This window comes from Nelusetta ayraudi, unplaced genomic scaffold (assembly GCF_046127955.1).
Source record: "Nelusetta ayraudi isolate G7.1 ecotype Tasmania unplaced genomic scaffold, CSIRO-AGI_Nayr_v1 ptg000020l, whole genome shotgun sequence".
In the NCBI taxonomy this organism is placed as follows: Eukaryota; Metazoa; Chordata; class Actinopteri; order Tetraodontiformes; family Monacanthidae; genus Nelusetta; species Nelusetta ayraudi.
Window position 1 is genome coordinate 1,281,787 of NW_027466070.1, and position 68,736 is coordinate 1,350,522.

General features: G+C 46.9%; 6 protein-coding genes across 9 annotated transcripts in view; 4 read left to right on the forward strand and 2 right to left on the reverse strand.

Annotated features, from left to right (window-relative positions):
• Positions 1 to 5,562: 5,562 nt before the first annotated feature.
• On the forward strand, positions 5,563 to 10,096 carry tph1a (tryptophan hydroxylase 1 (tryptophan 5-monooxygenase) a). Its single transcript, XM_076027259.1, has 11 exons — positions 5,563 to 5,758; positions 7,442 to 7,576; positions 7,933 to 8,116; positions 8,221 to 8,321; positions 8,415 to 8,482; positions 8,562 to 8,758; positions 8,852 to 8,987; positions 9,080 to 9,206; positions 9,288 to 9,383; positions 9,482 to 9,615; positions 9,728 to 10,096. The coding sequence occupies exons 1-11, from the start codon at positions 5,669 to 5,671 to the stop codon at positions 9,900 to 9,902; spliced, it is 1,443 nt and encodes a 480-aa protein (XP_075883374.1). The 5' UTR covers positions 5,563 to 5,668; the 3' UTR covers positions 9,903 to 10,096.
• A 1,186-nt stretch (positions 10,097 to 11,282) lies between these two features.
• On the forward strand, positions 11,283 to 25,588 carry sergef (secretion regulating guanine nucleotide exchange factor). 2 transcript variants are annotated; one of them, XM_076027265.1, is made up of 11 exons: positions 11,283 to 11,407; positions 11,698 to 11,836; positions 13,212 to 13,364; positions 13,640 to 13,734; positions 13,842 to 13,902; positions 13,984 to 14,097; positions 14,187 to 14,249; positions 14,917 to 15,075; positions 15,526 to 15,671; positions 16,985 to 17,021; positions 25,450 to 25,588. In XM_076027265.1, exons 1-11 carry the CDS (start codon positions 11,366 to 11,368, stop codon positions 25,551 to 25,553), a joined length of 1,113 nt encoding a protein of 370 aa, XP_075883380.1. In that variant the 5' UTR covers positions 11,283 to 11,365; the 3' UTR covers positions 25,554 to 25,588. The 2 variants fall into 2 exon arrangements, with proteins under 2 accessions (XP_075883380.1, XP_075883379.1); XM_076027264.1 differs by lacking the exon at positions 25,450 to 25,588 and adding an exon at positions 19,502 to 20,432.
• On the reverse strand, positions 18,505 to 34,665 carry kcnc1b (potassium voltage-gated channel, Shaw-related subfamily, member 1b). Of its 3 annotated transcripts, none has more exons than XM_076027263.1 (4): positions 33,721 to 34,665; positions 27,230 to 28,145; positions 26,458 to 26,631; positions 18,505 to 18,637 (listed from the first exon to the last, which is right to left on the reverse strand). In XM_076027263.1, exons 1-4 carry the CDS (start codon positions 34,327 to 34,329, stop codon positions 18,570 to 18,572), a joined length of 1,767 nt encoding a protein of 588 aa, XP_075883378.1. In that variant the 5' UTR covers positions 34,330 to 34,665; the 3' UTR covers positions 18,505 to 18,569. The 3 variants fall into 3 exon arrangements, with proteins under 3 accessions (XP_075883378.1, XP_075883376.1, XP_075883375.1); XM_076027261.1 differs by lacking the exon at positions 18,505 to 18,637 and adding an exon at positions 20,537 to 22,307 and having other exon boundaries at positions 33,721 to 34,662; XM_076027260.1 differs by lacking the exon at positions 18,505 to 18,637 and adding an exon at positions 22,863 to 25,279 and having other exon boundaries at positions 33,721 to 34,664.
• A 1,489-nt stretch (positions 34,666 to 36,154) lies between these two features.
• On the forward strand, positions 36,155 to 47,737 carry LOC142888827 (CD81 antigen-like). The gene is made up of 8 exons (XM_076027266.1): positions 36,155 to 36,420; positions 38,012 to 38,126; positions 44,468 to 44,565; positions 44,999 to 45,073; positions 45,166 to 45,279; positions 45,382 to 45,480; positions 45,835 to 45,918; positions 46,904 to 47,737. The coding sequence occupies exons 1-8, from the start codon at positions 36,355 to 36,357 to the stop codon at positions 46,967 to 46,969; spliced, it is 717 nt and encodes a 238-aa protein (XP_075883381.1). The 5' UTR covers positions 36,155 to 36,354; the 3' UTR covers positions 46,970 to 47,737.
• Positions 47,738 to 53,105: 5,368 nt separating this feature from the next.
• Positions 53,106 to 67,177, forward strand: pkp3a (plakophilin 3a). Its single transcript, XM_076027267.1, has 13 exons — positions 53,106 to 53,445; positions 57,507 to 57,598; positions 58,282 to 59,012; positions 59,970 to 60,093; positions 60,331 to 60,535; positions 61,378 to 61,543; positions 61,938 to 62,055; positions 62,145 to 62,309; positions 62,401 to 62,583; positions 62,672 to 62,825; positions 63,847 to 64,042; positions 64,149 to 64,236; positions 65,301 to 67,177. The coding sequence occupies exons 1-13, from the start codon at positions 53,229 to 53,231 to the stop codon at positions 65,337 to 65,339; spliced, it is 2,478 nt and encodes an 825-aa protein (XP_075883382.1). The 5' UTR covers positions 53,106 to 53,228; the 3' UTR covers positions 65,340 to 67,177.
• sigirr (single immunoglobulin and toll-interleukin 1 receptor (TIR) domain) overlaps positions 66,910 to 68,736 on the reverse strand; it is a 6,436-nt gene continuing 4,609 nt past the window's right edge. The window contains exons 8-9 of the mRNA XM_076027268.1: positions 67,834 to 68,008; positions 66,910 to 67,420 (exon numbers count right to left, since the gene is read on the reverse strand). Coding sequence (XP_075883383.1) covers positions 67,263 to 67,420; positions 67,834 to 68,008 — 333 coding nt within the window. The 3' untranslated portion in view covers positions 66,910 to 67,262. The remainder of the gene's footprint in view (positions 67,421 to 67,833; positions 68,009 to 68,736) is intronic.

Below are 68,736 nucleotides of genomic sequence, written 5' to 3' on the forward strand. Positions count from 1 at the left end.
AACTCTCGCTTTGAATTTATAACTGGCAGGTGTGGTTGTTGAGCTGAAGTGCCTTGACACCATTCCCAGAGCAGCTCCAAGGCACACAAGCAGGATAATGAAGGGATGAGGGATGTGTGTGCCGCGTCACGTCCTCAACCTCTCCTTTGATTCCAGGCAGACGCAGGCCATTCACATCCACCTGGCGAAGGCGTGTTCACGATGGACGTAGGCTCCATTCACCCCACCCCCACCCACTCCCAGAGACCACTCATTTCCTGACTCCCCCGGCCTTCTATCTCCTGTCAACAGAATCACAATGAAATGTCCCCTGCCCCCCTCCCCCGTGAGCACCTGAGCTTTAAAAACAAAACAAAAAAAAAAAACAAAAAAGGGTGGCGGCCGGCGATTCCTGTTAATCGGTGACGTTGGCGTCGGTGTTTGGCTCGGCCGCCTTCTTCATCCACCTTGTCTGAACTCCGTGGGCGTGGCGCATTGTGGCCAGGGCTGACCAATGTGTATGTTACTCATCTCTGCGGACTCGGGTACAAACAACATGAACAAACAAACTGGTCGGGGAGATTAATGCAGCCTTTCATTTTTTTAGCGCTGTCGCCTGGTTGGAAACGAGGAACGTCTGTGAATTTTACGTGCACACAAGTTTCTCCAGGCTCTTACTGTACCTGCAATAGAAACAAGTGAATGAAAGGTTCCATGTTATGTGCAGTTGACGTCCTCGTCGTCCTCTGACTATGACCGGTGTGCCCACCCTTTACTTCCCTGTCTTGCGTCACTGTTCAGAAGGCAGGTGCTAAAACAAAAAAATCAGTTTTTGAAAAATCTGCCCTTTGTGATGCCACAGAGGGCACTGACCACACCTCAAAACCCAGTCTTGACTTCACATTTTTGGGTCTGATTCATTTTTGTCGCATCACAAAGAACATGTGGAAGGTCTAATTAGGTCAGCAGTTTTAACAGGAGGCTGTAACCCAGAAACCTTTGGTGGGGATGCAAACCAGAGGGTTAATGATTAATAACAAAAAGGCTGCTCCACTTTTCTTATTTTCCTTTTTACAACAAGCTACAAACGAGGCTTCTGTTTGTTTTTGTTTTTGTTTGCGGGAGACAGAAAACCTCTTGTATCTTTTTCAAACTGGTCCCAAGATAAAGCCATTCCATTATTCCCTATCAAAATAAAAAACCCAAACAAGAACCTTCGCTGACTCCTTTCATCATCTCCCTGGTGTTTTGTGGGAACTCGTCTCTATTTGAGGCGGCAGATGTTTATGGCTCCGACTCTGTCACGTCCTTGCTGAACACTGGTGCCTGTCACCAAGTGGCATATGCTGCTGTTTGTTCAGCAATGAAAGAATCGCAGCTAATTAGAGGGAGACGTGGCCCTACCACCGGAAGCACACACGTAAGCCGATCATTCACTGCTCTGATTAGTTTGGTTGTTCAAACAAGGCTCGGGATCAGGCCAAAGGCTGGAATTCTATTGATGAGGTGCTTCTGGTCGTCCTTGGATTCAATGGAAATCCAAATAACAGCTGTATGACAACCGGCGGCCTGGAACCAGAAGATACATGGGTTTAAATGTTGAGAAGGTGACCAGCGCTCCGTAGTTTCATAACCAGACGCTGGCAAAGAACATTCTCTGAGTCTGATTCGGTTTTTTTCCACCATAGATCTGCAATAAATCAGATTTGATGAGGCATGAATGACTCAGTGTTTGCTTGGTTTCAGGTCTGGTAATTTGGTTCAGGATTACTGGGATCGCCAGTTCACACAAAAAATACCAAACTGATGTTGCAACAGTTTTCTTGGAAACTGCAACAGCTAAAACCTTGTTGCAAAACTTAAAAAAAAAAAAAAAAACAAAATGAACAAACAAAAGAGTCTGGTGATTATAAGAAAAGGAAAAAAGAAACACCTTCAATTGTGATCGTGGTGGAATATCTTTGGTTTACTGTACAAAACATGATCTTAAAAGAAAGTCACACTTCTGTGCAGCAGGTGCAGCATTTACCCGAATCAACGGCACCTTTTGGAAAAAATAAATAAAATAAAATTGTCTTCTAAAGTCTGGCAAAATTAGGTGCCACTTCTAATACATGCTAATGCTCATGTGGGCAGCTCCTCTTGTGCCACGCGTGAGATTAGCCGCGGAGGCGTCTCGCAGGCCGACGCTCAGACACGGACAGACTAAATCCCCCTGATTGAAGTGAACAGAACTGGGACAGACTGGCTGCGGGGCGACCCTGGAGCGCTCAGACGCCTCGCTGAGACGGGGGCTGCTGCCCGCCGCAAAGCCTCGCCGCCGTCGGAAGCGAGAGCTTGCGTGACGGCAAAGCCGTAATTAACAAATGAAGTGTGATTCTCCCAAATACTTTTTTTTTTTCCGGGGCTGTACGGCGGAGGAACAAGGCGGCCATTCAGAAGAAGAGGAAGTTCATGCAGGTGCATTTTAACGACACTCAGATGTCTTCCTCCGAAACGTAAAGAGCATCTCCAACCCGCTGCAACACGTTGCCTCGTCCTTGAAGCTAATTACCTAGAGATCATTATTCAGACAAGGTGCACGGTAGGTAAGAGGGTCATCAGGATGACACAAAGAGCCATCACCTTCCTCCACCTCCTCCTCCTCGTCCTCCTTCCCCTCAGAGCACTTGCTGTCTCGAAGCATCTCAGAGCACCAACCCATCCATTACCCTCTTGAGCGCGCGGCAGATAGCGCGTCACGTCATCCATCACAGCCGATGCAGACTTTGACAGGAGGCCGAGGAACAGGCCTGTGTGAAACACATCATTAGGCCGAGAGGCTGGTTGGGTTAAACTGATTTGGCCGCAGGAGGCAGATGAGATCCAGGAGCTGTGGAGATGCGAGGACTTGGGGAAAAAAAACAACAACAAACAAACAACAACAACAACAAAAAAACCTAAGCAGGCCGTTGGGAAAAAAAGAAGGCTGCTCCTTGGAAAGTGCGTTGATGAGCAGGTCTGGCTGTGCGTGATGCGCGCGGGCGTCATGAAAAGGCTTGCGTTGGTTAACAGATGGGAAACAAAGGGCCGACGCCGTCTAGTGCTCTTCCTCTTCTCTCGAGGAATAACGAGCGTTCGTTAGCCTTTTCCCAGGAAAGCACGTGTGCCGGCGGCGCCGCTCATCTCCGCTGACGTCCTCTGACGTCAATGGAAATTTGCCGGCCATTCATGTTGATCTTTTCAGCTTGTTTTGTATATATTTTTACCTGCCCCACTTGTATTTTGATGTCCTTTACTAATGCTAAGATGAGATGCTAAGATGCTAAGATAAGAGTCAACGTTCTGCAAATGTTTCCGAGCTCCTCTTTGTGTGCTGTGCTTTCCATCCATCAGTGACACACTGTGATCCTTCTGATGTAAAAAAAAAAAAAATATATATATATATTTTTTTTTCCTACTTGCAAATGGACACAGTAAAAATAAAATGCATGAGATAACCACGATGAGCTAAGCGTGCTAACTCGAGCTCTGCTCCTGATCTGAGAGGACGACCTTAGGGGCTCTGGCGCCACAAAATCTTTCTTTGCGGCGCATGCCGGTCCGACCGAGGGCTCTCGGCAGCGGCTGGCTTTTTGCTAGCTTAAATTGACAGGCACGGCCAAAACCACATGAAAGGCGTGCAGGGACACAGGGTGAGGAGAGCGCGTCTGGCCGCAGCTCCTCCAGAGGAGGAAGTGCCCCTCAGTGCCTCCCCTGTTGTGTAAACCCCCAGCGCCGCTGTCACGGGTGACACAGGCCAGGACCACCTGAGGCAGGCAGCATGTGCGGCGGCCACATGCGAGGGCCAGCGGCCGGTCACTGACAAAGGGATCCCACCTGTCCTTACCTGTCAGGTGACTTAAGCTTAGAGAACAGTGGTGTTATCAGTTTAGAGTAATGAGCTCTCTTGGCCTCCCGTGCCGTTGCCTTGATTCAGCTGATTCAGAGGCCCGTGAGGCCTTTCCCACTGATTGCCTTGATCTTATTAGAGGGCTCACGGGTGTTAAAGGAAGCAGGAAAACATGCAGCTTAGATAGGGTACGTGCACGAGAACCCCGAGGTGCTTACAGTGCAGACAAATGGATTTTCCAAAAGGGGGGCATGTTTGGATCACTGTGCAGTGCCGGCGGGTGGGCTGCTCGAATCCTCTTAAACCTTGACCTCCTCCCGAGGCGTCAACAAACAAGAAGAATTAACCGCTTGTGGCAACGCGGCGGGAGTGGGGTCGGGCGGGGGGGTTTTCGGGTGGGCGGGGCCGGTTATCAGGTCGGCGAGGTAATGTGGGAGTTGCTGTCTGGGTGCGTATGAGCTTCAAGGACAGAATTTAAGCCCTGCTTGTCTGTTTTGTGAGTGTTACAACTTGTTTTCCCTTTCTGAAATCCATTAAATATCCAAATGAAGGGGATACAGTGGTCTCCAGGGCCAGAAACAGAGGTTGCAATTTTCAGTTTCATTCATTTCAGTTCCTCAGACCATCTAAGCCTGAACTGGGTCCAACTGCAGTGTTTAAAAAAACAACAACTTCAACACATGTTAGCTTTCTTTTACATTTGAGCTTGCAGTCTTTTCTCCATTGCAGAAAATCACACAATTCCATTTAGAGTGCCATCTACAGGATTATAAACTCGGATTATTTCCAAACAAAATCTACAGAGAAATTGCTGCTGAATTTGTTGTTGTTTCTGTGTCTTTGCAGCTTTGCTCTCATTCGCTAGAGAGTGAGAGAGAAGCAGCCCTGATGCTTGGCTTTGAAAGTTAAGCATCGGTTATCTGTAATTGTCCGTGATTTATTTTTTATTGCGGCCAGTTTTTTTTAAATAGTCTTTTCTGGCAATTGCCTTTTATTGAGTTTTATTGTGCTGATTGCTCATGGCTGTAGGAGATTTAAGCACACTGTGTTACGGCCAGTGTGTGTGTGTGTGTGTGTGTGTGTGTGTGTGTGTGTGTGCCTGCCTGTGTCCCAAATAATAAGTCTCTCAACACGCAATCAACCTGCGCACCAGTTGCTCCTGAATCTTTGGGATGGTTTCCAACCCAGAAAGGTGAAAGTGGAACACAGGCACCAGCGTGATTCCATCAGAGAAAACTACAGAGAAAATATGAGTAACTTCATTCAAACCTGATTGGCAATCAGAGGAGTTGTGATGATGATGATGATGATGATGATGATGATGATGATGATGATGATGATGATGATGATGATGCCAGTGTTTGGATGATGCAATACAGGATATAATTTAAAAATGCCTTTAATCATCATGCCAGGCTTAAACCTCCCCGATAAGTGAATTGCCTGGTGGACAACTTTTTTTTAAGAGGTGGCATTGTTGGATATTTCTCTTTCATTGATATCAGAATTTTCCAGCGATCCCTTTGGAGCTATTTTAAGCCTTGGGGCGAAATAAAAGATTCACCCTCGTCGCTCTTCCTGACGTGAGCGCAGCTGCCCGTTTTCCATTTGCTGCTGTGCTTCAGATTATCGCCCCCTCCTCTTGGTCTTCGCGCTTAAATAGCCAAGTGCCGCGGCTGGCCGGGGTAGAGAGCCCACCTTCCGCAGCGAGGGGCCGACTTCTCCCATCCAGCCAGCGAAGAAAAAAGGGGGAGGAAAAAAGAAAAAAGAAAAAAAAAAAAAAAGAGCGAGCAGATAAAAACCCAGCTGCACTTTAACATGTACTCGAACAAAAACGAGGGACCACGCAGAGGAAGATCGTTCGACTCCATGAACATTGGCTTCGAGGAGAAACTGCTGAATAATGAGGTGAGAGTTTGTTTCAAATATTTTAAAAACAAATACAGTTTCAAATTGTGTCTCAATGCTTGACAATGCTGTCTTTTGTCCCGCGAGAGTCGATGATTCAAACTCAGGGGATTCATCTAAGCCGTTTTGTCGTGTTGAAATTTACGTCAAAGAATTAAGAGGGTTAAAACCGCGGTGACATTTTGTGGCAATAAAAGGGTTGCACCACAGGTGAAGTTTATTCCGTAATAGGCCACATTGTTAACTCTGGTGAATGAAGACGGGGTTTATTTTGTTTTTTGTTTTTGTGTTTTAATTACAGTTGTACAGTTGGGTCATAGTCATTCAGTCGTTTGGTTACAAATGTTTGCTTTTCATTGCACTGGTTTCATTGATTGACTAGTAGCCTACGTCATTGCATGTTCATTTAATGCACCTGTGCAACGTTCTCTTGTGATTCAAAACATTTCAGCCACATAAATCTGTCTGGGTTAAGGAGCAGACAATGGAATGGCATCACCCCATCACATTTATCACATTTTAAACAGAAACTAAAATAGTGGCAGATTTAAATAATAATAATAATAATAATAATAATAATAATAATAATAATAATAATAATAATAAAGCCACGCGGGTCCCAGCATAACGACGGACCAGCAACTCTCCAGCCCAGAGCTGTATACGCGTCAAACCAGCCTGAAGTCTGCGCGCTGCAGCGATTTAAAGCTGCCTAATATCTGCACATATCCCGACGTGTAAGGAAGCTATTAATAGGCTTCCTGGCGCGCTAAACGGGATTTCAGCTAAGGCGATTCTCGGAGACAGAGACGAGTTCATCTTCGTTAAACCGAGACGCAGAGAGTTGACCCCGGCGAGCGTCCTGATCCACTCCTTTCACACGCTAATAATGCTTCAAGCGACGGGGCTCCGCCGACCGCTGGTCTGGCGCGCGGTCTACACCATGCTCGAGGGCCAGAATATGGTAAATGAGCGGGATTAGTCCTCTAGTTGATCTCTATGCGCTGAGGAGATCAGTTAATGCGTAAAAATCGATGGGAAAGTAGAGAGAATTTTGAGTTTCGCGCAAGACGGAGCTCGATTTAATAAAAAAAAACAACAAAAACAAAACAAAAATTATAGTCAAACACGGTGACGAGAAAAAAAAAAGTTTATTTATCTCAGAGTGCTCAGTGACTGCTCAGTGTTCCCGGTGTGATGTGGCTCCTACCTGATGTGGGATTACCCCGCGCGTGTTTTTCCGCTCGCGTGAGCGCTGGAGAGGGTCGTGCGTCACCGGGTGGCCGCTGTCCGAAGTGCTGAAATAGACAAATCAGGCTCCCGCTTTGCAGCAGTGGCAGCAGCAGGAACAAGAGCTAATCTCGGCTCTGCTTCCGACGTCCGCTGGAATTTCATGTCAACGAGAGAAAGAAGGAATTTATGTATTTGTTTTTTTTAATAACTAAAAACAACAACAACAACAACAACAACAACAACAACAACAACAACAACAACAAGCGCAGTATAAAGACCTGAATATTGTCACGTGACTCCTGCTTTTTTTCAGCACTTTTATCTCTAAATTATTTTTTTCTATATTTTCTTGGTTCGAAAATAAATAAATAAATGCGCAAGGTCTTGGGACATGGCCACTAGGGGGCGAGACAGTCCAGTTCTCCAACTCTTCTCCCTCGTGTGTTTCAGCTAAACAAATCCACCTTCACCAAAATCGAGGAGAATACCGAAAAGAAGGGCGCGTCAGAGAAAAGCAAAGCAACAATCATCTTTTCACTCAAGAATGAGGTGGGGGGGCTGGTGAAGGCACTCAGACTCTTCCAGGTACGCACACAAGTCATCAAACTCACACTTTATGATAAGAGTACATGGCCCCTGGCCCATTATTCTGATTTACAGTAGGTCATTTCATATTAATAAGGTATTGTCAATGATGATGGATGGAATGGATGTTTCTCATAGCAATGTAGACTTTCTGTCATTTGATTTGCTGTTCAGATATACTGCATTTACATCTGCTGTGATGACATTGTCAGAGTTGATGATAAATATCCAAGAAGAAAAGACATTCTTTGCTGAAAAAGGAAAAATAAACATATTAAATAACAGGGAAAAACAAACGTCTTCTTGCCGTATGGCTTCTTGACTCTGACAAGTATATACTTTGTGCCCTCTTGCAGGAAAACCACGTCAACCTTGTGCACATAGAGTCCAGGAAGTCCAAGAGGCGCAATTCAGAGTTTGAAATCTTTGTGGACTGCGACAGCAACCACGAACAACTGAATGAAATCATCCAGCTGCTTCGGAAGCATGTGAACGTGGTGGACATGGAGCCTCCAGATAACTCTTGCCTGCATGAGCGGGGTAAGGCGATTGAGCGTGGAACATAATATGGAACAATGAACACATATGAATGTTGCAAACGGTGCGAGCACGTGAACAACAAGGTGTTTCTCTCCCAACCGCAGAGATGTGCGACGTGCCCTGGTTCCCAAAGAGGATCTCAGACTTGGACAAATGCGCCAACCGCGTCCTGATGTACGGCTCTGAGTTGGACGCTGATCATCCTGTAAGTAGGCGGCAGTCGGCCCGCTGAGAAAGAGCAAAACCAAAATGAAAGTTGCGCATGTTCTCACCTCCCACTCTGCCTCCTCTACGACAGGGTTTCAAGGACAACGTCTACCGCAAAAGACGAAAGTACTTTGCTGACCTTGCCATGGCGCACAGACAGTGAGCTCTCGTCGTGTATTTCAATCAGACCTGAACTCCTACTTTAGTCCCTGATACTAACTCCCATCTCCTGTTGCAGTGGGGACCCCATTCCTCGAATTGAGTTCACAGAGGAGGAGGTGAAGACCTGGGGAGTGGTGTACAGGGAGCTCAACAAGCTCTACCCCAGCCACGCCTGCCGGGAGTACTTGAAGAACCTGCCACTGCTGTCCAAATACTGTGACTTCCGGGAGGACAACATCCCTCAGCTGGAAGATGTCTCACGCTTCCTAAAGGGTAGGTTCTCCAACGCTATGAATATGTATATATATATATATAACCAAAACATGTCCAAGTGAAGAGTGATGTGTTTTGAACCTTTCTTCTCAGAGCGCACAGGATTCACCATCAGGCCGGTGGCTGGCTATCTGTCCCCTCGTGACTTCCTTGCCGGTTTGGCTTTTCGCGTTTTCCACTGCACCCAGTATGTGCGGCACAGCTCCGACCCCCTCTACACCCCCGAGCCGTGAGTAACCAGCAGGGCCCGCAACGAGATTGAGGAAAAATAAATAAAAGTGACAACCGGCGCTGATTCTTTGTCGTCTCTCACGTTGAAAGGGACACGTGCCACGAGCTGCTGGGACACGTCCCACTGCTGGCAGAGCCCAGCTTTGCCCAGTTCTCCCAGGAGATTGGCCTGGCTTCACTCGGAGCCTCGGACGACTCTGTTCAGAAGCTGGCCACAGTAAGCGCAGGGCAACTTTTAATTTTTCCTTTTAGAGTTAAAGATTTAGCCCGAGATGTGATGATCCTTTTTGTTTTACAGTGCTACTTCTTCACGGTGGAGTTTGGCCTATGCAAACAAGAAGGGCAGCTGCGGGCGTATGGGGCGGGGCTGCTGTCGTCCATCAGTGAACTAAAGGTAAAGGAAGGACGCTTCCGTCCAGCCTTATCTGTATTTGAATTAAATCATGTGCACACACTTGCATGCAACCTCAGCCGTCTTTGTCTCTTTGGCAGCATGCTCTCTCCGGCAACGCTAGGATAATGCCCTTCGACCCCAAAGTTACATCCAAGCAGGAATGCATCATCACAACCTTTCAGGATGTCTACTTTGTGTCGGACAGCTTCGAGGAGGCCAAAGTCAAGATGAGGTGAGTTGGGCTCCATTTTATTTTTGGCGCTAGACAAAAGTGAGACATGGAGGCACAGAGAAGCTAAACGTGTGCACCCATTCCACAATTTTGCTGTGTGAACAATCCACAGGGAGTTTGCCAAGACCATCAAGCGTCCCTTCACGGTACGGTACAACCCGTACACCCAGAGCGTGGACGTCCTCAAAGACACTCCCAGCATCAACAGCGTGGTGGAGGAGCTCCGGCACGAGCTCGACATCATCGGTGACGCCCTCTGTCGGCTCAACAAGCAGCTGGGTGTCTGAGTGGCCGCACCAAAAGTTGTCCACCAGTTACCCTCGTTGCCCCCAAAGCAACGGCTGTACATTTCGCTTTATGCGTGGCCCTTCGTCAGTGCAAAGAATGTGTCCCACCTTTGGTTCCCCTTTCGTTGTCCTTGTTGCACTTGCACAAAAAAGTAAAACTAAAAAAAAACTATACAATTTTGCAAAGAAATTTAGTTTAGCAATTACTCCTTGCAAGATGCAGTCACCCAAAGAGGTCATTAACTCAAAATTATCTCTCAGCTTCAGGTATGTTCAACGAAATTGGCAAATTTCTCTGCAAACAATCATTTATAGTTCTGTTTGAAAAGCTTTTACACACGGATGTGGTTTCCTAATTCTATTGTTGACGTTTCTGATGTTTGTTCTTATGTGATTTTTTTATATATATAATATTTCATTCATCTCCGTTAATATTTATTCTTCCTCACTTCCATGACAATGTATAAAAATGTACCAGTACTTTGTTTGTACTCTTTTTGGTGTGTGTGTGTGTGTGTGTGTGTATGTGTGTGCATGTGTATCATGTCTCTTTTTGTGTGCTCTGAGGGAAATTATGAAGTTAAAACTAGTGTTAGAGGAATGTTTTCATGACTTGTATATTGTCTTGGCCCGAATGCGCTGACATATTTTATTTTACTGTGATGATTTTGAATACTTCCTCTCGAGGCAAATATAATTGTAGTACGACGAAGAATATTTTTCTACTGTAAAGAAATAAAGTCCTTATGAGTAGACTATGTATAAAATTATTGGGAAAAATATATACACGATACCTACTGTGCAAAGGATGTTTCAAATTGTTTATTGTCGCCTGGCAGATTTTTTTTTTCAGTACATATATAAATACATATATCCTCATGGATTAATGAGTGAACAGAGATACTAGGATTTCTAATAAAGGATGAAATTGTTGACCCTGAATGCGACTGCTGAAATTACTTTTATTTACACAAGAGATTTTCTAAGATTAATTAATTTACTAAGTATTACACCTGAAAAATTATTATACCTTGTACTTGAAATCTAAAGTGTGTAAGTCTGTCATCAGACCGTTCAGACAGTTTAAAACGCTGTAATGCAGAAAGAGAAGAGGAAAACGGAACTAAGCTTCAATTTATATTCTTAACATAGGATGTTAGACGGTTTGATTTAACTTAATGAGCTCTTACAATAGGAAATTTACATTTTGAATGCAGGATAATTATCCTCTAAAATCCAAAGTGTCAAGATACGAGTTTCTCAGGGGAGATGATTTATTTATTTATGATCTATTTCGCATTATTACTCGGCCTCTGATGTCTGGAATTTAAACGAAGCAAGAGCGGTGCGCGCCCCCGCGAGGTGGCGGAAGGCATGTCTCGGCACGACGCCGGCTATTTTCTTCTACGACACTGCCGCAAATCCAACTCCAGAGTCGTGGTGGAGGCAAACACAGGCGCTCCATGGAAACGAACACGCCGCCGGAGTTGTGTTTATTGTCATGGGTAAGTTTTCGCCGACTGTCATGCTGCGTGCTCGACACGGGATTATGTGGAGGTGTAGTTTGGATGAGTTTTGTCACGCTTACCGCTGACACTACGACAGGAACGGGAGAATGTTAACTTCGCGGTTATGCTAGCTAACGTTAGCTTAACCACGGAGGGCAAACAGCCACAACAGGTGAAGTTAGACGCACAAAAATCCGGTGAACGACAAATACATTCAAATCTATACGGCATTTAAAAAGTGGGCAAACTAGGGATTTGCTTGATGGGTTGTCTGTGTCACCTGTCAGGGAGCCAACAGCTACGGTCAGCTGGGACAGGGAGACGTGGAGGACCGCTCGGACCCTCGGCTCTGTGACGCCGCGGCTTTCAAACACAAGGCGCTCCGGGCTGTGAGTGGCGGTGGGGGTCACACAGCCGTCGTCAGCGGTAAGTTCCTCTGTAAGGCGATACTGCCGGTGTTTCACTATGTAGTTTTGAAAACATTAGCCTCGCCACATGCAAGCTTTTAGTTACGTCAAGTGAGCCACGTGAACCAGATGGACTTAGCGCCCCCCTTCGGACAAAGAAGCGCTGTCAAAACTTAGAATAAACTTTTGCTTCCTCACCCAAGACATGTACGGAAGCGGATTAGGGCCAAAACAAAAGTTTTTTTTTTTTTTTTTTTAATTTCCTTTTCACCTTGAATCTTGGTTTACTGGTATACCGTTGTGCCTTGTTTGTTTGTATATAATTGTTCAATAAAAAAAAAAGTTTCCAATTCGAGAATAAATTTGAAAGACGAGTGGAAGAAAAAAGACGCAAGTCTCATGGAGTACTTCCGTTTTTGCTTTTGCCGTTTCCTGATTACTGTGTTTTAGCCTTTTGGGATACACCTGTAGTTGGCAGCTTACGTTTAATTGTGGGTAACTGGGTTAATCCACCATTCATATCATGAAACTCAAATTTTCCACTTTATTCACAAAATGTCCACTTTATTTGCATCGATTTTATTGATAAAATTTGCACTTTATTCACCAAATTTCGTCTTTTTTTTTTTTTTTTTAACAATGACTTTATTCACCAGATTTCATCTTTTTACATCAACCTTTTTCACGAAATTTTGACTTTATTCACGAAATTCCAAGTTAAAACTCGAAAACAAAACTTCAATAAAAATCTCCTTCCTGTAATATTTTTTTCTCCTCTTGTGGCCCTAATCCTCTTTCATAGACATGTAAACAGCTTACTTAGCATAGGTGGTGTTTAAAACATGAACAGACAATTGGACCGTATTCACACTTCTGGAAAGCTATAATAACATTGATTGTATGTGTAAAATATGCAATTGCATCAGTAACAACCCTTTTTTTCTAGCATTGGAAAACACACCCTTGCAATATTTGTATTTCACTTGTGTTGTGGACCTCTGCAAGACTATTTTACCATGGGATGCCTCATACCTATGGAGTCTCACTATGGTTGGAAGTAGTGCTTCCTGAATCTTAATGGAACGCAAACCTAATCAGTGCTATTGGCAGCTGTGGCTGTGCTATTAGTGAGTGCCCAGTGTCTGCGATAATCATGCTCTAATGGCTGTTGGTATATACAGACATGTCCATGTCAGGAACCAATATGTTTTGCTATTAAATTACATTTTTACTAAGAAAAAAAAAAGTCTGTTTATTATACAAAAATGATGGTTTAAGGTTACTTTTGTTCAGCTGACTGTATTGCTCTAATAAAATGTTTTGTATTTGAAGATCAAGCTACGTGATCATGTGTAAAACATTTTTTTGGGGGCGATTTTGTTTGTACTGCACAGAGGATGGAGATGTGTTTGTGTGTGGACAGAATCACAGAGGTCAGCTGGGACTGAGCCACAGTGCAGATGTCTTAACTCTTCAGCTCTGCTCAGGCATCGGCCAGAGAATTGTTCAGGTGGCCTGTGGTTGGGACTTCAGTCTCTTCCTCACTGGTAAGAAACAGTCGCACGACGAAGGCAACACTTAGAATCAACATTAGTCCAAATCATATTTCTGATACTGATGCATACATTTTAGAAGACAAGCTTAGCCCACAAATATATATTTTTTGCTGGTGCCGTTCTGTTCTGCTATGCTGATGATGTGGACTTTGCCGGTGGATGTTTTTCCAGAATTCAGTACAACAATGTTCTAAAAAGGGACATCAAAGCCTGAATATTTCAGCATGTTTCAGTGCTTTTTTCCCCCTCTTCTGTCCCTCTGGTAGACTGTGGTCGAGTTTTGTCATGTGGCTCTAATGCGTTCGGGCAGCTTGGCGTCGGAACGACCGTCACACAGTCAGCAGACGTTAATCTCGTCGAGGTGAGCAAATTCCCAAACGGTCATGCGCCGTTTGACGCACTTTTGTCACAAATGCAATGAAGTTCTTTGAGACGCATCATGATGACTTTGTGTGTTTTGCTTGTCAGAGCCTAAAGGAGCCTGTGGTGAGCGTAGCAGCAGGACTGAGACATTCTCTTGCTGCCACGCGTACGTTTTTCTCATATCTGCTCAGTCTGTCCATGTAAGTTGATGAGGAAATACAGAATATCTTCCCTGCTCCTCCTTCAGACTCGGGTTGTGTGTATCAGTGGGGAACTGGTCTGACGAGTCATGCTAAGCGAGCGCTGAGCCTGGAGCCCGTCCCCGCGCACCTCGGCTCTGTGGTGCCCTCTCTGGTGCCAGGTGGGTCGAAATTCTGCAGGCACGTAGGTACAGAATGCAAAACCTGGAAATGCCTCTTGTGATGAATGCTTAACCGACTGTGTTTGTAGGTCTGGATCAGAAGATGTGTCGCTTGGTAACTGCAGGCTCGGTGCACTGTGTGTGCCTGACAGGTAAGACTCTGAGAGAGTGCAGTCAGACTTGAGGCATGGAAATACATTTTTAGGCTTTATGAGTTTATTGTCTAGAATAGAATAGAATAGAATAGAATACTTTGTCTGTCCCTGATGGTGACAGATAGTTTTCTTCGACAGGGCTCACAAACACATTCACATATTCCCATCAAGACACATTTTACATAAAAAAAAGAATAAATATATAAATACAAAAAAGGTGCATGCTGAAAAGTACAATGTTCTATTTCAAGGTGTTTAGGATGCTTCCAGCAGATGGAATGAAATATTTTTTGTAGCTGTTTTTCCGGGCCAGTGGGACTTTGAATAATTGGTGACGGGGATGAGAGGGGTCCTCTGTGACCATCGTGGTCTTTCTGATCACAGAGCAGTTGTGCAGTTCAGACAGGGGAGTTCAATCAGTGTGTATGTTCTCTTAAAGGGCTTCTTATTGCCTTGCATTTATTTATAACTGACTTTATTAAAAAACCTTTTTAGACACTTAAGCTCGAGTCCGATTAAAAAAAATAAACTAACCACTAACTAAGTAAATGAAAGTGGGCTCAGTATTTTCCAAGGCATTATGCAGCTCCGATGTGCTTTGCCTGATCACCGGTCTTCCTTGATTGTGTATGCGTGTGTTTATGTTTGTATTTATGTGTTGCAGGAAATGGTGATTTATTTGTGTGGGGAAGCAACAAGCACGGCCAGCTTGCCGCCACCAACACCTTCCTGCCCTCTCCCTCTCTTGTGAAGCGAACGCTGCTGGCTGGGGAGAAAGTTACTCGTGTGTGGAGCGGCTGGACGCACATCGTCGCCCAAACAGGTGATTCAACGTTAGACACACCTGTGGTCACGTCGCATTTTCCTGAAAATTGACTTAAATATATATTTTAAAAACTCTTTGTGATGTCACAAAGGGCACTGATATATTTTCCTGCGTAGTGACAACACTCCCAGCCAGATGTTCGTCTTGCCTTTGTCTCCTTCCAAGCGTATGGAGGTCCAAGAAAGCTTCGGTTTTTTACATCTTTTTTCAGGAAAAAGATGTAACCCAACATTTTAGCTGCAGGCTGCAATTGGAGGGCAAAGTAATGCTGCATCCTTGAGATTTTAAAGTTTGTGGATAAATAATCATGCGCAGCTGCCCAAGGTTGCATATGTACCGGGCAACCACAGTGTGAGGACGAAGGGAGCAGCTGGGAAGGGAATTCAAATGTATCCCCCTGTGGAGTGACTGGATTCTTCCTTCCCTGTCTGTCGTCTTTAACTCCAGAGTCTGGCAAGGTGTTGACGTGGGGCCGAGGAGATTACGGGCAGCTGGGCCGCCCGGCATCTAGCAGCCTGGAGCCGGCGGACGGTGGACACCAGGGGAATCAGGCTGTCCCCACAGAGCTCAAAGACCTCCAGGGAGCCACACAAGTAAGACGTCATGGATACCAGACAACCACCGACTCCCAATCTGTTGCTTTAGCAGTCTGTATCTGGCCAGCAGGGGGCAGCAGACACCGTGACTTGAAACAGGAAGCCCAGGCTCCTCATCGTCGTGTGTGCGGTATATTGAGCTGAAGGAGAGGCAGGCGCGCTAAGGAGCGGCTCCTCATGATTAATACTCCTCAACACACTCGCACTTTCAACGCGGCACTTTCACCTATCAGAGCTCAGCTCTTCTTCTTCTTCTTCTTCTTCTTCTTCTTCTTCTCCTTCCTCTTCCTCTTCCTCTTCTTCTTCTTCACCCCCGCGCGGGCCAATTATGCGCGAGCATCCCAAGACGGCAGCAGTTAACCCCGGCAACGGCCGCCAATAAAAGTGGATGTCAGGGACGCCCAAGGGCGAGCTGGGGGATCATCCCCCGCACTGCGCACAGATGATCGCCGCGGCGTGTGTCACGCCGCAGTCACCTTGCGCGTGTAAAAGCTAAAAGGCAAGATGGATTAGCTGAGTGGGCCATGAATCTCTCCGTGCCGGCCGGCTGTGTTTGTCCTCCCCGCCGCCGCCGCGTCCACACCCCGCCGAGTCAATATTTAGTAAGGTGTCACGTCTTTATGAGCTCCATGAACATTATTGGAGTAACAAATAACGACCTGTCAATGGCTGAGGACCTGGGTGGGGTGGTGCGCGTTTCTGTTGGTGGCCAGGGGGGTTTTTCAGGGGATGTAAACGCCCCGCCGCAGATGGAAAGGGTTAAAGAGCCACCGCTGTCTGTGCTGACTGCGGATCCTTTTTACATTTTAATGGCTGCATTTCTGCAAAGGCAAGCGCACGCTGCCGTTCTGGGGGAGTTGCATTAAGTCCGTCCGACAGCCCAGCAGCCCCGGCTGCAGCTTTTATGAATGAGCTGGCCTCTCTTGTTAGTTCCCCTTCCCTCCTGTCTGACACTGCACTGCACTGCACCGCACTGCACTGAGGCGAGGCGAGGCAAGGCGGTGTCTAATGCATTTACAGACCAAATCGTGGGTAATGCTGTTTGTGGTCGGTGCACTCTTGTTGATGCACAGTTTCCGCATTTAAAGGAAAAAGGTGGGGATGATGGATGCGATGGGATGAGATGGGGGGGGGGGCAACAACTCTCTTGCGTGACTGCAGCTTAACAGGTTTTATTTTATTTTCAGTGCAAAAGCATCTCCGCGTCCATATTTGCATAACAATGACAGGATGTTGCAGCCCGAGGTTTGGCTGGCTGGCTGCTATCGACATGCATTATTCACCGTTTTTAAAATTCTTCCCCTCCGCAGATTGCATGCGGATCTGAACATAACCTCGCCATTGTAGGTAAGACTCTTCCTTTTTTTTCTATGGTACATTGTTTGAAAAAAAAAAAAAGGCAGGGGAAAAAAACAACTTTACACTTTCAATACAATACACAACTTCACTGAAAAGAGGAAGCAGGACTTTAAAACATTAAAAGGCCTGTATTTTACAGATTTCTCAAAACAGTATATTTAGCCCTCTGTTTATAGCCTGGTGCAAACACTGGGTTTCAGCTTCCTACTAAAGATGACTTATTTGTTGCGTGTTGCGGCACAACTCTCTATACTATCTATATTCAAATCAAATCAAATTTTATTTGTATGGCATCTTTCGTGTGTAAAATGCAACCCAAGGTGCTTGACAACAATTACTTCTTTCTCTATATTAATGAAGACGCATTGAACTCCTCCATACTGAACACCCCCACCCCCCCACCCCCCCCCCAAATTACATGCTAGCATTTCAAATTCATTGCCAATGAATTCTGACCGGGAACCTGAAAGCAATTTTGCATAATGTGGTGCCTTTATGCTGAAATTATTTGTCTGTGTTTGTGTTGGGCTGCTGAAACAAACATTGGTGTCCTGACGTGTCTCAGACTAAGTGGAGGAGAAGGAAATACACACAGGTGGGTGGGGGCCATCAGCTATTTCAAGCATCCCGCAGCCGGAGAGGCACAGCGAGCAGTCTAATACATTACGGTTAAACATTAGCGTGGAATATTAATCCTTCTGGTAATGCTGTGGAGGATTTCTGAGGTCATCTCATTGCCTTGTGGCCTTTGCATCAGGAAGTAATTACAGCGTGGCTAGATGGGTATCAGTGACACAGGCAATTACTACTATGGGCTGAATGAAGCACGCGCAGGCACACATTTACAGGCGCTCTTGGTTTGCGAAACTCCTTTCGCCCTTTCCAAAGTTCGGCGGATGCGTTAAAACTTGCGCTTCAAAAGCGTCTTTTGCAGCTTAAACCACCTATTAAAAAAAAAAAACCCAACAAAACAAACAAACATTTAAATATAATTATAGAACATTACAAAATGACCCCGAGGCACGGTTCATGAACAGCAAACATTGGACATGCTCGGTAAAAGGCAAATTGCCGTCCAGTTTGAACAGTTAATTGGATGAGCCATTAGAAGGAGGAAATTGTAAACACAGGCTCTCCGTCATAATGAGGCTTCCTCACAGAGCACCACCCTGCGCTGTGTGGCACAGCAGTAAACTGGGTGAGCTGCTGGGTTCCACCTGGTGCGCCTCAGCCCTGCGCCGTGGTCACCTCAGTTTTTCTTTCTTTTTCTTCTTCTTCTAAATTCTCCGCCTCCCGTCTTTGGGCACCGCGGCAGGAGCGGCGAAACAGCAAAAACAGGATCGCAAGCAGAGACCTGAGTGCTGCTATTTTGGGGTGCTGAAGTAGGTCAGGCGGAAAGGAACGGAGAGCATTGCATGCTGCTGCTGCTGCTGCTGCTGCTGCTGCAGCCGCTGCTCCTCCGCCTTCTGGTGAAATCTGTTGCACCGCTCGGCGCCGGCCTCGCGTGCACCTGAGGAGGTCCTGACCTGCCGTCCGTTAGAACTCCTCGTCGGCAGCCAGCGGCGGCAGATAGGCCAGAGACACTGTGGCGCAGCTCATCCAATCTGCTGGGAAACATTGGCGTTAATGTGGACGAGACAATGGAGCGCACGCGCGATGGAGGGGGGTGGGGGGTATCCTGCTGCGACGCCACCAGATTTTGCAAAACCCCCTGGTTTGTTTACAAGGGACCTTTGGCGTCGACTGTTTTGCCTGTGCCGAAATATTTGTCGTGCAAAGGGGGCACTTTGTTGCCATGGAAACGGTGCCGTGTCGTACTCCAGTCACGCCGGTCCCATGAATTAAAGCGCACGCTGCCGAAAAGCATCTGACGCAAAGCAGCTCCGGAGCGCGTGTAATATTTTGGAGGCCGCGTGTTTGACGCGCACGGCCGAAACCTGGCAAAGGTTCGCACCGACAGAAGCTGCTCGGCGTGGCACCTCGGCGAGCGCGACTCTTTGGTCCCGCCAATTGCTTATTGGGAGCCGAGAGACGTAAAAAGACAGAGGAACCTCCGCAGCGACAGAGAGACGGAGAGACAGAGAGACGGAGAGATGGAGAGAGAGAAAGGAATGACAACACGACAGGAGCGACACACAGCTGCAGGACTGGAACGGCTTCGAGACGCGTTGCCCTGCAGGAAGCAAGCTCGTTTTCTGTTTCCACGGCAACTGAGCCTATTGGGTAACAGTGTTGCCATGGCACGTGTCTCCTCCTCAGTGATGCAGGCCTGACCACACCCACCAACACCTCTGTGTGTGTGTGTGTGTGTGTGTGTGTGTGTGTGTGTGTGTGTGTGTGTGTGTGTGTGTGTGTGTGTGTGTGTGTGTGTGTGTGTGTGTGTGCTAATTTTATCGCTCCCATCCTGCTGCGGCCGCCGCCTCCTCCTGTTGTCAGCTCCTCTGACCCTTGACCCCTCTCCTTTCCAGGGGGCCGTCTCCTCTCCTGGGGCTGGAACGAACACGGCATGTGCGGCGACGGCTCGCAGGTGGACGTCCCTCGGCCGCGCCCGCTCCCCGGTCTGGAGCCCCTCCTGATCGGCTGCGGTGCCGGACACTCGGTGGCGGCGTGCGCTCGGAACCCGGAGTCGACTTAAAGGCGTTCGGGCCCCGGCGGGGAGATTTATTCACTGCCTCGGCGGCCGGCCTTGTCATGATCACTCTCGCTTTCCCGCCGCCGCGCCGACGGGACTTTCACGCCACAAGCGGACAGGCTGAGTTATGCGGACCCGTGGTTCCGAGGCCATCATGTGTCGGAGCGGCTCGTCACTTTGATGGACGTGCCGCGGGGCCGCTTGGCGTGGCGCGGCCTGGCGCCCTCTGCAGGCTCCCGGTGCACCTGCCACGTGCGACTTCCCGGACGAAGCCGTCGCGGGTCGGGTGAAGGATGGGCCGCCTCTCTCCACCTCGCCTATTTTATCGCAGTGATCTTTGAACGTCACGGCGGCAGTCAATCAAATCCCTCGACACTGATTTACCCCTTCGTGCACCAACACTTTAGTATTTTCACCCTGTGACGGCCGTCCCTCACTCCTGTACGGACGCTCGGTCGGCCCGCGCGGAAACCTCTGACACCCTGTTTGTCTAATTTGAGCGGCTTTTACACTCTTAACTTCTTTAATCCCTCTCTGGGGAACTTTGCGCGCCACACTTGACCCGACTCGCATATTTATAAGCTGCGGTTTCCGCAGCGCAGCAGCCGTGACCAACTGCAGGCCTGAAGCCAACGGAGCGGTCAAGGGCGAAAGGCAGGACGATAAACGTGTCAATATCCTTGCCGTAGTTTTCCTTTCACCCTCCCCTTTTTATTTCCATTTAAATTCCCTATGCAAATCACAAATAAAAACACCTGGATCCCTGAGATTATGCTTTTATCAAACGTATTTATTGCAGAGATTATTTTTGTTGTTTTTTTTGTTAAAAAAAAATAAATTAACACTCATTCAAAGAAATGATAATGTCTGGTGTTTTTCTCCTCTTTTATTTATCACTATTTATTGTACAAGCCTCAACTGTATTTGTCAAAAACACACACAAAAAAAAAATCCCCTAAACAACAAACCAGTCAGAACGATCACTGAACACCTTATTGAGATCACTAACCACAAAATACAGTGTTCAAAACACACACTCTGAAGTCTCACTAGACGGCACACACGAGTTGCCTCTAAATTGTGCAGTTGATCCTGCTTTGTGATAACTGCTGTCACTCATCATTATTATTATCATTACCAGTATCGTTATCATTATTATTATTATTACTATTGTTGTTATGATTATTATTTTGTCGTGTTGGACAACGACCAGTAACATCGTCCCCCTCTGGCGTGTTTTCAGTTCTGAGGTCAGATCCAGTTCTGCTGTACCGGACAGCACACAGACGTCAGTAGGTTTGTTGGCAGTGTGTTTGCAGTTGTTTGGTAAAAAAAAGAAAAAAGAAAAGAAGTTGGTCCTTTTTTTTTTTTTTTAATCGTTTTTTTTTTTTTTTTTACTTTACCACGCAAACAATCAGACTGTACCTTGTAACCCTAACATTTGAAATTTGCATGGCCCGTGGTTTTTGTCTAGAGGCGGATGGGATCTGGGCTCCTGACTGTGTCTGTGTGCCTTCTGAGAGAGCTGAATAGATTCCACTCAGTTTCAGAATGGTGAGAAATGTGCAACCTAAAATGTAAAATCTAGATCAATTCATGGTGTGGCTTCTACTGATGGTGGCAAAAGAGAAAATTGCATAACAGAGGCACTTGTCCGGTATGACGTGAATAAAATTTTGGCATTCGTTAGTATTTTGTACTAAAATACCACATGTGCACAGAAAAAAAAGAATAGATACTATTCGACACGATTGTCAATTTAAAAAAAGTCATAAATAAGTTTGTCTCTGTTTGTTAAAGTTTTGTCTACGTATTCGATATATGTCATAAGTTTGCATGCCATAATGCAATAACGCCTCTTTAGTAGTGTAAATAATAATAGTATAGTAGTGGTGCTCTGTAACTGCAGTATGACTTAAGTATTTTCGGTGGATGATTTCTTTTTTTCTTTTTTTTTTGATGCATAGAAAAAACTATCAAAGGAATGTCAAAAGTCTGCTGGTGCAAAAAGTGCAAAAGTCTAAAAAAGGTGTGGACATGACAGTGCAAAGTTGATGGTTTTTCTTAGTAACTGCCTGGCGTGGCAGGTGGTTGTGGTGGTGGGCGTGGGCGTGGGCGTGGTTGAGGGCGGCGGGGGGACTTGTTGGGGGGGGGGGGCGCAAGGGTGGAGAAGGGGGAGTAGAATCGGAGCAACTTTTTTTTCTGTTTGTTTTTGTCTGTCCGTCAACATAAAGAGAAGCACACAAATATTTGATGGTCACTCAGGAGAAAAAACATTGGTACACACAACTTCAGCACACATAAAAAAAGCGTATTTACAGCACTGGCACACACCGAAATAAATAAAATAAAAAAAAAGTAGGCACACAAAAAAGTTACAAACACAGTAACCAGTCACAGATACTGAGCTACATAAGGCTTGACAACAAAAGAAACTTCCTCGGTGCTACATCTACGCTGAGTTTTGTGATGCACAGGTTGTCACACTGTCACACCCATTGAAAAATACACACAACAACAGCTACAGGACTATCAGGTGGGTGATGGGCCGTTATGGGTCATACACATAGTGGTTGGCACACCATGGTTCATAACACAAACTGACTCTGTCGGTTGTCTGCTCCGGTGCTGTCGCTGGGTCTCTACAAACATATAAAAACAAAAAAACAATAACAAAAGGAAAATTATTACACAAATTATGCCACGACGGGGTGGAGATGACGGTGGCGATGGAGGAAGGGGGCACGGAGAGCGGTGAGAGATGGCGCTAACAGCTGTCAGAGAGGAGGAGGCAGAGGGCGGGCGGGCGGGGTAGGGGTGGGGGGGGGGGGTTCAGAGAGAATGTGCTCCGCTTGGTCGTCATGGCAACCGGCTGGTTGACCATGTTGTCTCCCATGCTCAGCCAAGGCATCAGACAACGCACCGTCTGTGTGCAAAAGGTTTTTTGGGACTCTGAGTCGGTTCATAAAAAAACATGCCCAGTCATGCTGCGTTCGCACGGGGTCGACGCGGGTGTACGCCCCCCCCCCCCGCTTCGCTCACCGTCATGCGTGTTGTTACACTTTGCATCATGCTTTCGCAAGTCACCCCCCCCCCAACCCACTGTTTGAACGGTACCGCTCTCCTCGGCACCCGGGGCACGCGACCGAGAGGACCAGAGGGCCAAACAGCAGTACAGGAAAGAAAGAGTCTAAACGCTCGTTGTGTACAAAATTTATTTCATGCAAGGACTTTAATATTTACATGTTTTCTTTGAGTATTTTTTTTTCTTTGCATAAATGTAAAATACATGCATTTACCTTTCCCCAAGTACAACCACATCCCATACTGTGTCGCATTGCACTTTTTTTTTCTCTCTTTTTTGAACTGCATGATTCAGTAGCGTCTCTTCGCAGCGTCACATCGACTCTTCACAAGGTTTGTTTGCTGTTTCCTTTATTCTTTTTCTTTTATTTCTCTCTCCTTTTGAAATATAGAACGTCCATTAAATTACCACAAGAGACACGACTCAGCGCAACCAGAAAAAAAAAAAACTTAGGATGAGTGTCTGTACTTAGATATCTTTCTCTCTAGAAACTAGCATCTCCTGCTAATTGGTCAAAATAAATTTTGATAAAGTGCCCTGAAGGAATTGTGCATAATAATTGGAACAGGAGCAATACATGTAACAGCAACAATATTGGTATATATATTTATATATATATGTTTTTTTTTTGTTTTTTTTTAATCAATATACAAACAGACTGCAGGATTGTGACATCTCTGGTTGAATGCAACCAAATTGAATCAGGCTCTGTTTATCAATAATTTGTGCTTTTGTTTTCAGAAAATAATCTTTGAGACGGAGGGAATATAAAGTCTCTATCTTAGTATTTTTTTTTCTCCTTGAGGCTCTACTCTGATGTATTTCATCTGTATCACAATAATAACCAAAAGGGCAGTTCAATTTTGTACTCTAATTAAGAATACAAAGGTGGTGCAACAGGAATAAGGCGCACCGTACAAAAAGCTTCCGTTACACTGTTATGAGCATGGTATAAAGTGTATTGATGCTACACTAGGAACACTTAATACATGATGTCGTGCCAATCTAGCACTCGCCGTTGACTTTGCCTCGTCAGGTATGAAGGCACCTTTGTTTTGAAATTTGTCAGTCCCGCCACAGTTTGGGCAGCAGAGGCAGCTGCAGTCCACCGATAGTACTGAAAAACTGTTGACTAGCAGTAAATCTACTCGTATATATATAGAAACAAACTGTTTATGCTCATAACAGCATGAGTTGGCTTTATGACAGACGGTTCAAGTTAAATAGTGTCGTCTTTAAGTGGGAGCTCCCAGTCAATTAAACACAAGAGAATTCAATGAATAGATTTTGGGGAAAGGCAAAGAATGGCGGCTACATGAAAATCTCTGCTAGCACTGAGTCTCTGGTAAAGCTGTCTCAAAATGCATAAAAATATGACAAAGCTTTTGGAGCTTTAGAGAAAGGAAACAAAAAAGTATTTTTTTTTTTTCTCTCGTACAGGTGCTGCGATACAGTTAGCGTCTTGTTGAACATAATTTCTCATGCAGTTCATGCAAAAATGAACAAACATTTTTTTTTTTTTTAGTTCCGTTGACATTGGATTTTTTCATCACTAGTATCATAGGAATTGTCATCATCTCCATATTGCATTGGACATCATGAACATCACGCTTGAAATACTTTGTCTCTCTCGCTCTGTCTTTTTTTTTTTCTCTCTCTCGTCTGTTTGTGAAAAGGTCGCCACGGCGAAAACACTGAGTGTCGTCTGGACTGAACTCTTAGAACGGTAACGTCTCTACTTTGCAACGTGACAAAGCACTTGAGAGGAGTTTCCCTTAACAGCTGGCAAATACTGGATATGTTTAGAAGCCATGTGTTGGTAATGTCCAGCATAGTGTTAGCAGGTGGTGGGGGGGAGGGAAGGGGATGGGTGAAGGTTACGTCTTATGAAAATTTCTCTCAAATTAAGAAAAAACTGTAAAAAGCAGATGGGATTTAAAAAAAAAAAAGTTACTGGAAGAAAGGGAGGTTGGGGGGGGGTGCAAGATCAAAAGCAACAGAGCAACAGGCAATGGCAAAGAAAAAAGAAAAAAGGAGGGGGGGACAAAGTGGAACTAGCTTGCAGGTTCCAGGTACGGACAATGCTTTTGTCCGCAAAAGGGGTGACCCATGCAGAGTAGCACGTGTCCTATGTTTTTTTCTACTCTATAGGATAAGATGACACACCCAAGGTGAACACTTGGGCAGCTTGGCTTTGAAGCACAATAAGAGTACAGCTCTTAAGAGGAAACAAATAAATACAACTCAAAGAAAGCAGCGGGAAAAGGCAAGTGTAAAAAAAAAAAAGTCAAAATAAAGGTAATTTGACAGGAAGGAGGAGGAAGAGGAGGAGGAGGTGGAGGATTGTGGACTGGCCCTCCAATGGCATTGTGTCTGCTACTCAACCATGCTACATAATGGATGGGATGGGAGAATGTGAGTGCTGCATTAGACAGGGTGGGCTGCAGGGCAGGGCGGACACTGAGGACACTCCAGAGGCATCCCCGCTCATGCCAGACATGCTGTTAAGGCTCCAAGGCTTTTCATAACCTTCAGTTGAAAAACAGAGAACGTTCTGAGTAACACTGCAGCACTGAATCCACGACAAGAAGGTGTTTTTGTTGTTTTCTAAAAATCTGTTTTTTTTTTGTTGTTTTTTGTTGGTGCTCCTCGCTGGCAATGCTTCTACACCTGTTGCTTTCTTGTTTTTGTCTCCAAAGGAACAGGTCAACACAGAGTCGAGACAGATTGTTACTCTCCATGCGTTGAGTGCATCCGGAGTACAAGAGCATGCACCGGGTGGTACTGGAATGGTTCGGAGTAGAACACCATAAAAGATCCAGGTAGGTGAGAAAATAAAAATCTGGAGGGGAGGGGGCGGGCAGGTAGGCACCTCCGGTAGGGAATGTGTATTTGTAAAAAGATTTTTTTCCATGTGTATATATGTATATATATATATACATATATACTGTGATTTTATCACAGGAATGTTTTTGAAGTTGAATTTTAAAATAATTGGAAAAAAAAAAAAAAGGTCCGAACTTGAATCAAAAGAGAGAATTTCCAATTTGAGCTCTCACAGATGCTCTGCTTGTGTTGTGCTCCTTCACCATACTGATAGCACCCATCAGCAAGACACTTCATGCAACCGTCATGGTCAAGAGGAATGTACTCAAAGGAGTCAGCATCGTCCTGCATGGTTATTTCTCATATTAAAAACACATATACATAACATGGTACACGCATTGCACGTAAACACTCGGCTCTTATAGGCATGTAAAGACAAACACATTCTAGATCTTAGAAATCTGCAAAATAGCCTCTTTTGCTCGTAGATAAATAAAGTAGGGGTGTGTTACATTATGGATGGTATCAAAAAATATATTGTCTAGATGTGGACGCTTACTAAATTACTGGCATTTGTGGTGATTGTGCTTGGCCTGAAGAGATGTGGGTGAGAATAATATATACAGTTCCCCAAGGGATGACTGAGGAGAAGCAGCGGTGAGGTTCGCAGTTGTGTGTGTGTGCGTGCGTGTGAGTGTGTGTATGAGTGAGTGTCTGTGTGTGTGTGTCTGTCTCAATGTGCCTGTGAAAAAACTGAGGTGTAACACTCAGCGAAGAAGTAGGGGAGAGGGGAGAAGGAGAAGAGAAGAGCGTGCCCTGCCTACGGTCTACAGCGTGTCAGTGTCTCACAGGGCCCTGTGATTGGCTGTTGCTGTACGTACCCCTCCTCACTCTGCCCCCTGTGTGGTTGGGGCGTTCAGCAGTGGTGACCAGGAAGCAGGGCCGCTCTCTCTCGCTGGGGCTGAAGATCTCCTCCGGGGATATGGCCTGGTCGATGTGAGGGCAGTCTTCGTTGGCCAGCGCCGCGTTCGCCGCCTCGCCGTTCAGCTTGGAGTCTGATTGAAGGAGGGCGGCACAAAAGGGAAGCAGAGAAAGACAGAAAGAGAGAGAGAGAGAGGGAGAAAATAAATCTGTTTTCACACATTGAGGGACGATTTGTAGCTTGTGCATTTTTTAATATATTTTCCGTTTTTGCACGGCGCAGCCTAAACGCACGCGGGGATACACGCCGCCGCGTTGCTGCCTAATGTTTACCCCGACGCTCTGCTCGTGTTTGTTTCAGGCCATCAAAAGGTCAATGTATCTTTGCCCCGGCGCCGCGGGAGAAGTGACTTCTGCTTACATGATCTTTACATGACAGACACGCGATGACTGCAGAACTCAGTGAGTCTCAGGAAAGAGGACTGGACGCCTTTGCTTTGAGAGTTGCTAAATCAATAGCGGAATTACTCACAGTCTCCCTGTTTTCCTGTCCGCAGTGCGGCAAGCTTTTCATCACAAATCTTATCGATTGGTTTTTTTTTTTTTTTTTTTTTTTGGTGGGAAAACTCATTTGGTAGACTCTCAAGTCTGAGACCACGGCTGATGGAAGTGTAGGAAGAGGGAGGGGTATCGGAGACAAGTGATGAGCCTGCTCTCGTCCGTGACTCTTACCTTGAAACTTTATCTCGAAAACGTCGTCGTGTACGATGGGACTCTGTGGTTGGGAGCTGATGCTTGACTTACAGAAGTTTGGAGAACCCGGCTGAGGTGCCCGAGGGATGTGCCTGTTTTTTTTCTTTGGTAGTTTCTGCTTTGCCATGGCCAGCGAGTAGTACATTCCAAAGTTGTTCACAATCACAGGGACAGGCATGGCGATGGTCAGCACGCCCGCTAGGGCACACAGGGCACCCACCAGCATGCCGGAGGTGGTCTGAGGGTACATGTCGCCGTATCCAAGGGTCGTCATCGTCACCACGGCCCACCAGAATCCGATGGGGATGTTCTTGAAGTGCGTGTGGTCGCTGGCTCGGGGGTCATTGGGGTTGGCGCCAATCCGCTCGGCGTAGTAGATCATGGTCGCAAAGATGAGGACGCCGAGGGCCAGGAAGATGATGAGGAGCAGGAACTCGTTGGTGCTGGCCCTTAGCGTGTGGCCCAGCACCCTCAGTCCCACAAAGTGACGGGTCAGCTTGAAGATGCGCAGGATCCGCACGAAGCGCACAACCCTCAGGAAGCCCAGCACGTCCTTGGCAGCCTTGGACGAGAGGCCGCTGAGGCCCACCTCCAGGTAGAACGGCAGGATGGCCACAAAGTCGATGATGTTCAGGGCGTTGCGTACAAAGTCCCACTTGTTGGGGCAGAAAGTTATTCGCATGAGGAACTCAAAGGTGAACCAGATCACGCACACGCCCTCGATGTAGGTGAGGTAGGCCGCCGTCTCCGTCTCCTGGTAGGTGTGCTCCACCGTCACGTTGTCCACCACCTCCAGCTCCGTGCGGTTGATGATGGGGTTGAAGGCCTCGTGGGTCTCCAGACAGAAGGTGGTGATGGACACCAGGATGAAGAAGAGCGATGCCAGCGCGACCCACTGCACGGGAGGAGCAGGCGCGGGGGCAGGAAAGGGGGTCGGAGGACAGAGGAGAACATGCAGAGGAATTAATGCAAATTGATATGTGACCACCTTGACGGACTGACTACAGTGCAACTGCCACACCAGCTTTTTCCCATCTCTCTGTCTCGAGTATGACGGTTCCAAGGGACAGGTCGGGTAAGCAATTCACGGTTTTAACAGTCACTGCAGAAACACAAATATGATTATGGGTGTGCCATGAAATGAACCCTTTTGTTTGCCTTCATGTGCAAACAGAATTAGAGGCAGCAGACTGACTAAATCCTGCTGAAATGGCAGTTATCACTGAGCTACAGAGAGACGGATCATTCATTTGCCATTAGAAAACCTGATAAAATAGACGATGTACATCTTGTGCTGTCCGACCCTGTTGTGCTGCTGCTGCTGCTGCTGTTGAAACTGCTCTGTACTTTTAAGCACAATTTGTGGACACACGGCTGCACAGACCATTTCCTGACTTTGGCTGCACATCTGTGTGCATGAGCTCATTCGAAACATTACCCTGAACTGCTTTTTCCTGCCATTGTCCATGTGAACCAAAGGGCTTATGTTGGCGAAGAATCCAGCGGGAAGCATTTAGTCAAGAAAGTGGTGGTAAGACAAAAAAAAGAAAGAAAGGCAGACACAGTCGGACACATTTTCTGACATGTAAAAAGTCAAATCAACTGCATCTTTTCCTGACTGTATGCCTCCCTTTTAATGAAGGAATATCATAACACACGTTGTCCTCTGGACTTGCTAATCGGGCATTAAAGTGCTTTGCACTATGATCTTGTTAAATCACCCCCACGTCCTCCAGCTGTCTTCACTCTGGGGTGTCACTGCGGAGGGGACAATCGATACAAGCTCATCCCTTCTTGTCTTCCTTACTGTATCTCAAGGTCAGGGCATCTCCATGGCTGAGCCTCATGCAGAATTACAGAGCGAGGCAGCGGCTGCTGCTGCTGCTGCTGCTGCTGCTGCTGCTGCGGTGCTGCGGTGGAGGGACATGAGCGTACATCAGCCCCCATGAATAAATTTCTCAGCCCTGCCATTGGTGGTCTTCCCCTGAACAAGGTCGTACCGCCTCAGTGATAAACTCTTAGGATTCATTATTATGCTTGGCACGCCCGTGACGCGACTTTATGAGAGAGCCGTATTTCTCTTAATGGCAACAGCGGCCGGCTTTGGCCCACATGTTGTATCGACGGAGCGATCGTGTTTCATCAAATTTGGGCCCCGATATTTCTGCTGCATACTACGAGGCTGTAACAGATCTAATGTTTTCTCTTTCGCTATTGATCGCGAGGCCCATCTCGTGTGATCGTAGTGTACGCTGGTTTACAGCGTGTTGCATCTCGTGCCGCTGCTGCTACGCTGCCTCAGTTGGTGGTGGCGGCGGTGGTGGGTGGCAGAAGGGGGCGGGGGGTGGGGGGGGGGCACGGCAATATCTTCGGTGGGAATCTCAAGTCGATAGATCAGAGTTAGCAGATAAAGAGGAAGACGGAAAGAGTGTATAGCTACTTAATCATCCTATGAATCACAAAAACTCGGATCGATTGTCGTCTGTTCGTGCACAAAGACGTCTTCATGAGAGTTATCGTGCTGCCTGCACTAATGCAATGGGAAGCAGCTGGGCGGGTGGGTGGGTTGGGGGTGTGAAGGGCATCCCTGTGCAGCTGGATTAGAGGTGCGGATTATCGAAGAATTTGCAGCGTCTCGCAAGTCATAATCCTCGCCAAACCAACCCCAAAAAAAAACCAATTAACACTCGGTGAGTCCGGGTTTAGTCATAGGAGCTTGTGAGCTTGTAAACAACAACGGCAGGCTGCAGTTTTGAGGCTCCAATGTGGTCAGTTGGATCAGAACTGGACAACATTTTCTCAGTAGAGAGAACAAAAGACGTAAAGGCACTAAAGGCTTTTCTCTTCCTCTGACTGGACACGTTTTAGTCAACCACTGAGGCGCCACTCTCAGCAGGACGCCTTCTCTTCTTCAACGGCCCAGTACTACTGGCATCTTTCATCTCGGACACCTACGTGGCAGCTTCTCCCAATTAGTTATTAGAAAAACAAAAACAAACGACAACTCTATAGATCTCCAGTATAAAGCATATCTAACCATCAGTTTACAGTGCACTGCTAAAACTGATCATTAGCGGACCTTCCCTACGTTTCGTAGAAACAAGGCTACAGTCAATTCAAGATCACATCACAGAGGACTGAGATGCAGCACTGTGTGTTTTAATGGCCTGGAAGGTAGTGCAAAACAAAGGCAACATCAGGAGGACTCCCGCTGTTCTCATCCCACTTTCCTGGACATGAAAGAATCGAGTTGGCTCCCTTTTGAATCTGACTGACGGATGGCTCGTCTAATCACGTTTCAAGTTTATTTCTTTTTCTTTTTTTTGAAAGGGCCTATTGCTTTCAAGTCATTCCCACGGGCTCGGCCTCAAATATATTGACATATATTGCAGATACGTGTATCTGGTGCGTCGGATTAGGTTGCAGACGTGTCTTGTTGAGAATAAGCAAAGTGCTCCACGTGTCACCGAGGCCCGAGATGGAAACCAGACCCTCATCGTGTCATCTCATCTCTGGCAATTCATCGCAATGTGCCGAGGAAATTTGCCGCTGCTTATGACCGTCTGCTTCCCATCCCACCGCGGTCGAGAGGGAGAGCAGCAGCAGTCAGCGCGCAGCTTCTGTTCCGTCAGCGGGGGCAACGCTCATGAGGATGCGTGTCAGTTCAAATCTGAATTTTTAGTATGTCATGCCTCATGTTGTGTTTTGTGCAAGATCTGAATCTTCAATTAAAAAAAAAAAAAAAAAAGCCCTTCAAGAATGCCAGCGCTTTCCCTCCAACAGCTGAAGTACACAAAATGACTAAAAGGACATTTTGTCCGGCTGATGGTACTCTGCATTTCTCCGATAAAGAGCGCTCTCGGTGCCAAAGTCTGAGACACCGGTCCAGTATCTGTTGTGTTGTTGTATCAGATTGCGTAATGTTGTATTGTCCACCCCCTCCACAGCATGTACTGTGCCCAATAACAAGTACACAGATTCTGCTGCTCGCGATGAACCACGATCTTAAATAGAACAACAACAGTTCTGAGCAGCAGTGGCCCCATCGCAAACTGGAAACTGAGCCCCTCGGGGACCAGTCCCACATCCCGGTGGATTCCATATGTTTCTGAGCGGGAGTTTAGCAGGTCATTAGAAATATTTGAAAGATTTGACGATATGTAATCTTTTAGATTCGTAAATATAGTTTCATCAAGTGAACTCAAGTCATTTAATCAATAATCAAATTCATAATCAATCATTCTCTATACAACTGGTTTTAACAACCAAATAGGGACTTGCTGCCAATTGCCTGCATTCTCCAAGTCGTGACTGCAAACTGATCTTTGTCGTCTGTGCAGCACATTGGATTTGCATCCCAGGCCTTTAGAAAGTGGCGCTGAGTGTTTCACACCTTCCTCCAGGCTCATACGCAGTGGAGAACGCAGCCGCCTGATTCCTCTCGATCACAAAAATAAAAATATACCTCAACTGCACGGCTCAGTGACGGACGCTTTTGACCTGATTTTTTCTTTCTTTCTTTCTTTCTTTCCTTCCTCCTTCGTCCATCAGCCAGCAAGCAGCCGATAAACGTCGCTGTCGCTGCCTCGACATGATGAAGTGCTCATTCTTTTAAGGCACTGCTGTCATCCGCGCTGCCACACGCTGGCCTCCGAACACCCCCCCAGCCCAACCCCCACCCCCCGACGGTTAAACCAACGCCACGTCTCATCATCAGAACGCCTCTTACAGTAAGTTATGCGCCTCAGTGACAGCGCTGCCCCATGAGGAAAGCTGACGGACGACGACTCGCTCCTTATTGGCTAACTCCCTCCCACTGTTGCCTCCCGCTGTTGCCGGCGGCCCTACAGATTCTTCACTGATGTATCCACTGTGAATGGAGGCCGTAATTAACTTTGAGGCTCAGTTCTAATTAATCTTGCTGCCCGGCCTTGGCGGAACTCTGTCAATCCCTGCTTTGTGCCTCGTCTGGCTTGACGATAAATTTAGGACACATCTGAGGAGTTTGCTGCCGGGGGGAAGTTCCCTGCATTCAGAAAACGAAACTCATCACACACAAAAATAGAGGCGGGGGTGTATCATTGCATCACCACTGGCTGCTCTCAGAGTGACAACACGTCAATACAGTTTACACTTCCTGAACGGGGCCCAATAGATAATAATTACACGCATTAGTCTGCTACATCTGCTGAGGCAGCGGGCAGCCCAGCGACCTTTGCAGGGGGTCAAAAAGAGCCAAGCACATCAGATGGTGTAAAGTCACCTCATTGTCACCATGGAGAGGCGTGGAGCCCAGATGGAAAGCTGCCCGTCGCCGAGGCCCCAGTGTCGACTCTGACACCAACCTCACTTTCGGTTTGGAGGTCTGCCACTGGCCTTCCGGCCGTGCCAAAGACCTGCTTTCCTGAAGTGATGCTGAACTGCCTTTAGCCAAGGATGAGGCCATCCTGCATCCTGCTAACTCCAGTTCCCTAAAGGGCCCATGTCTTCCCCTTTGTCTCGGTTTTTGGCCAGTGTGTGCTTCTAGCCTGTCAGCAGATTCCACCGGCTGGAAATGGTGAAAAAGTCCTTCCTGTACTTGTGCCAGCAAAAGCACAAAGGTCTGGCAATTGGCCCTTCGTGATGTTGCGAAGGACACGATTCCTTACTAGATGCTTTTTCACAGCAATGAAAATGTGCATGATGGAAAAACAACAGTTGTATGTTTGGGCAGCAAACGAGACATTTAGGAGGTGTGTCTCAAGGCAGCTGCTTGTCAAGACCTCCAAGTGGGAGAAGCTTCAAGGAGCTTTGGCAAAGGGTTGGATTAAATAATGGAAAACTCTAATCTAAAATCAAAAACAAACGTCTGCAAAACAATGGCAGTGAGTGCAGCTTCCATAATAACTGAACAGGAGAGGGGAAAAAAACAAATTTTTCTCACATGACATCACTCAGCTGAAATGCAGCATTTTTTTTAAGCGACACTGAAAGTGAAACTCTGGCTAAAATGTTGTAATGGAAGCCCCAGAACTGACACAACTCGCAGGTTTTTGACAACACCTCCAGCCAGGTGCCGCTTCACACATCTGAGAGAGAAGCAGGAGGCTAAAACCCAACAGGAAGCAGACACAGGGACAAATCTTTTTTTTTTCTGGAGGCTGTTCACTGGAGTCTGGGATTTAAGAAAAAAAAATGCAGGTTGGAAACCTGAATGGGGTATTTAGGGAGGAGGAGCATGTGATGTATGATTTGCATTAACGTGATCTTGGCGGGTGAGCTTGACTTCCCTCCCCATTTCCCCCGCACAGCCCCTGCTGGAGACCCCCTGAGAGGGCAATTTCAAGGTCATCAAAGCCCCTCTAACCTCCCTCCATCACCATCAATCTTTGCAAAGGGACAAAAAGCACCAGCCAGCTGGGGAAACAAAGAAGGGGGAAACGAGAGGAAGGTTGTGCCAACGGAAGACATCTGGAAGACCGCTCACTCACCCTTGCATATTTAGAAGAGTAAGGGTCCTCGAACAGAGCCCAGACGTACTTCTGCCAGCGGCTCCACAGGCTGCCGCTCCTGGCATCGGCGCAGTCTGCCTGCGCCAGCCTCCTCGTCATCTCGTCCGCCTCGTCCTCGCCGCCGCCGCCGCCTCCTCCTCCTCCTCCTGCGCCGCCACCGCCGCCGTGCTCCACCTCCTGCTCCGCATCGTCGTACGCCAGGTCGAGCAGGCCCCCCCCGCCGAAACTATCAAGGGCCTCCTCCGCCTCCCGGTGCTGGCGATAGGTCATCCAGCAGCATGGCTCCACGTCCGTCTCGTCGATGCCCCAGAAGGCGAGCTCCTCCTCGTACAGGGGCCCGCAGACGTCGGCGGGGCAGTGCAGCTTACCTGTCCGGTAGTAGTTGAGGATGTGCGAGAAGACGCCCGGGTGGCGGTCGAAGAAAAATTCCTCGATCTTGGCGTCATAGTCGAAGTGGTTGGGCGCGTCGGGCTCGGCCAACCAGGACAGCCGCGTGCCGGGCAGCGTGCGCAAGGTGCTGCGGTATGTCTGGTGTCGGATGCCTCCCACGTTGATCACAATGCGATCCTTGTCGTCGCTCAGGCCCATCGCGTCCCCTAGGCATTTCTCCAATAAGGTCCCTTCATCGCGGAGGAGCTAGGAACGCGCGCCGTGCGGCGGTGAGCACGCGGGGGAGAGGCGGAGGACGGGGGGGGTGGGTGGGTGTTGAGGTGGGGAGAGAGGGAAAAAAAAAGTGAGAAGGAGCGAGAGGAGGCAATTATATAAGGGAGGTAGGGAGCGCTCGCGCGCAGCCAGAGCGCTCTCTCTCTCTCTCTCTCTCTCTCTCTCCGTCTCTCTCACCCAACTATCTCTCGCCTCCCCACCACAACCACCACCAGCAGCAGCAGCAGCAGCAGCAGCACCCGCCTCCTGCTACACTGTTTCCTACAAAGCACCTGCTCGCGGAGGCTCATGCACTGCTGCAGGAGGGGTTGGTGGTGGTGGGAGGAGGTTGGGGGGGGGGGGGGGGGGGGGGATCGGCACCCAAAACGAACGTAACCAATGGCATCACCGCGGAAGACGGACGTCACATCCAAGATGTCGAGATTTGGGCAGGGAGAGAGAGAGAGAGAGAGAGAGAGAGAGAGAGAGAGAGAGAGAGAGAGAGAGAGAGAGAGAGGATAAGCACAAACACTATATCTCCTGCTCAACCAGCACACGAGGAGGAGGTGCGGTTGATTGATCCGATCGGGTCTTTTGCGTGACTTTCACAGCAAGGTGACTGCGGTGGTGCTGAGCGCCTCTCCTCCTCTGTGGCTGCCTGCAACACTCGCCTCCTTCCCTCTCACACCGACGCCCGGCTCCGCTTCCCTCTAGCTCTCTGTCTTTGTCTCTATACCGCAGAAGAAGACTTGAGCATGAAAACACACAGAGAGACCCAGACAACCCCGAGTCTCTCGGAGGAGGAAGCCCGAACACTTCTGGCTTTTGCGGGATTCAAACGGAGTCCGAGCCGGCGACTGAGCGGGAGAAGTGACGCCCTGCTGAGTGATGTTGGCGCACCGTGAGATGTGACGGAGCATGCCCAGTGGAGGAGCAGGCACGCTGTCAGATTCTCCAATTAAGGGCTGCTCCCGACTGTCAGCGCTGACAAATCCCCCAGTTGCCCCCCTCCAGCACTCCTCTCTCTCTCTCTCTCTCTCTCTCTCTCTCTCTCTCTCTCTCTCTCTCTCTCTCTCTCTCTCCAGCCGAGGGCTCGTCCTCTTTACGCACAGCCCTGACCCCTGCAGCCGTGAAAGCACAGGTCCGCCCATCACATCAAAGTCCCTCAGAAAGAGTCTGATCATACGTCATGTCAAAAGCTCCGAGATTTACCGACGTGATCATCCCTGACACCTCCGCCCGGTCGGGTGCGTGACAATCCCTCAACAGTCATACGATTTATTTTTCTTCCAATTTCCAAATCAAACAATACTAATAGTCAGCGAATGAGACTCTTTTACCATCCAGCAGAGGGCGCCATTGCTCACTTGAAATCATTTTGATTTGGTCAATTGTCAAAATGTACAAACCCAGATGTTTTCGTAGAAAGAGAAACATTTATTGTTTCTTGGGATCAACAAAGGTTAGTGAACAAGGAAGTGAAATTTTCTCTAATAGATGCATGGATGAAGTTAACAGCCCCCAACCACATAGCCCGAGTTTCCAATTTCTTTCAGCCAAACTTTTTCATATTTATTTTTTTAGAAGGATGAGTGACTTATTGAAGTTGATCTCTTTGCCTTCAGTTTTCTGTTGTGCTTTTACATAACGAGACATCAAGGCTGAGGGATTAAAGTAAAAACATTTAATGCGTTGTTTTGTCCTCCTTCCAAGTCACGTATTGTGCATTTAAACCGGCCTTTTATTTACCTGTCTGTGTCTGATCCGCATTCCAGAACTTGGCTGCCCCTCGGTGGGCAGTTCCCCGTCTCGGTTTTCACTCTTGATTAGAGAGGAGGAGTTTGCTCCGCAGCGGTTCTTTAACTCCCCGACAGGCCCCGAAGCTACTCGAGTGCGCTGGCAGAGAGCGTGTGACCCGGGACTGCACACTGATTTGAGGCGGAGGGACGAGCTGAATCCTATCTGGCAACCATGGCTGTGGCGGGCTGCACGAGATGCATCAAATACATGCTGTTTTTCTTCAATTTCATTTTCTGGGTGAGTTTATCGGACTTTGCTCTACTGTTAAAACTCTTTACTTGAACTTGAAGTGTCGGCGGGTTTTTTGACGGCGCGGTCGAAGTGGTCGAACGTCGACGCATGTGCGCGGAGATCGAGAACTCTGGGGCCGTGTTATTATTTCCCATAACGGTGCTGCCGCGTCTTTGGGAAGGTCGGTGAGAGGAGGACGCTGAACTTCTGCATGGCCGAGCAGCGTGCGTGTGTGCGTGCGCGCGCGCAATAGAGATGCAGAGAGACGAAGAAGTCCAGTCAGGGTGGGCTGCAGACACCCTCCCTTCCCCACAGACCTTCAGTCGACTCATTCAAACATCCTGCATTAGATTGTATCATTTGAAATGGAAAATAAACTCCCTCGACTGCCCTCTGAAGCCCAACTGTGTGTTTCTGGGTTTAGCTGGGGCGACTTCTTGTTATTTGAAAAGCGGCTGGTCCCCCCCAAAACCTCCCCGGGGCTGCCACACACATGGACTGAGGTTGAGCAGGTTAATAGAGTTTTTGGGGGGAGGGGAGAACCGCTTCCTTTTGACATTTCTTGTTTCCATGTGATACCGTTTTTTTTTTTTTTTTAAATTATTATTATAAAATGTATTTTAACCAGGAGAAAGCTCAGAATGAACCTTAATGAAAGGTTCTTCTAGGTTCTTCAACGTCAAAGAAAATCCACAGATGACGAAAAACTCTCTGCCGTTCACCCTCCATCACTTGTCTTCAGGTCTCTGCTAGTTGTGTCGCCACAGTCAAATTTGTTGACATCTTGTTTGTGGTTTTTTTTGGCGTTGTGGCCTTCTGAGCACAGGGCACTCGACTTTTTTTTCTTTTTTTTTTTCTAGACAAGCACAGAATTGCCATATCCTGAACCCTCCGCTCATGATGGAGGGCTTCCTCTGTTGCTGTTGCAGCTCTGCCTGTCATTGTGAGGAGAAAAAAAACCCTCCGAGCTCACTCTTCTTCCCCCCGGTTTCGCTATTTCTCATGTCGAGGATCCCGTTTCCTGTTTTCGGGAGAACAATGGAGTGCAGTCATGGCCCCTAAAAATGTGCTTACCTTTATATAAACAGTGGCATGAAGAGAAGGAACGTCGTCGTCGTGTGACCATCGATCTTGCCGGCCCTCATCAGGAGGTTTTGTTTTTTTCTTCTCCTTTGGCTTCGTCACACACCGAGTGGAGGGCAAGCAGGTAAAGTGGGATCAAGTTTGGGAAAAAAAGAGAGTTCCTGAGCTGGTTCCTGAGCAGACTGTGCTGCAGGTCACCAGGGCGTCAGAAGGTCCCTTCTCCTCAAGCTCAGCAGACGGCCCAGACTCTCCTGGCCTGCTTAGTTTGGACACCACTTTGAGACAGTCAGACTTTGCAATGTTCTCCATTAATGGAGGCAGGTTGGAGGAGGGTATGGAAGGGGGGTGGGGGTGGGCACCTCGAAGGCTCTTAAAAATTGATAACTACAGGTTTGTTTCGATATTTCATGCTGCCGTCCCTCCAGGATCTGAGAACATGTTGCACATCTCTGATCCTCCCCGAAGGGACCAAACAAAGGTGATTCAAAGCCATTTGTTTCTCCTTTCCGGGTAGCTGGCAGGAGGTGTGATCTTAGGAGTGGCCCTGTGGCTCCGGCATGACAACCAGACCAGCAGCCTCCTCTTGCTCCAGTTTGAAGGCCAACAGGCACCGGGGACCTTCTACATCAGTGAGTATAGTTGAGTTGTAGCTTCTCCTGCAGAAAACAGGATTTTCTTTTGAAAGGTTCCATGTTATGTCCATGTTCACATCTTTATTATCCATCACAGAGTTCAGTGTTGCAGCCATGCAGGGTTAATTGCAACGCTGCAATAGACCCTCCCACTTCTCCAGCCCTCAGAAAAAAACACATCTATAGATCTCCAGAAAACAGTCATACTTGGCCCTTTGTTTGCAACCTCTTGCAAAAACGCTGCCTTCTCAAACTAATGCTTTGCACACGTTTGGAAAGAGTCTCAGATTTTCTTTTAATGCCCCCTGTGACATCACAAAGGGCCCATTCCCACACATGGGTGTTTTAAGTCCACACTTTCTGAAGGCTGGATGGAGAAAGCAAAGGAAGTCCAGGATGTTCTTTGAATTTCTGTGGAGTTCACAGAGACACAGATTACTGTTAGTACACATTTGTAAGGTGGCTGTCGCATCATATGTGACCTTAAAAAAACATTAAAAAAAAAGGCTTGGATTTAAAGTGAGGAGCCGTTTCAGGTGCAAACCAGCTGGATCAACAACCTAAACTGTCTCCTCAGCCGTAAATCTTGATCTCGTTGATCCCACTTCCTCCCTCCCCTTCTCACCTCCCACCTCATTCCGTGTTCGCAAATGCCCCTCTGAGACCCCCCACTCGCCCACCCGACAGGAAGCTCACTGTTCACCCACCGCCAGGCCGCAGAGATCCCTGGTTTCTTGAAACCCCCATGCTCAGCGGAGTCCTGAAATAGCGGAGGGCGTGACGTGACCCCTAAGAAAAGAAGCAGGAAGCAGGACCTGCGTAGATCCGCAGCGCTGGCATAGCCACTGTCCGCACGCCCCCCTCGCAAGCTGCTGCTGCTGTCACCGTGATACTCTCGGGCCTCACATAAATACAACATGTTTTGCAAACTCCAAATTAAAGCGGCAGCTGCGGGGGGTTGGGGGGGGGGACCAGATGTCGGAGACAGATGTGGGCTCGGCGGGCCGAGAGCGAGCGGCGAATGAATGAAGCCGTCAAGTTGCCTCTGGCTTGCAATCTCACCGTTTGAAATCACAAATATAAATATATTTTTTTTATAAGTTCCACTGCGGATGCGGATCAAATGACAGATCGGTAGTAAGTCGGTGGACCCGGCACACGTCACGAGGCGCCCAGATCCAACCCCGAACCTGCAGCACACTGAACATTTCAAACGTCCCTCTGCCCCGGGTTTGTTGTGGCGGGTGACCTCTAGCGTGGCCACTAATTACATCTGGACTCCTGCGTCTCTCCCATACTTACCCCTTGGTAAGTATACGGAGCGAATACAAACCGGAGCTTTTTATAGTCGGGAGGATTTTAAAGGCAGGGCCCACCCAGGAAAGATCAAGGCGGCGTTCCTTCTTCTTCTTCTCACTCCTTCTTTTTTTTCTCCTCTTCCCTTGAACCCTTGAACATACGCCCATGCATAATTCAAATAACCTTTTACATCTGCGCATGGGCTCCCTCAAATTAGAGTCTGTGCGAACGAGTGTTTTTGGCATGCTGGCAGCGCTAAAGTGGTATTTATGTTGGGCTGAAAATACATCTTGTCGCTGCCTCCTCGCCGGTGCCTCAGATCCTTCCTGGTGACTCTGTTCGCTCGTCCATCCGGCCGGCCTCACCCGCTCACTCAAACAAGCTGCTGTCACAGACAGAAGACCAGTCAGCCTGGCCGTGTTTCACTTGCATGTGTAATCTTTATCACGCAGAGACGCATTCAGAGGTAGTGGGTGGCGGCGGCGGCGGCACATGGCAGCAAAAATGTAGAGGCTGATCACGTGACATTTAATTTACGCAGTGTCAAACACACTCTGATAGTGAGAGGCCTTAAATATTTTTATTTGTCCGCCCATTTTAAAGATATTTATCGGTTGGAATGGTCACGTTTCACTCCGCCGCTGAGCAGAATAGCAAGACGAGCCGCACTCGCTGCCAAGTCCTGTGTGTGTGTGTGTGTGTGTGTGCGTGTTTGTGTGTGTGTGTGTGTGTGTGGGCCTCTAGTTTGATTGTGTCACCTTTGGGCCGAAGCCGGCCCGACCAGCTGTTTCCACTTATTTGCAGTTTTAATGCGTCACTGAGCTCCAGCTTCTCCCGGCTCCTCAGGAGCACAATGCCAAAGGTGCAATCAGTCTCATCCAGCAGCCTCCTCCTGACCCACACAGCGCCCGCCTCCGTCAGCATTTTCCTTAACGTCCGCGGCAGGAAGTAGCCCGTCTTCATCCAAACGCTCTCTGTTAACAAGACGAGATGAAAAAAGGGTTTGAACGTTTCTCCTTTTTCAATTATTAATCGCCGGCTCATCACTTATACATAGCGCGAGACCGGGTTCACCTCAGTTCACGTGAGTCATGCTCGGACCGTGTGAACGCGGCACCGCCACTGCGTTGCAAGGGCCAGCACGCGAGATTGAGCATCATCTGATGGCAAGGACGCTCATTTAGTAAACAATGTTATCAGTCAGATCAAAGTTCTGCCTTCAAACAATGTGTCTGCACAATCAGGGGTTGGACGGGACTGTTTATGGAAACTAAATGTTGATTATTAGTCAATGAAAAGGGTCAGATTCAGAGATACTTTTATTATTCCCATGGGGGGGGCGCAACTCAGTTTACAGTCATAGCCATGGATTAACTAACAGCAGTCAGTCTCATAACGACTGCACCAGCAGTCAGCATCGACATGCTGGCGACTAAAAAAAAAAGGTGTGCCGGTTAGAAAGCACAGCAAATTAAAAGACAAGAATCAAATAACCAGGCGCACTTCCTGTAGCGTGTGATTGAATACAACAGTTTTGTATTTTTATGAATTTCTCCGACTAAAAAGGTGCAATAAAAAAAAAAAACTATTTTATTTGCCTTTAAAGTCATCAGACCCTTTAAACGTTGCACATTGGACTTTTCAGATACAAAAGGAGAAAGTCCAAAAGAGAAAAAAGAGTCCAAAGACTTCCAAGCCTAGCACCCCGACACACTACACACACACACTACACACTACACATTCACACACTACCCTGAGATTACACCAGGAGACGCGAAATAAATGAACTTCCCCAGTGGCATAAAATTGCTCGTCTCAATGGCCCTGAAACCTCAAAGGCTGTTGTCATAGTAATGGAAGGCAGTGGAAATAATGCGGCATTGCAAACATCAAGTCCTGAAAGGGAAAGGGGGAGGCGGTGGAGCAGGAGGGGGTGGCGGCGGAGGAGGGGGAGGAGGAGTAGGAGGAGGAGGAGGAGGCTGAGAGAGAATGGAGATGCAAGTGTGTGGACGGCTGGTGCGTGATGTGAGAGGTGCAGTGCGAGGCGCTCCAGACCCACAGAGGAGGCAGCGTCACTGTTTCACCACCGGCTCTGTCAGACTACATTACAGGATTACAGGTGTGTGTGTGTGTGTGTGTGTGTGTGTGTGTGCGAGAGAGAGAAAGAAAACAAGAAAGCAACAACAGGAACCAAGCGCACCTGGGCCTCTTTTCTAAACCCACTGGACAAAAAGAATTCTCTGCGTCGTGTCGTAAAAAGGCCACATCTGTAAGCTGAGTTTGCTGGTTGACAGCCTCAAACATGGGAGTCTGCGTCATTACGCATATACAGTATTATTATATGGATGTCATTCATGCAATGGTGCAGAAAGGACGGAGAAAAACAAAACAAAAATTACATGCTAGCTGTAACTCGAGCCTCTGTGTGCCTAAGCTGCCCTTGTTTAGTCTCTCGCGGCCCTCCTCCGTAGCGCTGCAGATGTTGTGCAGCTTTCCCTGCAACCGCGCCGTCCACAAAGTGCAGACAGCGCCTTTCTTCAAGTGCCCGGGCCCGAAATAGAACATTTAAACAACGCTCCTCTCCCAGGAGCAGCTTCTCTCGGCCTGATGGAGATGCTGCAACATGATCCACGGCGGACGTCAAATCGGTGCTGTTGGCTCGTCCACGCTCGCATTTGCTTCCTGCGCCAGCTTGCCTGCACGCGGATGTGAAAAAATAGAATCAACAACATGGAGCATTGCTCTTTTTGTTGTTAGTCTGATCATTTACCTGAGGTGGATCTAAAGGTCACGTAAAATTGCCCTTTTTAAACAGATTGAGCTCCCAAGAAATTACAAAACTCTCTGTCTCGGACGTCATTTGCTTCCATTTGTGACATCACAAAGGGAATAAATACCTCTGTTGGTGACAACACCCCATCCAGATGTTGGCTCCTCCCTCTGAGACATTTATTGGCCCAGCAGAGCGTCACTTTGAGCAGAAAGGTTAACAGAGGGCTCAATTTGATGTGTTTTTCAATGTAGATCTGTAGTTTATCTGATTATTAATTTCATGGTGTCCAACATTCATGGACAAGCCTGTTGGGCTCCTGCTTTGTCTTTACGTTTGATGCCACCTGAGATTTTCCTCCGCACAACTCCGATGAAAGCGATGTCCGACAAAATATTTTTCTTTCAAACCGTCAGCTGCAAATCCCAAAATGACAGAACTGTCCGTTTCTCCTGCCGGCCCGTCTCTGTAATCCACTTCAGTTCCCCTCAATCTCCGGCTGAACCGTCCCTCTGTTTGCTTAACTGGCCATTTAGAATGTCTTGTAGCAGCGTAAGGCTGAAATCACAGGGCACTCCACTGCTTCCTAACATTAACAGATGCCAGGGTTTTTTTATTTATTTTTTTTGTGTGTGTGTGTGTGTGTGTGTGTGTGTGTGTGTAGCAGTTTGGCTCCATAACTGGTATTTTCTACATACACTGCGACAAGCAGCAGGAACTTCAGAGGATCTCAACAATTCAGCGCTGCAACTTTTCCCTGAGAGGGTCTATTTTCGTCCGCGCTGCTAATGGCAAATGAATCAAAGATGTTGTCGGGTGTGCTGAGAGGATGTGCAGCGGGGCGACAGCGCGATATTAAACCCATGCGTGATCTATTATATTTACCTCCTGCCTTTAATGCCGCGGGCCTTTGTGGCCAAAATTAAAACCCAGCGCCGCGTCGTGGACGTTTGCAACCTTTGCTTTTGTTTGTGGAACGTTTCTCCTGCACAGCTGCGTGAAACGCGAGCCGCAGCTCGGCTGTAACTGGAGCCTTTTTTCCCCCTTTCTTTCCCTCTTTTTTCCCCCCTTTTTTGCTCCCCATGGAAGTATTTGCGCAGCAGCTCGACTAACACGGCGACCTGTTGATGACTTTAGTAGACAGCCAGAGGAAGATTTTTGCTGTTGCCATGGATAATGTACATATGTACATTATCCATGGCAATCTATATATATATTTGTGTGTATAAGTATGTGTATATATACATATGTGTGTATGTGTCTATCTATCTATCTATCTATCTATCTACCTATCTATCTATATATATATATATATATATATATATATATACATATATATACACATACATACATACATACATACATATGTGTGTATATATGTATGTATGTCTATATAATAGACATACATACAATATAATCCTACCCCTTAAAATATACTCTTTCATATTCAAACTAAATCATATCCTATATGTCCTATCCTATATATATATTCATATATACACATACGCACCTATTTATATATACATATATACATACATATGCAGTACACACATTCATATGTATAATTACATACATATACATATATACACACTGAGAAACACACATGTATTTACATCCATGCATACATAAAATACCCATGTTCTGCTACATTAATCTTATAGCATGAACACCATATAATAATAATAATTATTATTATTATTATTATTATTATTTATTATTATTATTATTATTATTACATAGATAGACCAAATAATTATATAGATAGACCTAAAAAAGTTTTGAAGTGCTTAGGCAATGTGACATCCTCTTCATGACATTTAGTTTTTGCACCATACGATGAATGTGTGAGAGTTTCCTGGGGAAGGATAGCACTCAAGGTCAAAGGTCACTGCGCACTGCGGTGGGATGGGGGGGTGTCTCCAAGGCATTTCCTGGCCTGACAACTGAGCAGTCAGCACCACTCCTGCAGAGCCTCCTCCCAGACCCGCCCACCACCACCACCACCACCTCTTCCACGGCTCCTCCCCCCACCCCACCCCATCCATGGCTCCTCCGGTGCTGTTAGTAGTGTCATGCGCTTCTGCAGTGGGAAGCAGAGAGAGGGGTGGGGGAAACATCCAGGAAGTCCATGACCGGACACTTTTGCTCAGTCACATCAATGAATGGACAGTGTTGCGCACTGTCAGGCCATACAGTGCTGCCCTCTAGTGGAGCTGAGCGCGCAGCACAGCTGGAATCATGCGCGGCGTGCTGCTCTCTCTGTTCTCAGGCGTTTACATACTGATCGCCGTGGGAGCTCTGATGATGCTGGTGGGCTTCCTCGGCTGTTACGGCGCCATCCAGGAATCCCAGTGTCTGTTGGGCACGGTGAGTTTTGTCAATAACATCTGGACGCCCCAATTCTTGGTTTTAAGGTCTCATGTTCATGTCCAGTTGAGCAGCTTGGTATTAATAATAACTCAAAAGAAAAAGAAAAGCCTTCCAGAAAAAAAAAAAACAACTGTTTACAGCCTCCTGCTGTAGTGCTGAGTTTTGGCTTCTTGCTTGAACAGATGCTCATCTGGAGTTCCGTCATGTTTGGAGTGAGAGAAGAAAGAAAGGGGTGGTACCAGGGTGGTGCCAATACCGAGAAAGGGTTGTCACCGACCCCATGAAGGCATCGCTCCCTTTGTGATGTCACAAAGAGCTGCTTGCCAGAACTTTGAGCTTGAGCACATAGTTTCTGATTAAAGATGGGCTTTTATCTTTTCTGAGGGGACGAAACAGGAATAAATCTCCTCCTACCTTGGCCATTCCACAGTTCTTCTTCTTCTTGGTGATCCTGTTTGCGTGCGAAGTGGCCGCGGCCATCTGGGGCTTCATGAACCGAGACACGGTGAGTGCCCCTCCCCACCGTCCCCTCAGCAATTCTGACATTCCCCCCCCGCCCCCGCCGAAACATCTCAGCCGACTCCCCACCGTCCGCAGATCTCCAAGGAGCTGATCAACTTCTATGACTCGGCGTACATCAAGGCCGTGGACGTGTCGGGAACCCCCAGCAAAGACGCCGCCATCAAGGTGCTGGATGCTTTCCACAGGACGGTACGTTGGTGGCGGAGGGACTGACTCGGGGTGGAGGGTTGGGTGGGTTAGGGTTCGGGAAGTCTGTGCTCACCCTGTGCTCTTCTTGCTCTCCACCTTCAGCTCGACTGCTGCGGGAAAGGAGACGACACGGCTCTCTTCACGCAAGTCGTCGGCACTTTGTGTCCTCAAAAGACTCCACAGGACTTTCTGAAATCTCAGGTGTTGACCAGTTCCCACCACCCCTCGACTCCGCACTCATTTCAAAAGGATTTCAACCAAAATGATGGTTTCACGATAGGGAACTATATTTATTATTCAAATAGCTCTTTTCTGTGAAACGTGAAGTAAAAAGCAGTTTGTTGCAGGCTGACCTGAATCATTCCCACTAATGAAACTTTATAACCGTTAAGATAGCTCATACTTCAGTATCTGGAACCATTTATTTTGACACTTTCAGCCTGATGCCACAAATCACAGCACATTTACAGTGTGGTTAAAAAGAAAGCTTAAAACATAGGAAAGAAAATGTCATTGACACTGTTCTCCTGCTGCATCTCTTCTCACCTCACCCAGAGCTGTCACATTAAACTGATTGACCTCTTCTCGGAGAAGCTCTACCTGATTGGTCTGGCCGCCCTGGTCGTTGCAGTCATCATGGTGAGTGTGGAAGACGCAGCGATGGCTGCTTCAAAACGGTGATGAGGAATAAAAAAAGTCAGAGGTTAACACTCTGGTGGACGAGTAAACTCCCAGTGAGGAGCTCTGGGAGCTGATAAGGTGTTATTGTCAACACCGCTGCTATTGCTATTCACTCTTGTTATGAGGCTATTTGTCAGCTGTCTCATGTGGAGTCCCAGTGTTTGGGGAAAACAAGTCAACCTGGGCTGGATTTCAATGTAAACAATACGAGACTCTGAATACTTTGCAATTCCCCCCCCTCACCAGTAGAGGGCTCTGTAGTCCTGAGATTTATTACCACGTGCCGACAGTTGTTTGGGGGGGGGGGGGTCTAGTCAGTGCATTTGAGTTAGTGTTATTCCATAGTATAATGATATTCATTTCATATTGGCATTTATTTTTCACGTCAAAAGAACTCCATTTTGGGACGTTTTTCTTTTTTGTTTTGCTGGATGCATGTCTGGCATTATACTGTTTGTAGCCGGCCCGCCAATGCTGCTGTTTCTGCACGTCGTCAATCAGAGCCATCGTTGAGTGTAAAGTCAAAAAGCATTGATGCTCGGAACCAACCGGAACAGGTTCCCAGCTTCTCCTCTCCCGTCCCTGCAAAACACCCCGAGCAACCCCCGAAGGTCTTTCCTGCTTCTTCTCTTGTCCGTTTGTGGAAAAAAAACCACCCAGTTCTAAAGCAGACGACTGGTTCTGCCGCATCCACCTTCTAATCTCCTCAGCAGCTGCGAGCCTCGATGTCACTTCCTGTGTTTCTTCTTCTCCTGTATCTTTGAGGACATCTTTCTTTACTCACCTCCGGCCTTTGTCACGAGGCCCATTGGCCAATAAGAACCAACAAACCAGGAACAGATGTGGCGCCGGATATATGATGTCAAACGTGAAGCGAAGATTGTCAGTGGATGCTTGTTGAATAAAAATGTCTCTTTTCATTTTCTTTTTTTTGTTTTTTTAGATTTTCGAGATGATCTTCACTATGATTCTCTGCTGCGGGATCCGGAACAGCCCGGGAGTGTACTAGCAGCTGCACCAGTCAGTCCTGGAGTTACTCCACCCACCGACTGTGCTCCTCATCACTATAATAAAAAACAAAAAAAGACTTTCTTTTTTTATTTTTAATTTTAGGTTAGAAAATACAGGTTGTTCTTTTTTTCTTTTTTTTAAAATACTGATAGTTCAACTGTTCTCAGTCCTAGACGGAAGCTTCCATCGGGCTGAGGTTCTTTATTTATCGTAGCTATGAGTGTTTTTTTTTTTATACGTGCCTTCTCTTGTGAAACCTTTCTCATTGAACTTATTGGATGTATAAATTGTGTGTATATATATTCCTGTGACATGTTAATACCACTCAGTGAGAGTCGGCGTGTCCGCTGAGTGGTGGTGATGCAGTGTTACACCGTGACAGTATAATTTAAGCAGCTGGTTACTGATGATCTCCAGGGTGACCAACTAATCTGCGTTTGGTTTATTTCTAAACTGTTACTAAGCTCTCGATCTAGGAACTTTGTGCCTTTTAAACACCTCACTTACATAGGAAAATAAAAATACAACCTGTTTTTTTTCTCATTTACTAATAATTTATCACTTGGTTTTACATTATTATTTTTATTATTATTATCATTATTGTTATTAGTATTATTGTGTGTTTCCCAAACTTTTGCTGATCCATAAGAGGGGATTTTCATGGTAGTTTATTACAATAAAACTAAATAGAATAAGAGGTATAAATATAGAAGAAGAAAACATTTGTGTCAATGAATTAAACTGATTAATTTCTTGTGTCCTTCAAGAGTTTCTTGTTTCTAGCTTGGAAATGTCCTAAACCAATTGGGGAAGGCCTCATTCACTGATACAGTCACGTAGCCTCTCCCTGGTGAAAATCCTGCCGTCGTGCTCTTTTCCACTGCGGCCGTCTCGGCCAAGCAGCGTTTTCATCTCGTCTTTCCTAGTTTGCGATGCCTCCACCCCTGCTTTCTGTGTCCCACCACGGAGTCGTGGCCGTGCGTGCAGCCATGACGCGCTCACTCAGCGTCAGTGCTTTCCACTGAGGTTACACACCTTCAAGAAAAAAAGAAAAAACAAAAAAAACTGAGCTGACCTGTATTTCAGGTTGGCGAGAGCGGACACACCCAGTGCGCAGTGTTGCTTTTTATTTTTTCCCTGGACATGTTTCACTGATGCATCAGGCCGTCAGAACCATGTCACTTGGGGTCACGTGTCAAATTCATCCGCAGTGCAAATGTTGCGTTTGTGAGCTTTGAAGCGCAAACGTCCCATTTTAGCAACAATCTTATTGTTTCTTTGACTTGCCAGCCACACAGAAGTTGTCCCACTTCCATGTGTTGACCCTTTGACACCACTGCTTAACCTTTTTGGGACTGTCAGGTGTTTCCTCCCAGGACCTGGTTCCAAATTTTCAGGGTGGCTTCCCAGCGAGGCTGAGCTGACGAGCTCGGGGATTTTAAGCCCGTGTCTGCGTCTTATCCAACCGTAGGGTTAGTTTTCACTTGTATTGTACAGGCGATAGATGCTGAGCTTTTCACTTTCACAGTGTTAATGGTGCGCGTGTTTGTGTTTTCAAAGAGCGAATAGTGTGGTTTGAGGTGTGGTTGAAAAGGGGAGGCGGAGTTTGTCATCCCATTTCTGTTTAAAGCAATTAGATCTGAAACAAAAAAAAAAATGTAAAGATTTGGAAGAATAACGTACAACTTGTTCATGGTTTAAAGAGCAAGACGCAACATTTCCCTTTCTGGGTCTGTCTGCTTAGAAGTAAGTTGGAAGGGGTGAAGCCCATTAGAAAACACACACAGAACAGAACAAAAGTGTTTCAGAGTGACCCTTCCTCAGGTTCACTCTGACATGAAGCTTTCACTCCAGCAGCTCTGCTGCAACCACCGACTGCCTTCAATTTCACTTTGTTTTTTTTTGCCTGAGACGCACAAACGTGAATCAGAGGCAAAGTAGTTTGGGGATCCAATCTAATCTGATCTCGATCTGAAGTGAGTCTTTCTTTAACACGGCAACGCTGTGTTTTACATCTGTCCACTACTGCTCTTTCGTTTTCTGTCCTTTGTTCTGATGTCTTGTTTTTTTTTTGTGCATTGTTTACTTGACTTGTTGGAACAACTCTCACAGTTTCCAAGATGACAGACGACTGAAGAGACTGACGTACAACACAGGGGACACATCCAAGTTGTCACTCTCTCGCTCTCTCTGACGCACACACACACACACACACACACACACACACACACGCACACACACACACACACACACACCGCCTCGAGTCAAAAACCTTTACACAAACTTTCGATCACGTGGGCGGACAGATTATTCAGTAATTCAGCTGTTTGGTTCTGCTTGCTGACTCAGCCGCCAAGTGTTGCAACATCTTTCGTGGGAACAAAAAAACCTTATAAACGTACATTAAATACCAACCTATGGCTGAAACGTAAACATGAAATATTGAAATATCTCGCTGCAAATCCCCCCCATTTACATTTTCAGCATCTTCAGCAGAGCCATGTTTCTCCTGCTGCTGAGTTTTGCCTCCACACAGTCGTCCATGAGGCTGCAACACGCCCTGCAGTGTCAGTGTCAAGCCCTCCCTTGACTCACCTGCCTTTTGTTTTTTTGTGTGTTGCCTTGAATTTACATAAATTTGGAGGAGCCCAGTTGTAATATTTTCATGGGTGGCATCGCAGCTCTTATTAACCGTCTGAATATCCCATTGCATCAGATCTCCTGCTGAGACAAGCAGGTGCACCACTTCGGAGAGGAAGCGGCCAACAGCAGAGCAAGAGTCAATGGTAAAGGTGAGTCGAAGCCCGTTTTATTTTATTCATTTGGGGTATTTTTTATTTAGTTATCTATCTGTCTTAAACAATCTAGTAATTATATTTCTTTATCTTCATTTTTTTTAAATTTAGTTTTTTTTTTTTCTCCAAATTTCTTTCATATAATTTCCCTTGTCTTTCACTGATGTTTATTTTTAATTAAATTATTATTTACACTATGATGCCCATGAGAACAAAGGACAAAAAAGTGTGCAGGAAATCGAATTTCCTTCAAATTAGAACAAACGTGAAAACAATCTGCACAACACAAACAGATCCGCATGTGTCTACAACAAACGCATCCAAATCCGAACACTTCTTGCCTGCATGTGAAGTTAAGATCAATGTAATTTTTCAACATGTCAACACATGGCTGCCAGGTCATGTTTGTGCAGGAGGAAACCGACTTCTGGGCCGATGTGGAGCACAATCATTTCTCTCCCAGGCCGACTTTGATTTATTGCTGCAGCAGAAACGATTTGCCAATTCTGGATAAATGACAAACGCTGATCTCACACCGATATTTCCTACTCAAAAATGCAGTAGCTTGGCTTCGCCGTATTATTCGAGTGCACATGGATATTAAAAGCGGTTGCAAGTTTTTGCAAAGTAGTCTGGCAGGCCGAGATTCAAGAGACGGAACCCTTTAAAAGGAGATGAGACAGTTGATAGGGATGTTACAATGTTCCTCACCTGGCAACAGGACCACAGCAGATAAAACAGACACTGCTCCCACGCCTGCGATGACTCACAGGCACTCTCTCTCAGATCCGAAGCAGATAAAGCCGAGGTGTGGCGGCTGGCTTAATAACAGTGTTGGGATGGTGCCACACCCAGCAACAGTCGCCCATTCATACCTGCTGACAACAGCAAGCAGTTGGTGAAACATTACCAATCTGCCAGCACGTAGTTATATCAAATTACTCTGGAACATTCTGTCAGTAGAATAGACACAATAAAAAAAATAATAAAAAAAAACAACTAGGTCAAATCGTAAAGAAAGTTCCACCCCCACACTCCAAAAAATAGGTATGAAGACTTTGAGTGGCTGATATTACTTGGAAAAAAAATACTAAAAACCATATCAGTATCTACAAAATGTTAACTTCGAAAGCATCTTGTTATAGTCACTGAAATTGTTGAGTTGCTGAAATAATTAATGGTCATCAACACTGATAACACTTTAACATTAAAGCACTATAAACAGAAACTGATCGATGCGGCGTAAGAAAAACAAAAAGCACGAACAATAAGAGTAAAATTCAAACTGACAAAAGAAAAACTGGAGTAAAGTGGCAGCTGGACTGAAACACCTTTTGAAAAACAGGCCGGTCAATATGCTGACGCATGCTTCACTTTGAACTCGTTGCACATCTGGAACATAATGTGACACGTTGATGACACAGTAATGTGAAGCTGCGATTTAGGGGGAGAGTGTGATCACCTGATGCGTCACCTTCAGCAATTATGTTCTAAATCTCAGCACGAACGCGTGTCTGACGACACCATGAGTGCGCACGACACGTTGAGTCTCGTTTGTCGACTCTCACTTTTACTCATGAGCGCTTGTTTGACAGTGGAGCCGCGCTCAAATATTGACATATTGAACTTTTTAATCTCTGTCGTTTATTACACCACACGTAGGAAGGAGGTCAGCGGTTCAATCCTCTTCTGACTTGAATTGTGGGTTTAAAAGTCGAGGGAAAAGACAAGAGTCAAAACAGAAGACTTGGATGAGGGTTAACAAACTCAGCGAGTTGCTGTTACTGAGCATCAGGGCTGAGGTGGTGCAGTGAGACTGTCACTCGCAGTAAGTTGTCAGTGACGCAGGTTCAAACCCTGTTTGTGATGGAGGTCTGCAATCTTTTACTGTGGTCTATGTCTGGCTAAAAGTTGAAAATCATCCAACCATCCATCCATCCATCCATCCATCCATCCATCTTTGATACCTGCTTCCTCCTGCACTCATGACTGTGGTGGACTGTTGGAGCCTATCCCAATTTACATAGGGCAAAGGCAGGACGACACCCTGGCTGGACAATTTGCAAAACCCATCACAGGGCCATGTTGAAAGACAAACAACCTTTGCACTCACACACACACACACGCCCACGGACAATTTAGAGTTCTCAATTCACCTCCCGTGCATGTTTTTGGACTGTGGGAGGAAGCCAGAGAACCCAGAGAGAACCGATGCAGACACAAGGGGAACAAAGTCCACGCAGAAAGGCCCCAGGCCCGGACTCGAACCCAAGGCTTCACACTTCTGGCTGTGAGGTGACAGCGCTAACCCTTGCACTACCAAGTCGCTGGAAATCATTGAATAAGTCATGAAATGTTTAACATAATATAATATGATTTAATATAATATAATAACATATAAGATAAGATAAGATAAGATAAGATAACCCTTTATTAGTCCCACAGTGGGAAAATTTCTAGCATTACAGCAGCAAAGGATAGCAACACACATTATAAACACTGCAAACAAGTAATATAGAAATTATATGTGAACCTTTAAATAAAAAATGAAAATGTAAGCAATTTAGAATTTAGATGTAAAATCAATCAATTTCAATTTGTATTTAAACATTTCAATTGTTTTTATTATTATTATTGTTATTATTATTATTGTTATTATTATTATTATTATTATTATTATTATTATTATTATTATTATTATTACTACATGGTTCTCTAAACATGATATACTGATGAGATGCACTTCACTTTAATCCCACCAACCAAAATGACAAAACTACTATACGCATAGTACTTCATAATTGATACTTAACTCGTGTGTTCGTCTATTTTATTATTATTATTGGCCTTCGACCTTAGTTGCTTCCTTGATATGACCACTACTACTCCTCGACGTTCGTTTGTTTGTTTGTTTGTCTTTCGGCACGTGGCTCCAGGCGGGATTCGAACCTGCGTCAGACCACAGATGTCAGAGGTTCCCCACCGAGGCCTTCACACTTGGGTCGAACACCGGTGTCTTGTTTTTACGCATTGCTCCTGTACACTGCCGGGAATCGAAGCACCAACCTGCTGATTCACTGCCCCACCCGGCAGCTTCCTGATCCTCACGGCTTGTGAATCTCAGTTGAATCGCAGATCTCTCAGAACTGCGCCAAATCAGATCGGTCTGACTGGGCGGCATTCTGTCGTCTGGTCTGTGTGAAGCAGCCAGTCAAACCGTCAGCCCGCCAGCCCGCAGCGGGGAGAGACAGACGACACAAGTCTCACCTGGTGGTGGCTCAGGTGTTGCACTTTGTAGCTCCCGGAAGCTCCTCCTCCCCTGAAGTCTCCGTGCGCCACAGCCCCGCCGCACACTTTGAGCTGCGAGAGCGTCGGTCACCGCCCGCCTGGCAGCTCCGCGCTGTTTTATTCAACTTTACAAAGACGAGGAGGGGGAGAAAAAAAGCGGAAAAACTCGCCAGCATGAGTACAGACGGCCTCTTTTTCTCCGCTCTGCAGCCCAAGAGCACGGTCACCACCTACGGACTACCGTCGGACGTCCGGCTCGGGAACGGCGGCAGCTCCATGTCGGACGAGGTCTCCAAAGCGCGCCGCGTCCAGGAGCAGGTCCAGATGCGGCTGGCGCAGAAGTCCACACTTCCGCGTCAGAACGGCGCGACCACGCAATACGCCATGTCAGGTAAACGAGGGCTCGCGCGGTTTGTTTGTTTGTTTTGTCGGTTGGTTTGTTGGTTGGTTGGTTGGAGCAGCCGGGCTCGGGTTCCCAGCTGGCCCCGTTCTTCCTTCCCCTGGGGTGGGGACGTGCAGAGGGGCGGAGGGCTTGAGGGAGGTTCAGGGAGGAAGGAGCTGCTGCTGCTGCTGCTGCTGCTGCAGGTTCAGGTGATCTCAGGTGTTGGTGAGGCTCCTCATGACCTGACTGGCCTCAGTCTCTATTATTAAAAGAAAGGAAAAAAAAATGCTTTGGGTATAACTGCAAATTGTTTTTTCTTTTTCTTTCTTCTTTTTTTTTTTTAAAATAAACTACCTACTAGTTTCCTCCATTCACACGCCCATTCATGTTGCGCTATAGATCCCTGTTTGAAAAAAAAAAAAAAAAAAGTTATTTAAGTTCAAATTATTTTTGTTAAAGAAACAACATGAACTGAGCTAGTGTGTCGAAAGAGCCGGCTGTGTGTCACATCAGCAAATAAAAAAAATAAAAAAAAAAGGGATCGCCGGACTCGCGGCTTCCAGCTCCAAAGGTTACTTTAGCATTTCCTGGGACCAGTTTGCAGTTCCCCACCGACCGGACGCGTCACTCGTGTGCATCTACGACTCATTTTTCGTGTGTGTTTCTCTGCCTTTTGCCCAGCGAGGCGTCTTCTCTTAGGTCGGGGGCAGAGGGTGGGGGGGGGAGAGTTATTTTGCGCGTTCAGCAGCTTGGTTTTGCATCTGACCTGACCTTGTTTGGCGGAGGCCGCCCGGTGCACCTGCGCTCACGGAGAGCCAGGGGTTAATGTGTGACAGGCCCGCACAAGTGGCGCTTTCATTGCGACGGCGGAGCCGAGTCGAGTTGAGAGGCGGCGTCGGTGGAGTTGGGTTTCAGCTCCGGGAGGTGTGGGAGGGGGAGGGGGGGGGATACCTGCCCGCAGACATAGCTGTGGGAACCAGCTGTTTGTGTGTGTGTGTGTGTGTGTGTAACAGAGACGTCGCACAACTTATGTTTTGTGTGTCTCAATCGCAATCAAGGTGGTGGCGGTGGCTGCAGCCTTACATAACCCACCGAGAGACTCACTCCCGGGGTTCTTTGCACTGAGCCACTTTGATAAGAGCATTACATCACATTTTTATTGTGTTTATGGGGTTAATCATTGACAGCAGGGAACCAGGACACCACCAGGACTGCGCTGGCTGGCAAACTCACAGCGCCGGCGAAGAGTTTGTCTTATATAACGTCTACAACCACGGTGAACTTTGAACAATGTTTGCGAGGGAAAGAAAGGTGCAGGTGTAGGAGTGTAGAGGTGTGGCCGTGTTCCGGTCTCTGTGTTCCCCATTCCGGTCTGGCGCCGTCTTCCCCTTGCTTTCTTGTTCTTCTTCCTTCTCATGTCTTGACATTTGAAAAGTGCTTCCATCCGCCAGTTGGAAAAGATCTCTTCCGCCTCGCCATGTCTCTCCCTCTTCCGCCTCGATCTTCCTTGGTAACACACAGCACAAAGGATGATGGGTGGGCCGCTGATAACTGCGCTTCCTGGTTCCATCGGTTCTGCATTTTACCGAAAATAAAAATGAATGATTTTCGCCAGGCAAACCTTTGAAAGAAACCCTCAAACTGGACAATTCTCAGGGCCCAGCAGTCATGGGGGCCCTGAAAACTAACCCTAAACCATTGGCCCCGCCCCGGATGACGTGAGACATTTTGAAAGACTCGGAGTCGAGCGCTCGTTCTGAGGTCCTGTTAAAGAAAAAAGACTCAAGGCCTAGATGTCTGGAATGACTTTGTCTGCTAAAATGGGTCAGTTTTTTTCATTCCTTGCATCTTTTGAAAACAAGTCGTGGCCCCTGTAAAAGTAGGTGGGGGCGGGAGGCTCTGTGCTCTTATCACCGCCTGTCCTTTGGCACCCTGGGCCTCGCCTGGAGGGAATACACAACTCACTCAACTCACACAACTCATATCCAGCCTCATCTCCAAACCCGTTTTCTTCTTCTTCTTCTTCTTCGTCTTCGTCTTTTTTTTTTTTTTTACAACACAGCAGATCATATTAGCGCCTCAGGGGTTTGTGGATTACCGGCAAGCTTCATTACGGACATTCAAGGGACCCAAAGAAAACTTTTGGGTACACACCTGCATGCAGATTGACGCATGAGCAAAAAAAAAAAAAAGAAATTCCACCCGATAACGTGGAGAGGATGGTGACTCATGTGCGTTTTCTCAGAATGAATCGGCGGACAAGTCTCGGCAGAAAGTGAGGGTGAAGCGGAGCCTCTGGAGTGGAAGTGTGTGTGTGTGTGTGTGTGTGTGCGCGCGCGCACGCACGGTTAGTGGAAGCTGGAGGCCATCAGATGTAATTTGTGACTCGCTTCTGCACCGACTGGTTTGGTGTGTGTGTGTGTGTGTGCTGGAGCACAGCTTACTCCTCCCTGCTGCTCACATGCAGAGTGTGAAACACACCCCTCGGCCACCTCAACGCACACACACACACACACACGCACACACACACACACACACATAGACCTTGCACATAGACACACACCTGTGCTGTAATAGTGTTTACTCAATGACATGTTTCTCGTATTCGCCCTGCTCTCCGCTCCCTGGCTGCTGAGTGACGGCAGCTCCTAATGATCCGTCTGCTCAGACTCAGTCAGACCAACACGTTTGACTGTGGAATGTTCGGAACAGGTGGTTTTTTTTTTTACGTTTGTTTTTTTTTTTTTCGTTAGTTCTTGTTTTGTTTAGTTTTTTTGTCTTGCAACCCTCCAACACTTTGAGAGTCTCTCAACGTCCAAACGCCTTTCGAAGCTTCACTTCCAGGTTTCGGTTAGTGAGTCACAAAGCAGACTGTAAATGCTAAAGCCGCTTTGTTTTACGCAAGTCTTTTCAATTGCAATGCTAATGGTTGTAAATGAAAAACAAAAAATACACGGCTTGGTTTGTCATACAAAAGGGCTTAAACATATTTTCATTTCAATGGTGCTGGGTTGATGTAATGCTGTAATTATTATCTCTGTGTGCTCGGCGCCTAATAATCTGTTGACACAACAAGAGACCTGAGTCCCAAGAGACCAAAGATAAGCAGAGCAGGCAACACTTTTCTGCCTATGAATAGGAAAAAATAGTCAAATGCACACACTCTCACACACACACACACACACACACACACACACACACACACACACGCACAATTAGCATGTTTATCCCTCTGTTTGCAGTTTCCTGTTAAGACTGCCGCTTTCTGTATCTTTCACAAAATTTTAAACAGTTATTTGTTGAGTAGCCACATGCTTTGGAGAGGTCTCTGTGCCCTTTGTGACGTCACAAAAGGCTGATTTCAGTTGTTTTTTTTTTGGAGTGCACACCAAAAGAAGAAAAGAAAAAGACGGACATTTTCAGTTTACTGACAAGAGAGACGCATTTTATTGGTATATATATATATAAAAAAAAAACCTCGGTGAAGTGATATTTTTTTTTTACCTTTATGATCCAAACAACTTGAAGCTAATTGGAGACCAGTCACAGACTGCTTCAGTGACAGCACAATGCATGTCAAACAATCCAGCAGGGGTGCTTGTGTTACTTCTCAGGTGAACTGCATACCAGGAGGGCGCAGCAGCAGCCCCGGAGGTTTGAGAGGGCTGAGATGTTTCGCAAGATTTTAAACCGGATGAAAAATATTTTTGGGGTGATGAAATTCCAAACAGCCTCAGTTAATCACGTGTTAACAAAAAGCGGCAAGTAGAGCTTCATGCTGCTGCCACTCAGCCAAGCCATCGCACCCGCTGCCTCTTATTGCCTCCAATATGTTTTGTGGCTCTGGAGCGGCGCTGTTTATTTTTCGCTCCATTGGCTAATGTTGAAATGTCACTTTGAAGTCGCCTTGAGTGAGAGCCACAAGCATAATTAGGACAAGCAAACACAGTTTCTGTTTGCACACGATCATGTGATGGTTTTATGACGCCCAAAAGTCTATTTTCTTTTCCCATACAATGTAACAGTAACACGTGTTTACATTTCTCTCTGTTTCTCTGTTTGTTTTCCAGACTACGGGGGTTCTTCCACTATGAAATATCAGACCTACAATCCAAGTTACAGCTCCACTTCGTCCCACATGTACTCCGGCTCCAGGACACTGGTGAGCGCAGCCCTGCTGTAAATACTCAACACTGTCGCGTGGCCCTTTATTTTAGCCGGACGAACCCAGATTTTGCGCCGGTGCCACCCTGGATACAGCAGGTGTGGAATTTCACATCCCGCTGCCACCAGCTCGACTCAAGTCCCTCCTCTAGATTGCGCTGTTCCTGGAGGCTCCCGGCCGAAGTGCCATGAACATTTGAGCGTTCGGTGCGAATCAAATGGGAGTCAGCGGGAAGTGTTTCAGGAGAAAATGAAAAATTTATGAAAAAATATCCATCAAATGGTCATGGAAAAGCTGGAAAAGCCATGGAATCTGCACATGCCATTTTCCAGGCCTGAAATAAGCAATGGAATTTTGAAAAATCACTGAAAATTTTGGAAAAGTCAAGAAATTTGACCGTGCCCCCACCATTACGTAGGCTATGCACCCCCACACCTCCTCGTCATGCGTCTCCAATAATGCTACGGCTTCGTGAGCCTGCTTTTTTATTAAACTGAAGATCAACACAAATACTGTGTCTGTATTTTGAATGTTTATTTTGCCAAAAGGTAATTGGCAGAGGTGAACACGTCTTCTAAGGATGGAAATTCTGCAAGCTCATGGAAAAGATGGAAAAGTTTTGAAATTCCGCCCGTGAAAATGAGTGGGAACTCAACTTTTCTTCTCTCCCTGGTCTTCAGGGTCCACGTATGACCCAGAGGTCGGCCTTCAGCGCCCAATCTGCCGGCCCGGCCGGGGCCCAGTACCAGCGTATCAGCGTTGGCGGCGGCGGCGGCGGCGGCGGCGGCGGCGTGATGGTCTGCGGAGGGGCGCAAGTGGGCGGCTTCCAAAGGAGCATGAGGCCCCGCAGCACCATAGAGCACGAATCCTTGTCCATGCACGCCATGGGGCAGCACCCGGGCCAGGTTAACGCCTGGATGATGGACGGCAGCGACGCCGGCAGCATGATGTCCGAGCGGGAGGCGACCTACGGCCGCCAGTACGCCCAGAGCGCCGTCAACGGCTACACCAGCCAGGTGAGGCAGGGCGGCACCATGACCTTCCAGTCGCCCATGCGCCGCTCCCTCAGCGGCACCCTGGCATGCGGCGGCGGGATGGGCATGAGCCGCGGCGACGTGGAGCTGGTCCACCAGCAGTCCTTCAAGGGCCCCGCCCAGCGCACCATCAGCAGGATGGCCCAACGCAACAAGATGAGCATGGGCTCCATGCAGCGCCAGGTCTCCTCGGCCCCCAGCTTCAGCAGTGGCGGGGAGATGATGGTGGACGGGGGGTTCATCGGGCCCGGCCAAATGATGGGCGCGGGCGGAATGTCCCGGGCCATGTCCATCAAGAGCATGCACAGCGTCGGCAGGGGCATGGACATCTACAACGGCCAGATGGAGATGGGCGCCAGCATGGGCAACCTGAGCGGGTGAGAGGCTCGTCCACACGACAGGGGTGGGCGATACCGGGCCTGTCGGTATCAATACGATACCATGTAAATACAGAGCTGGTATTAATACCGATATCAATACCAATACTGACATGTTTTACTTGAAATATCACGATTATTGAATAATTTTGCGATTTTTCACAATTCTACACAATTTAACTGTGTAAAAGTGTTAAGGTAATATATATATGTATATATATATATATAGGCAAAATAACAAAAAAATACAACAATGTAACGAAATATGAACTTAGCAATGTCAACCAAGCAACAAAAACTACCGGTACCTTCCAATACAGTTGCAGGTATTTGCGAAAAATAAAGTCAGGCTGCAGATCACTTTACTTCACAACCTACAACAGATCGATCTCATCATGCGAGTATTAATCCGATACCAATACAAACCTTGGCATCGATAGTGTCGATATTTAGATCGATACACCCAGCCCTACCTTTACTCTTTGGCGATGTCTTTCGCTCGTCACACACATGTATAAAAAAAACAATAAAAAAAGAATCCGAGAGAATTTTCTTGGGTCCCACCAACTTTCGGCCGCTCCCGGAAAACTTTGCCCCATTTTCTTCCTGACTGACTGTAATCACTGACTATAGCCAGGTGTGTAATAAATATTGAACGCAATGCGGCCGCACCCTGTGATAATGTCTGCAGTGGCAGAGAGACACTCTGGTGATCACCAGCGGACTCTGTTCAGCAGACGCTAACGCAATAATCCAGTTCAGCTGTGCCTCAGACTTCAAGAGTCAGGATGTTTAAATGGGGAATGATTGTGCATGTCGCACAACCCCGCAACATGCAGTTGGCAACAAACAAATTAATAAATTATTTTTTTTTGCTGCTTTTGCACGCCAGCGCGCGTGTTCACTGCTAGCAAAGGGTGGAGTCAGTCACATCTGATCATTTTCTTCCCTTGCCAGGATCAACTCCCTGGACATGAACACCGCTGTGGAGCACCTCAGAGACAGCGACCCCAACCTGCAGGTCCTGGGAGCCGCCTACATCCAGCATGAGTGTTACAACGACAGCGATGCCAAAATTGAGGTACGGACTCAACTCCTGCTTTGAAGGAACTACCAGAACTACTGCTGGAGACTAGCAGAGTCTCACTTTTTAGCTTGTAGATTGATATATTTTGGTTGATGAGCCACTTTCAAATCAAACCAAACCAAGTTTGCAAGTTTTGACTCTGCGGTTAGCTTCACTTAGCCCTAACGACTGCTAGCATAGCACAGACGAAAGGTGTTCGCTCATCCGGGTCCTGTTGGTGCCAATCTGCAGGTGCGCCGCCTGAAGGGCATCAGCGAGCTGGTGAAGCTCTTCAACAGTGAGAACCAGGAGGTGCAGCGCTTCGCCACCGGCGCCACCCGCAACCTCATCTACGAGAACATGGACAACAAGGTGGCGCTGATCGAGGAGGGCGGCATCCCGCAGCTGGTGGAGGCGCTGAAGGAGAACGACGACGAGCTCCGCAAGAACATCACGGGTAGGAGGAGGTCGGGGGGCGTCGCAAGCCTGACGAGACACTACCCGTTTTTTTTATGTTGGTCTTCTTGGCTCAAGGGAGAAACAATGAGTGATGATGGGTTGGATGCAACCGGATCTTTTTCCACTTTCATATTTGAGGGTTTTGTTTTTTGGTCCTTTGATTGATTCTAATCCACAGCAACCAAACAGCGGTGCAGCGGCAAGTTGGGACTCTTTTGCATGAATCGACAGATTATGAGGATTTAAAGCAGCCAAACTGCACTCGGCCATTTTTCATTTATCACTCCTGCCTTGACAAACTGCTCCTTCTTTTGTTTCTCCTCCTTCTCTTTGGCTTTGACAGTTCACGGTATCCTGCTGACCTTCCCAAAGCCCCACCCTTCAGTCAGATGTTCCAGGGATTATTCTAATGATTACAAGAGAAAGAAACGAAGCAATAGATCATCTTTATGTTACTGTGTGTCTATACACTGGAGATTTGCAGGGCAGATATGGGATGTTGCCACATATTAAAAGATATCAATCAATGAATCAAAAAGCTGCGGGAGGAGCGAGAGAGGCGCCTTCATCGGTCTTTGTTTGTGTTAATGTTGTGTAATGTTCCCAAGAAGCAATTATATGATTATGGTAATGACACATGTATACGGTCGCCGGGTAACAAACGCACGCTAATTGGCGTCAGCGAGGAAGATCTTGATTTATTCATTTGTGGTATTTTATCAAAGTATTGGGTAACAGCCAGAAGATAGACATGTAAATTGAGCAAACCTGTTTTAATGCACAAGCGAGACACAAGCACGCACCCAGCTCATTGCTGAACCTGTTTGTGCCCGTGCGCAGGCATCTTGTGGAACCTCTCATCCAAAGACAACCTGAAGCAGAAGCTGGCCAGAGAGACGCTGCCCGAGCTGACGGAGAAGATCCTGATCCCCGTGTCCAGCTCGGAGAACATCTGCCTGTCCGCGTCGGAGGCCGAGATCTTCTACAACACCACGGGCTGCCTCAGGTGCTCCACACTCTACTTACTTCAAGGAGTGCCAATGCATATTTTCCCCCAGCCCAGCCCAGCCCAGCCCAGCCCAGCCCGGCCCCCACTCCCCCCATCCCTCCCACCGCCACCGTTTACAACCGCGCTTTGCGAAACCTGTTCGCGCCTGCCAGAGGTCCGACCACACCCATCGCTGGGCTTTGTTGTTGCAGCTCCAAAAATGCTTCCCTCCTGCATGCGCTCTCAGTAGCCACCGCTAACATTCGCAACACCTTCACCTGCAGGTGTTAACTGTGTCACTGGAGGATTTGTGTTTTATATAACTTTACAGGCTCCTCTAGGCTCTTCTGCCTGGCCTGACTACCCCCAACGAGTCCTCTGACCCGTTGTCTGTGTTATCTTGTTTGTTCAGGAACCTGAGCTCGGTCAACGACAAGACCCGGCAGCAGATGAGAGACACCCCGGGGCTGGTGGACTCCCTGGTCAGCTACATAAAGACCTGCCTGGAAGACGGCAAGACGGAGGACAAGGTGAAGACGATGCAGCCCGAGCGAGAGCTGAAGCTCTTACAGCCAGAGTTTTGTTGTGGGTTCTAATCTTGCTTTTTTTGTGTGCGCAGGGTGTGGAAAACGCTGTGTGCATCATGAGGAACCTCTCGTACCAGCTGTACAGCGAGATCCCTCCGACAATGGCGCAGCGCCTGGAAGGACCAACCAGAGACCAGGACTCAGGAAAAGGCAGCGCCATTGGCTGCTTCACTCAGAACAGCAAGAAGGCCAAATCTGTACGAACTCGGACAGACTAATCAATGATTTGCCTCTTTTTCTCACTGCCGTGAGTCTCAATGAGTCACTGTAACTGTGCCTGGCCGACAGGTCAAGTGCCAGGACCTCTCCACCTTCAGCGAGGTGGCCCGGGTGCCCAGGGGGATGGAGTGGCTGTGGCACCCCCAGGTGGTCAGTCTGTACAACCGCGTGCTGCACCAGTGCGACATCAACGCCACGTCCCGCGAGGCGGCGGCCGGAGCTCTGCAGAACATCACGGCCGGAGACAAGAGGGTGAGCCGCCGCTCCGGCCTGTCGTTTGGGCCTCCGGCACACAGAGGGCGCACTTTTTGAATCCCCCGTCTCTCGCTCGTCCCTGCAGTGGGCGTCGGTGCTGAGCCAGGTGGCCATGGAGCAGGAGCGCATGCTGCCGGTGCTGCAGGATCTCCTGCGCACCAACAACGACCTGGAGTTGCGCTCGCTCACCGGCTTCCTCCGGAACCTGTCCCGACACGCCAGGGACAAGAACGACTTCTGTAAATACCCCAGCCACTCTCTCCCCCTCCTTTATTCCATGATCTGTTTCAAACCACAAGTAGCTATTATCTCGCTCGTCCCAAATTGCACACTTTGGTGTCGTAATTTGGAAGCGCGTTATCAAAACATTGACAGAAAAAGTGAGCGTGGAGTGACGGACGCCAAACACCGTGCTGACATTGGCTTGTCACTGACATTGAGCCACAGGGAGCCCGTTTTTAACTGAACTTTCACAATATAACATGTCGAAACATCACCTGGGCCTTCTCAACTGTTTGTTTGCCTTCCACTAAAGCAGTAGAAGACAAGAAAGGCTAACCGTCAGTGCAAAAAGCTGCTCTGCATGATGCTGCTGTTCCGCTGCTGTCTCGCAAACTTTCCATGCACGGAATGGAAAGTTTGCTATATAAGGGACGTAGCTACTAATTAGCACTGCGACTTCTGTGTATTAAGCGACCGCAGTCGCAGCTGCAGTGTGTGGAGGAGCTAAATTAAACAAATGTGCGGCTTCTTCATGAGGTTTGGGTCTGAACACCGCAGCACCGAACACCCCCTGCCGGCATAAACTGCATTTGACCTGCAGGGGACGCCACAGATGGTTACAAACATGTTTGCCATGCCTTTAAAAAACGGTTTAAATGTTTTTGTTGTTTCTAAATTACTTGGGAAAACATCATTAAATAGGCCGTTGTATCCATTTTGTCTGATTTGGTCCAGTTTTGAGTAAAAATGGTCATAAAATTGTGGGCGTGACTAAAGTTTACTAGCCAAGCGTAGTCAGGTGGGCGGGCCTTGGGGACACTCCAATCACTGCACACTTCCAAATATGGAATCATCTCTCGCATTTCAACACTGAACCGCAAAACCAATGTCTGGGCAAACCAGTGCATGACGTCCCGATGACTCCGCCCACCATTACACGCCGCCAATGGCCTCGTATCGATGACGCTCAACAGCAATATCTGTGTGTGTGTGTGTGTGTGTCTCTGTGTGTGTGTGTGTGTGTGTGCGCGTGCGCAGCCACCAAGGTGGTGAACAACCTGGTGACCAAGCTGCCCTGCGACGGCCACCAGAAGACGCCGTCCAGCGAGGTGGTGGTCAACATCTGCGGCATCCTCAACAACCTGGTGACCAGCAGCTCCGTGGCGGCCAGGGACATCAGCTTCTTCGACGGCCTGCCCAAGCTGGTCGGCATCAAGACCTCGCACGACAACAGGTGAGCGAGCCTCCTGGTTTGTCAGCTGCATGAGTTAGATTTCCCTAAAGCTCTAGCGCGCCTTGATTGTGTGTTGATCTTTTTTTTCTTTCTTTTTTTATCTCAGCGCTGGGAAGACAAAAGCAGGCAAGGCAGCGGCCACAGTTCTCAGCAACATGTTCCAGTACAAGAAACTGCACAGCTCATACAAAGAGGTAAGAAAACTCAAAACACGTTCTTTATTTTTTTTTTATTGTGGACAGCTCAGCATTGTTTTATACATGTATATGCATATATACATATATGTGTGTATGTGTATATATATATATGTGTATATATGTGTATATATATATATATGTGTATATATGTGTATATATATATATATATAAATATATATATATATATATATATACACACACTGTGGTCTCAGAGGGGTTCTGCCCTCTGATTCCTGATTTGTTCATGTTTTGGAAAAAGACAGAATAGAGACACATAACATTGTGAGAAAACACTGTTGACACACGGGGCCTTTAAACCACAACGTGAAAAGAGACACCGGTAGCGAACTTGTGAACTACAAAGGCTCTTCACCTTTCCCTGATCCCATTCTGATACGGGAGTTGCTCGTCCTTCACACATTGTTGTGCTGTGCGTTTAAAAACGTTGCTTTGATCTTTAACGCAGATGAGTGTAAATTGATGAACACACCTGATAAAAAAAAAAAAAAAAAATTCAAACATGTCAAGTGGCTCGTCCCCTGGTACAGGCAACGACAAGTCGGTGGCTACCATAAAACTTTATCGCTCAGCCACACCTTCAATTCGAAATATGTGTTTGCGCGAGTGTATGTCTGTGTGTGTGTTCTGGTGAGCGGCTGCCAAGTGTGCAAAAAAGTGTGCGAGAGAGAAGCAGAGGACATTCCTTAGCACGCAGCTCCTGTCATTTGGGTGGCACATGTTCGACACTCGTATATCCCTGACCTGACTGCTCACACTCCGTCAACACACACACACACACACACCTAAGCCAGGGCAGGGCCAGGTACCACTCCCAAGGGCGCGGCTGGCGCTCGGCTGGTTTCCGAAGGAACAAGTCTCAGCAGAGCAGAAAAATGGAATTGTTTCACACTGCAGTGAGTCCTGGGAAAAAAAAAAAAAAAGAAGAGCAGCGCAAACACGACAAATTCCACGACGGCTCCGTCTGCTGTTGCTCGTGCACGTCTATCACTCTGCATTTTAAGTCCCCTCACTTTGTTTTTTCTGTCTTGTGCGTCTTGCAGAAAGGATTCATGAGACGAGACTTTGTGGACACAATCTAAGAAAAAGGGATCGTCTTCAGTGAGCAGACCTGCACTCTGCTGACCCCTCGGTCCTCCTCCTGGAAGAACTCCTCTTATATATGTGGCTGTAAAAAGACAATCTATATTATTTCTTTTTTTTACAAGAATGTAAAATAGTATATAGGTATAAGGGTATAGGCTGTGGGTTGTGATGGCAGCACAAAGGTGACAGAGAACCTAAAGTGCATTTTTTTTTTTTAAATGAAAAAAACAAAAACAAACCCTGCTGGACAAAACGGCGGGAAGGTTTGAGGAGGGCAGAGCCGCTGCAGTGGACTACTGACGGACTGTGATGAGAATGTGTGCACCTTAATTACTTACCCCTGTGCTTATCTCAACAGTGTGTCTTAAAGTGGAATCAGGGATTTATTTCTGCAGCTGTTTGTCTTTAGTTGTTGTTTAGCCTTCCTATCTGGCCCACAGCAGAAAGAGAAGCAAACTAATGTGGTCATAAAGTGCCATTATTTTTGTATAAATATTTCTCTTTTGCAAGATTAATCAAATGTTTCTTTATATTGTAATGTTGCCACTAACTTTGTATTGATGTTTTTGTAATTGATGAATAACTGGGGTGACACAGTCCAAGAACATGCATGTGAGGTGAATTGGGAACTCTAAATCGTCTGCAGGTGTGTGTGTGTGTGTGTGTGTGTGTGTGTGTGTGTGTGTGTGTGTGTGTGTGTGTGTGTGTGTGTGTGTGTGTGTGTGTGTGTGTGTGTGTGCACGCACGCCCTGCTTCTTTTTGCCCAGCAGACCAGTGCAGGAATAAGCAAAAAATTAAATAGATGGATGTAAGTCGATGTTGTGAAAGAATATGAATCATGGAGAAAAAATATTTTAAAAGTTTACTCAACAAAAAAAAAAAGGTAATATATAATAACTTTGATTTAGCTGACAGGGAACGTTCACGTGCCTTGTGGGGATTGCAGTGTGTGACTGTGCTAATCTTTGTCAAACAGCCAGGCCAGTTTGCCGTGTTTGCCCTTTCTCTCTGTATTTATCTGCTCTGTAGCCGTGCCATCACCAGATGTTTAGTTTTATTTTATCTTTTTTTTTCTTTCTTCCAAACTTTCAACGAGCCAGTGTGGTTAAACAGGTACAGAATTTTGCCTGGGAGTGTTAAAAAAAAAAAAAAAAATGTTTTTCCCAATCAGTAGCCATATTTCAACCATTAATTGCTGTAAATGTGTGTTAAGCGTTTGATCCGAATGCCGATGGACTCTGCTCAGCTCAGTTCCAGGGGATGATTGTTTAGACCGACCACTGTGGTCGTCCTACTCATGTATGTATCGTGATGTTTGTTTTGTTGTTGTTGTGTTGTGTTGTTTTTTGTTTTGTTTTTTTAAATAAAGAGACAGATTTTCAAGGTGAGATTTCCCTTCCGCGTCTTTGCACCGCCAGCTGTGGCGGTAAACGGCTGACACCGGCGTGACGTATCCTCGGCCACGCCTTGTTTACATACTTTGATCTTGCTCAGACAGGAGCGATACCAGACCCTCCCTGCTGCGGCCGCACGAGCAGGTCCCTGGTCATAACGAACAATCAGGCGTTTGGTTGGACGGCTTTATTTGCGTGACCTGCACAGAAGGTTTTCGGAAACAGGAAGCTGACTGATGTGCGGGGCATGAAGATGTTCCGCGACGTCAGCTGTTTCTTTCTTTTTTTTTTTTTTTAACCTTTTTGCGCAACGATTTTAAACCGATATAAACTTTCATGGGAGGAACCGCAGCCTTCGCGTGTGCCAAAAATGACTTCTGCCCCCTAGTGGAGGACTTTGACATGTGCATGTGACAGAACGATCAAAAGGCAAAAACTTGGAACAGAAAAAAATTACATATATATGTATATGTATATTAATAACGAGCTGTCCATAGACCAAAACAGGTGTAACTGGTTTGTGGGTCACATGTCCTCCTTTGTAACCAGGCAGTAGAAGTCTGAGCGCGCTCCGTAGTTCCGCAGACCGAGGTCTGACACGTCGATGTCTGCAGGTCTGGCTTCAACAGCAGGAAGCACCGGAGCCCTGCTGGACATGGCTTTGTACACCGGGACACGAACACCTGCGACAGACAGGCAGAGAGAGAGAGAGAGGGAGAGAGAGAGAGAGCAAACTGAAGAATTAGTGTTTACTTCAGTGTTCAGTTTTTTTTTTTTTTTTTTAAAGAAACTCAATTGAAGAGGTAAAAATTAAGCTGGGAGGGTAAAACACTAATTTTAAGTTGAATATTTTTTAATATTGACAAGATTTTGCTGCTTGATGAAATATTAAACCAGATCCAGTGTTTTTTTTCTACTGCCATGCGGAAGTAGGTTATTTTTAATGAAGTCCTTAATTTCCTCTTCACCTTTGTTCTCTTCTTTGTTAATAAAGTTAGGCAAACAATTCAATATCATTTAAGTTTTTAATTACAAATCATAATAAAAAAAACAAAAACAATTATGACCTCTGGCAGAGGAGCTCTCCCGTGCTTACCCAGATCTCCGGCAGGGTCTGTGTCTGCGCGACAGTCCAGGTAGTCTGGGTCGAGGGTCAGCATGGGGTCCTTGTCATCCTGCAGAACCGTCTGAGGGTCTCCAGGCTCTCTGTGGAAGACGACTCGGCGGGGCATGGCCAAGGCCAACTCTCTCCAGAAGACTGAGGAGGGCCTCTGTGAAACCCGGGAGCACAAACGTTACTCGGGACAGACAACCTCAAGCCTCAGGGATTTGATCTTGCGCAACCTTTCATTCGTTCAAGCTGGATGTGTTTGGAACGCACTGGATGAGTACAGTGACCGGCTCAGGTGATAAACATATTGAAGACCAATTCTTTATAATATATAAAAGGCTCTACAACACAAGTTTGGTGTCAGTTATGTCATAGCTATTCATTTCCTCCACACCCAAAGACGAAAAATATTCAAACGCAATTAATACCAAGTCAATGCTTCTGCTGTGCATAATCCTACTATGATAACTAAGCCACCTTTTCACGTGGGATCAAACGTTTCTCTAGAAATCTGTCTTTAGATCACGTCACTGTTTGTCACTGGGTTGGGTTGACAGACACAATGGCATTTAAATGCCACATTATGGTTTCTCGCTAATATGGATTTCGCAACATTTGATTTAACATTCCAACACAGAGTCATACTTTGTATTGGAGCCATTAGCGATGTGAAAACACACCCTTGCTGCGAGGGGGTGGGGGGGGGGATGGGTGGACCCAGAAGTAAGCAAGAACCAGTTTCTTCATATTTGATCAGAAACACAAATTTGTAGAATTTTTAAACCCTGTCATTATTTTAACCATAATTATTTAAAAGGGATGTGGAAACCGCCAAAGTTTACTACCTTGTACTTTCTGATTTGCAGAATAATTTGAGGCGTCGCTCTA

Bases quoted from the DNA above. Each gene is read 5' to 3' on its own strand.
- tph1a (XM_076027259.1), top strand. From the start codon at position 5,669: ATGTACTCGAACAAAAACGAGGGACCACGCAGAGGAAGATCGTTCGAC. The intron at 5,759-7,441 runs GTGAGAGTTTGT...CGTGTGTTTCAG, and splicing joins AGAAACTGCTGAATAATGAG to CTAAACAAATCCACCTTCAC. The intron at 8,988-9,079 runs GTGAGTAACCAG...TCACGTTGAAAG, and splicing joins CCCCTCTACACCCCCGAGCC to GGACACGTGCCACGAGCTGC.
- sergef (XM_076027264.1), top strand. From the start codon at position 11,366: ATGGAAACGAACACGCCGCCGGAGTTGTGTTTATTGTCATGG. The intron at 13,735-13,841 runs GTGAGCAAATTC...TTTGCTTGTCAG, and splicing joins CAGACGTTAATCTCGTCGAG to AGCCTAAAGGAGCCTGTGGT. The intron at 14,250-14,916 runs GTAAGACTCTGA...TATGTGTTGCAG, and splicing joins GCACTGTGTGTGCCTGACAG to GAAATGGTGATTTATTTGTG.
- kcnc1b (XM_076027260.1), bottom strand. From the start codon at position 34,329: ATGGGCCTGAGCGACGACAAGGATCGCATTGTGATCAACGTGGGAGGC. The intron at 28,146-33,720 runs GTGAGTGAGCGG...CCTCCCGTGCAG, and splicing joins ACTCTTCTAAATATGCAAGG to TGGGTCGCGCTGGCATCGCT. The intron at 25,280-26,457 runs GTACGTACAGCA...TTTCAACTGAAG, and splicing joins AGGGGGCAGAGTGAGGAGGG to GTTATGAAAAGCCTTGGAGC.
- LOC142888827 (XM_076027266.1), top strand. From the start codon at position 36,355: ATGGCTGTGGCGGGCTGCACGAGATGCATCAAATACATGCTGTTTTTC. The intron at 45,074-45,165 runs GTGAGTGCCCCT...CACCGTCCGCAG, and splicing joins GCTTCATGAACCGAGACACG to ATCTCCAAGGAGCTGATCAA. The intron at 45,280-45,381 runs GTACGTTGGTGG...CTCCACCTTCAG, and splicing joins TGGATGCTTTCCACAGGACG to CTCGACTGCTGCGGGAAAGG.
- pkp3a (XM_076027267.1), top strand. From the start codon at position 53,229: ATGAGTACAGACGGCCTCTTTTTCTCCGCTCTGCAGCCCAAGAGCACG. The intron at 60,536-61,377 runs GTAGGAGGAGGT...GCCCGTGCGCAG, and splicing joins GCTCCGCAAGAACATCACGG to GCATCTTGTGGAACCTCTCA. The intron at 64,043-64,148 runs GTGAGCGAGCCT...TTTTTATCTCAG, and splicing joins AAGACCTCGCACGACAACAG to CGCTGGGAAGACAAAAGCAG.